Source organism: Diplodia corticola, assembly GCF_001883845.1.
Source record: "Diplodia corticola strain CBS 112549 chromosome Unknown scaffold10, whole genome shotgun sequence".
In the NCBI taxonomy this organism is placed as follows: domain Eukaryota; kingdom Fungi; phylum Ascomycota; class Dothideomycetes; order Botryosphaeriales; family Botryosphaeriaceae; genus Diplodia; species Diplodia corticola.
In genome coordinates this window covers 141,170-208,193 of record NW_017971489.1, presented here as the reverse complement: position 1 = coordinate 208,193, position 67,024 = coordinate 141,170, and the positions used below count along the sequence as shown (strand labels likewise).

General features: G+C 56.8%; 15 protein-coding genes across 15 annotated transcripts in view; 6 read left to right on the top strand and 9 right to left on the bottom strand.

Moving 5' to 3' along the window:
• Window positions 1–6,065: 6,065 nt before the first annotated feature.
• Window positions 6,066–7,881, bottom strand: BKCO1_1000068 (copper fist dna binding domain protein; the record flags this gene model as incomplete). The annotated part of the gene is made up of 2 exons (XM_020269424.1): window positions 6,066–7,645; window positions 7,803–7,881. 2 exons carry the CDS (start codon window positions 7,879–7,881, stop codon window positions 6,066–6,068), a joined length of 1,659 nt encoding a protein of 552 aa, XP_020132840.1.
• Window positions 7,882–11,746: 3,865 nt separating this feature from the next.
• On the top strand, window positions 11,747–14,218 carry BKCO1_1000067 (c6 finger domain-containing protein; the record flags this gene model as incomplete). The annotated part of the gene is made up of 4 exons (XM_020269423.1): window positions 11,747–12,157; window positions 12,217–12,329; window positions 12,391–12,771; window positions 12,820–14,218. 4 exons carry the CDS (start codon window positions 11,747–11,749, stop codon window positions 14,216–14,218), a joined length of 2,304 nt encoding a protein of 767 aa, XP_020132849.1.
• A 1,433-nt stretch (window positions 14,219–15,651) lies between these two features.
• On the bottom strand, window positions 15,652–18,501 carry BKCO1_1000066 (autophagy protein atg13; the record flags this gene model as incomplete). Its single annotated transcript, XM_020269422.1, has 3 exons — window positions 15,652–18,096; window positions 18,183–18,278; window positions 18,334–18,501. 3 exons carry the CDS (start codon window positions 18,499–18,501, stop codon window positions 15,652–15,654), a joined length of 2,709 nt encoding a protein of 902 aa, XP_020132848.1.
• Window positions 18,502–20,531: 2,030 nt separating this feature from the next.
• BKCO1_1000065 (adenosine deaminase) lies at window positions 20,532–21,596 on the top strand (the record flags this gene model as incomplete). Its single annotated transcript, XM_020269421.1, has 1 exon — window positions 20,532–21,596. The coding sequence occupies one exon, from the start codon at window positions 20,532–20,534 to the stop codon at window positions 21,594–21,596; it is 1,065 nt and encodes a 354-aa protein (XP_020132847.1).
• An 831-nt stretch (window positions 21,597–22,427) lies between these two features.
• Window positions 22,428–24,004, top strand: BKCO1_1000064 (allantoate permease; the record flags this gene model as incomplete). Its single annotated transcript, XM_020269420.1, has 3 exons — window positions 22,428–22,640; window positions 22,692–22,727; window positions 22,778–24,004. The coding sequence occupies 3 exons, from the start codon at window positions 22,428–22,430 to the stop codon at window positions 24,002–24,004; spliced, it is 1,476 nt and encodes a 491-aa protein (XP_020132846.1).
• Window positions 24,005–25,227: 1,223 nt separating this feature from the next.
• On the top strand, window positions 25,228–26,985 carry BKCO1_1000063 (mfs sugar transporter; the record flags this gene model as incomplete). The annotated part of the gene is made up of 4 exons (XM_020269419.1): window positions 25,228–25,432; window positions 25,491–25,670; window positions 25,735–26,805; window positions 26,864–26,985. The coding sequence occupies 4 exons, from the start codon at window positions 25,228–25,230 to the stop codon at window positions 26,983–26,985; spliced, it is 1,578 nt and encodes a 525-aa protein (XP_020132845.1).
• Window positions 26,986–27,100: 115 nt separating this feature from the next.
• Window positions 27,101–28,717, bottom strand: BKCO1_1000062 (cellular morphogenesis protein; the record flags this gene model as incomplete). Its single annotated transcript, XM_020269418.1, has 1 exon — window positions 27,101–28,717. One exon carries the CDS (start codon window positions 28,715–28,717, stop codon window positions 27,101–27,103), a length of 1,617 nt encoding a protein of 538 aa, XP_020132844.1.
• Window positions 28,718–29,106: 389 nt separating this feature from the next.
• BKCO1_1000061 (hect domain-containing protein) lies at window positions 29,107–32,686 on the bottom strand (the record flags this gene model as incomplete). Its single annotated transcript, XM_020269417.1, has 3 exons — window positions 29,107–30,074; window positions 30,129–32,491; window positions 32,541–32,686. 3 exons carry the CDS (start codon window positions 32,684–32,686, stop codon window positions 29,107–29,109), a joined length of 3,477 nt encoding a protein of 1,158 aa, XP_020132843.1.
• A 756-nt stretch (window positions 32,687–33,442) lies between these two features.
• Window positions 33,443–35,151, top strand: BKCO1_1000060 (c2h2 type zinc finger containing protein; the record flags this gene model as incomplete). Its single annotated transcript, XM_020269416.1, has 3 exons — window positions 33,443–33,540; window positions 33,614–35,072; window positions 35,134–35,151. The coding sequence occupies 3 exons, from the start codon at window positions 33,443–33,445 to the stop codon at window positions 35,149–35,151; spliced, it is 1,575 nt and encodes a 524-aa protein (XP_020132842.1).
• A 1,041-nt stretch (window positions 35,152–36,192) lies between these two features.
• Window positions 36,193–37,585, bottom strand: BKCO1_1000059 (endonuclease exonuclease phosphatase family protein; the record flags this gene model as incomplete). Its single annotated transcript, XM_020269414.1, has 2 exons — window positions 36,193–37,048; window positions 37,113–37,585. The coding sequence occupies 2 exons, from the start codon at window positions 37,583–37,585 to the stop codon at window positions 36,193–36,195; spliced, it is 1,329 nt and encodes a 442-aa protein (XP_020132964.1).
• Window positions 37,586–38,764: 1,179 nt separating this feature from the next.
• Window positions 38,765–40,226, top strand: BKCO1_1000058 (acid phosphatase vanadium-dependent haloperoxidase; the record flags this gene model as incomplete). The annotated part of the gene is made up of 4 exons (XM_020269413.1): window positions 38,765–38,949; window positions 38,998–39,295; window positions 39,359–39,770; window positions 39,844–40,226. 4 exons carry the CDS (start codon window positions 38,765–38,767, stop codon window positions 40,224–40,226), a joined length of 1,278 nt encoding a protein of 425 aa, XP_020132965.1.
• Window positions 40,227–41,368: 1,142 nt separating this feature from the next.
• BKCO1_1000057 (zinc finger-domain-containing protein) lies at window positions 41,369–47,767 on the bottom strand (the record flags this gene model as incomplete). The annotated part of the gene is made up of 3 exons (XM_020269412.1): window positions 41,369–42,065; window positions 42,118–47,067; window positions 47,127–47,767. The coding sequence occupies 3 exons, from the start codon at window positions 47,765–47,767 to the stop codon at window positions 41,369–41,371; spliced, it is 6,288 nt and encodes a 2,095-aa protein (XP_020132962.1).
• A 5,037-nt stretch (window positions 47,768–52,804) lies between these two features.
• On the bottom strand, window positions 52,805–55,516 carry BKCO1_1000056 (ste ste20 paka protein kinase; the record flags this gene model as incomplete). The annotated part of the gene is made up of 4 exons (XM_020269411.1): window positions 52,805–52,909; window positions 52,962–53,396; window positions 53,465–54,691; window positions 54,803–55,516. 4 exons carry the CDS (start codon window positions 55,514–55,516, stop codon window positions 52,805–52,807), a joined length of 2,481 nt encoding a protein of 826 aa, XP_020132963.1.
• A 6,986-nt stretch (window positions 55,517–62,502) lies between these two features.
• BKCO1_1000055 (5-methylthioadenosine phosphorylase) lies at window positions 62,503–63,577 on the bottom strand (the record flags this gene model as incomplete). Its single annotated transcript, XM_020269410.1, has 3 exons — window positions 62,503–62,900; window positions 62,980–63,489; window positions 63,550–63,577. 3 exons carry the CDS (start codon window positions 63,575–63,577, stop codon window positions 62,503–62,505), a joined length of 936 nt encoding a protein of 311 aa, XP_020132960.1.
• A 3,030-nt stretch (window positions 63,578–66,607) lies between these two features.
• BKCO1_1000054 (vhs domain-containing protein) overlaps window positions 66,608–67,024 on the bottom strand; it is a gene marked incomplete at both ends in the record, with an annotated part of 1,305 nt that continues 888 nt past the window's right edge. The window contains one exon of the mRNA XM_020269409.1: window positions 66,608–67,024. This exon is cut by the window's right edge and continues 631 nt beyond it. Within this exon, the coding sequence (XP_020132961.1) occupies window positions 66,608–67,024 (417 nt within the window).

Genomic DNA, 67,024 nt, shown 5'->3' with positions numbered 1-67,024 from the left:
CTGTCGCTTTTCTCGCCCTGTTTTGACAGGTCAGCCTCTACATTATTCCACACCCGGTGCAGTGGAAAAGGGCTGCACACGCGAGCGTCTTCGCGCCCACGGCGGCTACACAACGTTGCGTTCCCGCTCACCGGTTAGGCTTTGTCGTCGTTACTACCCAGGGAGGACGAACATTATTGGGCACCGCCACTGCGCTGTACAGCAGTCAGTACTCGTGCCACTACCCCTGCCCCTCGCCCTCGCCCTCGCCCTCCCCTACTGCCAGGGGCACGCAGATACCCCTCACTTTCCACTAGCCGGACCCCATTTTCGTCTTTCCCTTGACCCGAAGATTGAGATTCCAGACATGCCGAATCTCCCCGCTGGTGCCGCCATAGAACAACCCCCCCTGCTAATTGGAGGGGTTCCAACAACCGTCCGACGGCCCGAGTCGCCGAGTCTGTGTGTGTCTGTGTGTGTGTATGGGGGAGGGAGACAGAGTACCTAGTGCGGTCTTCGGCTCGAATCGGGAAAAGCTTGTCGAAGCTTGTTTTTCCAGTGGAGCCCCGGCACGGCAACGCAACGCAACGCAACACAAGCTGGCACACACCCAACTGTGGCTGGCGCCGCATACTCTTTCACCGGTGTTTGCGGGATGATCGTAACGGAAAGCATTATTAGCAAGCGGGCGAGAGGCTGAAAGAGCGTACCGTGCTTTTTTGTCGGGGATTTTTATTGGTTGTAATACAATGCCCGTCGAAGGGTGCAGGGCAGGGGAAAGAGGTTTCTTGGGATGAACGGATCCTTTTCGATGACCGGGGGGACTAGGGCATTGCATGAGAGGGACGGCATGCCTGATGATCTGGATCGAGAGTGACGGCGGTTGATCTGAGCGCCGGGGGGAGGAAGGGTCGATGGTTTGGAAGTGTTCTGGATCGGGATGGGGATGCTCGGAGATAGCTCGGGGGCGCGTGATTGGGTGTACCGTCGACAGTGGCGGCTGCGTGCCTGGCGGTGCTAGCAAGCTTGGGGAGATTGGGATGGGATTGGTGGGGCCGTTTGGCTTTAGTCGTTGTGGGAAAAGGAGACGTGGTCTGAGTGTGATGGTGGTGGAGGGAGCAAGCGAGCCTTGGTGTTGAGAAGGTGGCCTGTTAGCTTGGAAGGTCTGATGGCGCTGACCGTACCTGGTCAGCCATGTGTCTATTCATGACCCGATGCTTGCTTGCCGTGGTACGTTGGGACAAGGTTAGATGCCTGCTGGATTCCAGTTGCTTCGGCACTGATGATAATCACGTGCGAGAGCGCGGCCACGACTTTCTTTCCTTCCCGACTTATTCGACCTACGTCATTGACGCGACCTGCCATCATCAAGGCCAAATCAGGCGAGAAGGATGCGCCAAAAAAAAAAAAAAAAACGTTCAAAGACCCTGGTCAGCGGCCGCCGATCTTGTAGTCACTCCCACGCTTACACCACTGCGTGGTATGTCTGTGGCTTGCCAGACACAAAGCATTTTCATGTTTGAACAAGCATTCCAAACCAATTACATCAACCAGGCACTGGACGTGCTTCGCCAGAAGATTGACACCATGCCGTCGCTCTCAAAGAATCAGTTCAAGGTCATCAGAAGCATACTGGAAAGGCTGTCCGTCCAGCAAAGGGAAAACACTGTTGTCCAGTCATGCATCACCTCGTAATGCTCATGTTCAACTGTTTGCGGGTCGGACAAAGATCTCGATTACAACATACTCCAATTACAGCGCTAGCTCCACGTCAATTTCGACTCTTAACACGCACTCTTTTGATAGTCTCTCATCCATCAAAATGATGTGCAGACTCGTGGACGTTGAAGGGAAAATTGTCGTCTCATTTGAAGCCGTGGCGATCATCGAGGACTCGGGAGTCCTGTTGAAACACTTCGGAACGCACCAGCCTCCATTACTCGTGGGATGCGCAAGAGAACTGACGTTTTCGATGGAGAATTCCAATATCAAGAGGGTCAAATGCCTGCTAAGCGCAGTCTTTCACATCAAGGTCAATAATGAATGGAAGTTTTCAAGCCATATGACTACACAATATGAGTAGCTGAATCGGGGTAGAACGTATTTTTCGAGTGCGAAACCCATCCCGATCTGTTAAAAAGAAAGTATCCAAAGCCGTGACTACCAGAGACGGCACCCTGCTCTTAGCCTCTTAGACACTCTCACTGGACTTGATATCGATGGAACCATGGAGTGTCCACTGGAGTTGGCCTCTATTTTGGCTTTCATGTCTTCTCTTCTAGATTTCAGTATGGAGTTATCCGCATGTTTCTAACTAAAAATGCTATCAGAAGATAGTTATTTCGTCATTTCATTGATGCCGTCCGTTTACATCATCACCCACGGCAATTCGGAAATCCTCAGGCTGATTAAGAAAGACAACCTCGGAAGTGCGGTTGGGATGCTGGAGCAAGGACGGACATCCCTCAGGGGACTGCAACACGAAAGGTCGGTCGTTACTAAGTATAAGTAATCACTATGGGCAAAATCTTGGTTTGCTCGGTCTTCTTTGATGGTCTCATGTCTGACCGGTCACTCGGACCTAAACTATCGCACGAGACCCTTGAAAGCACATGAAGTCCTAGTGGACGGGTTTCTAGACTTGAAACGAAGGGTCGATTCGACAGAGTGAGAGCAGGGGCAGATTGCAGGAGTGATGCGGAGATAAGCGACGGGGTTCAGGCACACCAAGTTGAATTGTCGGTTTCAGTATAGGCACTGTGCACCGGGCACACAGCTATAAAGTGCTTCATCCATCTCCTATATCATGGACGAGTCTCGACTACTCGACAGCACGGACGGCTGAAGTTCTCGTGCGTAGGCAAAGTCGTGGCCGCGAATACGGATCGTTTTCTGGCCAGAGTTGGCTGCCCTCGACAGTACATACGAGGGTGGCTGTCACCGAATCATGCAATTCCAGCGGCTCCGGCGAGTAGTTATGGCGATGATGCATCAGGTGGAGGGAGGACATGACACAACTCAGAACTACGTAACCTTCCTCTTTCCCGACGCCGCGGACCTTCCCGTCGGCCCTTTCCCCGTAGTCGGCTCTTTCTCCGTATCGTTGCAACTCTTCCCGTGGTGTAGATCCCGTGTCATGAGGCGTCCGTCCACGAGACCGCAGCCCGCAGCCCGCAGACCCTTTGCACCGGACCGCGCTCTTCCACCACGACAACGGAATCGGTTCCGCTCTCCATCGGATCCGGCCAAGCCGACACTGCCACCTGCCTTCGATACGACGTCGATAGCGAGACGGAGACAGCTCCGGCGCTATGGTGGGAGGGGGGCGCAGCTCGCGCGGCGTTATGGGTCCAACGTCCAACACAGCCAACGACGTGGAATCGGGAAATCGAGACATCGAGAAATCGACATCGGTAATTTGCTGCGGCAACGCACCCCACTCGGCAAAGCTGCCCACGTCCAGCCACATCGGACCGCAATCCTTCACCCATCGGTTGCACATGCGAGCTTTCGGCCGGCGCTAGAGAGACACACCTTTGCTCAACCCCAGAAAATTTTCAACATCACAAAGGGCGCGTGGTGGTTGGCGATCCAACGACACCATCAGACTGCTAGCCGGCTAGCCCGCCGGACAATGCCAAAAAAAGGGCCGAAGTAGATCAGTAGTAGTCGTAGCGAGAGACAGAACAGACTTCGAGTGGTACACCGGCCAGCAGCGGAGCCTTTTTAAAAAGCGCGCAGTAGCCCCTCGGCTCGGCAGGAAGAAGAAGTAATAAAAACAAAACAAAACACACCCTCTCCGGTGGTTCCCCCTCCCTTTATTCGTTCGTCCTGTTTTCGCTCGTGTATGCAACAACAACGACGAACATTAACCCCCCCCCACTCCCCCACCCTACACCCGAAACATTTCCATCCACGACTGTCATCAGCATCATCATGCATCCAATTGGAAGGATGAAAGGAAGGCAGCAAGGAAGGAAGGGGGGGGGGGAAATTCGCTCTCTGCATTATTATCATTATTATTGCTGCTGCGCCTCCCCCGCCTCACTTTTCCTCCCATCGTCTCCTCCGCCTGCCTACCTACCTGCCTGCCTGCCTGCCTTCTGCCCGTCACCCTCTCCCCTTGAAACCTTCTGCAAGCAAAATATCACTCCACCGCCGCTGCCGCTGCTGAACGCCGTAACCGCCCACCCGCCTTTTTTGTCTCCCCCCTTCCCGCGCTTGACGCGCGCGAGAGCCAATAGGAAAGTGCGCTACTGTCACTGTTGCTGCTGCTACTGCTGCTGTCACTGCTGCTGCTACTGCTGCTGCTACTGCTGCCACTACTGCTGCGTTGCCAGCTGACTACCCCACATGCTGCTTTCTGCGGCAAACCAAAAAAAAAAAACCATAGCCAATAATGAACCCCGTTGCGGTCTTCGTGACTAGACTTTCGCGAAATGTACTGAGCGAGACGACTACCCGTCCGGCCAGCCGTATTGCACACACAGTAAAGAGAGTGTGCCATGGCCAGTCGGGTTCGTGTCGGTCGCACGTCGGCGGATGGTTTTGCGACAGGAAGGAGTGGAAAAGGCCTGCTGCTAGGTCCCGCCGCGTTTCACCTGGTTAAAACGCCGTCTTGCCGCCCTGCCCACCCACCCCTGGCTTAAACGGATCTTCTGTCGATCACCCTTGGGTGAAGGATCGCGAGGACGAAGGAAGCGCCCGGGATGGAGCGGGAGATGCCGAAAGGGTTAAAAAAAAAAAAAAACAAATGGAGACCCTGAATACCGTTTGATCGTTACACGGCCTTCAAACTTCGGAAATCTTTTTGAGGTTTCGCAAGAGTGTGTACGTTGTTTATGTTTTTGCCTAGAGCATCGGTCAAGTTTCATAGGTTGAAATCCATTTCTATATTCTACCCCTCCCCCTTCGACCCTGCGTCAAATGCAACCCTTTGCACCAACATAATCATCGCTGACGCGCATATCTCTCAATTTGACGTGCATTGCATGCATGGTCAAGTCTATCTTTAATCCAACTGGTCCGAACTGTATACCGTATTCAAGACCCCCTCCTATAGCAATAAAGAAAAAGAACTGAAAACAACAAGTTCCGCCGTCTATACTTTTGACTCCACCGGATGCCGCCCAAAAAGTGGTTTGAAGGGGGGGTTATGGCTGTGTGCGTGTGGAAGGGGACGAAAAAGACAGGTCAAGCAGGAAAGACGAAAAGAAGAAAAACAAAAGGCCACACCACCGTCCATCCCCTTTCCTTCAATCAAGGAAAAAAAGACGAGAAAAGAGCCCTCTCCTTTCTCCATCCCCCTGGGTGTTGATATCTACAGCGCGAATGAAAATAGAAAGAACTAAGAATAAAACCGCTTGTGAAAGGCCACCAAGAACACGCGATTGAGACCTGAGTGGCCGAGCGAAAAGGGGGATCCAAACTAGGGAAAAGCCTCCAAGATCCCCCAAAGCTCGCCAACTGCAATCGGCGACGTCCAAGGGGCCGAAACTAACAAAAATGACAACTAGGCAAGAAGTCTATTTCGCTGCGCATCAAGATGATTTGTTCCGAATGTCTGCCTTGAGCCATCGTCGGAACGATGCTGGGCCGGCTGCTTTTTTTTTTGTCGCTGATGCTGACGTGCATAGTGTTGCTCTTTTTTGGCTCGCGGTGAATGCTGCTGTGGTTGCTGAGAATTGGATGATCGAAACGACTGGACGGCGAGAGTGGCCAACAAGGGATAGGTATCATCGCATCTACAGCGTCATATGTCATGGCGTCGTAAAGGATATCTCTCGAACAAAACGGAAAAAAACAGGCCGAATAAAACTACCTAATTTAATGCTGGGGCAGGCCGGAAGTGGGAAAATGTGCGGCGTCCATGGGAAAAAATATCGCACAATCTTCGACCGCCAATCTCGCGTCTCGGTAAATTTTGACTAGCCTGCCAAGGCGGCGGCCGCAGACCATTGCTCGCGCGTAGCCCGCCGCCAGGCCTCCGATCCAAAGCACTTTTGCACACCGAACGCGAGACGAGCTGCCAAAGATTGATACGACTGTGTGTGGACTACCGACGGCCTGGCAGCTTGCCACGGGGGTTATAACCACGACGGGAATTCCGCGTTCTGGCTGCTCATCGGTTCTACAGGGACTGAGAAGCCATTCACGCCCATACCAGTGCCGAGCATATTGTACCAGTCTGAGCCTTGAGAGTTTGCAGTGGCCGCTGTGTCAAGTCCGGTCTGGGGTGCGTTCATAGGAGCGCTATAATTGGCAGCAGTGAAGGTAGCTTCCGGGAACCCTGACGGAGCAGCAGCCGACGTCTGGAACATGGCCTGGCTGTCGAGCGCACTGGTGCCGAACACCGCCGGCTGACCCATGACGTTGCCATCTTGAGAGCTCGGCATGAAGCCAAGGTCCAAGTTCTGACGAGGCTCATTTGCCGGAACCGAGGTCGGCATTTGTTGACGAACATCTTGCTGGCTGAGCGATGCTGAGCTGAGACGGTAAGATTGAGGATCCCGCATCTGGAAGGGATCGTTCATCAGCTGCCGATCGCTGACAGAAGGGTCTTGCTGCATCTTGTTCAAGTCCATGTCGCCAAACAGAGCAGGTTCACCAACCTCGGATTGTGCGCCGGAAGACGAGGTGGTCATGCCCGGGACACTCTGGCGGTTCGAATCCCCGCTGTGGGAGACGGGCTGCAGCGAGTCCGAGAGCTTGTTCGGATCCAGGGGAAGATCGCCAGCAGACCAGGGGTACGGGTTGGTAGTCATGTCCGCAGCAGCCGAAGGAATGTTGTAGTCAAAATCCGGGGTAAGATCGCCAGTAGGAGAGGTGGATATGCTGTCCACCCCGTACTGCGGGGCAGGGGCGTACATGCTGTTCACCCACGAGTAAGTGTGCACCGGCAGACTTTCCGACATGGGCAGGCCATGGTGATCGGGCGCCTCTCCAACCATCTTGCTCAGTGCGCTTTGCTGGTTGTAGGCGTATTTCGAGGGATCGAAGATGGAGCAGTCATTCTCCAAGCTGGCAGCAAGAGGGGTCATGGGCACGCTCTCTGCCGTGCTCTGCGGAGGAAAGTAACCATATGCAGAATTGTTCAGGTTCAAGCTGTCAACCGAGCGGCGGGCTGGGTCCATGGTGCGGCTGTACATCTCGGCGAGATTGTCGTGAGACTTGTGAACACTGCTGCCGTGGGGAGTGTGGTGCCGCGGTATCCGGTACGGAGCGCCCGAGGTGTGAGCAGAGTTGTTCAAGCGGTGGCATGGCTTGTGGTGCCCGTTGGCAAAGACGGTCAGCGTCGTCTCCGAGTGGGCACTCGTGAGACGTGGCTTGGCCTTGCTGAGCTGCACATTCTTGGTGAAGCCCGTGTCCAGCTTGAGATCCAGGTCCTTTTTCATGCCGCAGTGGCATTGCTCGCCGAGATGGCAGGCACAGCCGTGCGAGGGTCCAGCAAGGCTCAGGGCCGTTTCAATGTTGACGTGACCATCGTGCTCGCCTTCGCTTGCGCCGGCGGCAGCGGCAGCGGCAGCCGCCTTCTCCGCCTTGGCTTTGTCCTTCTTAGTACCGCAGTCGCAGCGGGCGTGGTGCGACTTGGTCTTGCGAGCCTTCTGACAGTGTTCGCACTGCTTGACAGGACGACCCTTGGGGTTGATGTGTCTTAGTGGACGATCTGCGTGCCTGTCAGAGCTGCGTTCTTGGAAAGATTTTGGCTTGCCTGGGGCCGCTCAGCGGCGCGGCGGCGAGGTTGATGGCGGCGGCGGAAGGCTGCGAGGTAAAGACACGGCTCGAGGCAGTCTGGCGTCACTTGCGGCAGTAGGAAGGTTTACCTGAGTGCGTGCACCCGCTGACACGATGGCCTTTGATGCACGAGTCACAAGCGTATTTCTCGTTATTTATGAGAGGCATGCTTGGAGTCCTGTGCACAGGCCGGGCGGTCTGGCTGACGCTCTCTACGATCGCGGTGGTGGGCACTTGGAAGCAGGCAGGCGACGGGAGGTCGACGGTTGTCGGCCGGGAGACTGCAGCGGGCCGAGAAGCTCGACGGCGTCGCGAAGGGTCGGGAAGCGGTGGTCGCGCGGGCGGGAAGAGAGTGCGGCGGGGGAGGGTGAGCGCTGGAGACGCCGATTGAAACGCCGCAGCAGAGTGGAGAGAGAAAAGGCGGCTGAGAGGTAGAGGGGCCGAGCCGTGCACCAGATGGCGCTGGCCGAAACGCGTTCAACTCGGGGATCGAGGATGGGCCGCTCAGCACAGGTTGGGATGGGAGGGCGTCCTCGGTGTTGGTAGGTGTTTGGAGGAGGTGAGCGAAGCCGACTCGAGGTGGGCGGGCGCACTGGTGAAAATAGGTCTGCCGCAACAGGCTAGGCCTTTCCGCTGCCTTTGCAACCTCGATCGTAACCAGCCCGTCGCTACCATTCGCTCCAGGCCTCCTGAGCGCCGGTCACGCTCCCTGCAAGACGCGCCGCCCGCACCAGCCCGCCAGAGGCCAGTTGTTTTCGCCGACACAGCCACTCTTCCTGTGCAATCGGCTGCCGCCCGCGCTCGGCGGCAAAGCGTGCGAATGCCTCTTCAGGACGTGCGCGCTGCTAGCCAGAGGCGATCACGCGCTTGCTCCCAACTTCCACCGCTGCTTTGGTCGTGCTCCGACGCAGGGCAACCGACCCGGCGCCCGCCGTCGCCCTGGAGCCCTGTCAACACCCATGGACCAGACGCCCTCGACCGGTGGGACCGCGCACAATCTCGCCAGGGCCCGCCCGCCGGAACCCGCGATGCCTCCACGCCTTCAGCCGCCGCAGCTGCACAGCGCAGCGCTGTCGCCGTCGCCGTCGCCGTCGCTCCGGCGCCGTCAGCGGTGAGCGAACCCCATATTCTTACCGCAGGCGCATATACCGCGCCGCCGCCGATCGAGGAGCGAATGCGGCGGCCGCGCGGACGCTACAGGCGGCCACCTGGGCCTTGTTGGCGGGGGCGGGTTAGCCCCAGCTTGCACTTCGGCACCCCAAGGCGCTGCAGAATGCACTGCTCCCAACGAATGCGTCGCCTGCCTGGCTACGTAATGCCGGAGGGGTCGCCTCTGCGCTGGCCACTACTGACGCTATCGATCGTTGCCAAGTCGCGGATCAGCGACCGTCCGCACCAGACCCGCCCGCATCCCGGCCGGCGAGGCGTCGCTCTCGAGCAACGCAGGTGCAAACAGCTGGCTTGTCCTGCGCCATCAGCCCGCGAGACAGATCCGAGTTCATGACGAGAGCCAGGCACCAGATTCCCCTGTGTCGCCGCTACACCCGTGCCGTGTGCTCACCACCGCCGCCGCTTCGCAAATACGCCGGTCAGGCGAGGCCGGGCAAACGCTCTGGCGGCTTCGCGCCGCAGGATCCCCTGGCTGTGAGTTCCGATACCGTAGCAGCCATCGAGCGCCGCTGTTCGCAGATCCAATGATGACATGCCTCGCTCTTTCCTATTTTCGGACACATCTCCTTCGTCTGGAGAGATCATGCAGCATCCCTCCCGACCTCGACGCAGGCACGGCGAGCCGCTTATTTGATCACCACTCGCCAGTCACTCAACACGCCTACGGAATCATGTGAGCCAAGCCAGCGCGTGGAGCAGGCGATTGCCTTGGCCTCGGGACAGCCCCGTCCCCTGTCCGATGGATTGGCGTCTCTTCGACATCGAATTGTTTCTAGAAGTGAAGCAATAATCCCGCTGTGGCGTATGTCTCGCTTTTGCCTATTCGCATGCACAGGAACGTGTCAATTCCTACCGAGTGCCACAATGCTTACAACTGATCTCAATTCTCCCTCCTGCCTTTCAAAACTTAGCAGGCTCTCTGCATGTGAGTAGTTGGAATCCACGTCTATGACTTCGGAACCTTTGTTTATTGCTAAAGATTGCTTGCCCCGGCCAGGTAGCCGGGGTGTAACGTCTTTCGCAGGACGGTGAAAGATCTTTTCTCACCCACCGTTGGCGCCTGCCTAGTTGAGACTGGTCTATGGCCGCTGGGCCGCAAGCGTGGCATCACAGCAACGGTCTGGGTTATTTCGATCTAGATGCTCGACTGATTCCATGACCAGACACATGCTCCAGTAGCCTGCCGTTGTGGTACATTATGCGGCGAAGCGAGGAGGCACAGCAGCGTGGTGAAGACGATGGCCGAGGATGTCGCGCGTCCCCGCTCGACAGCTCATGCGGTGTGAGTGCGTGATAGCGGAGCGCACGCTGGAGTGATTTCGCGCAAAAACCACGCAGTGATTCGGGCGCATGGGAGGGCGAGAAACGGCATTCGCGCACGACTGGTGGCGGGTAATCGACCGCGCTGCAGCCTGGGTATTTGTGGTTCACGCGGACCGACATTGCTCGTAAGCAACCGGATCTTCACTTGAAGCTATACCCGACGCCTATGCCCGTACGCTTGACGATATCCTTTTATAGAATGAAGGAAAATCCTGTTATTTTTGCTTCTCAGGAGATCGGTCTTCGTCACGCTCAATGGTCATATTACGCCAGCCTCACATGACCATTTGTCGTTAGCCACGGGCATATCCTCACGCGGGGGTCCCTTGGGCGTTATAGCCCGACTGCTTAGTGATGGACTTGAAACACTACCTGGAGCGGTAATTTCCTCGACAGCTTCGCAGCTTCTTTCAAACAAACATGCCTTCCCAATGTCGTCGTTTCGGCCTATGCGTTGCTCACTTCCCCGATAGATTACCATCATCCCGCTTTTCCTGAAGCTTATCAAGCTCCCTTGAAGATTGGCTAAAAGTCGCTTAGTTGGTGGGTAGAAGCTTCCAAGGCGGGTGGTTTGCATAGACTCTTTCACGTAATTGCCAAATCGTGTCTGGACGTTGGGTGTAACGTTACATGTGGCCATTTAATCATCTTAAACGCCACCTTACATGCTGACGAACTGACGTGGTTTGTAAGCGGAATAAAATCCAAGTCTACAAGCCCGTCCATCTCTGTGCCATGTCCTGGTTGGTAATTGACGTTCAAAGAGCATCTAAGCCAACTAGAGGCAGGCTATACCGTGGTTTGAGAACAAGTTCGTAATGCATGAGGCGGTATACTTGACTGCCTCATCGCTGAGCATCATCCGCACTCAAGTAGCCAGAATCCTCCGTGGCTCTGCCAATATCCGGGGGGATGTCTTCTCCAAAGTTGCCATCTCTGCGGCAACGACTTTGCCCGGGCCGGGTAGTTAGTGTCGCCGGTGATGTGCCGTGAGATTGCTGGAGAGAGCGCGGTATCACTCGTGACGGCGCCGAGCAGCAAGCAGCTTGCGGACCTGGTGCCGGTGAGCAGGGCCCCGTCCGGGTCGGGGATGGGGTGTGGATGGGCGGCTGCAAACATCGAGCGACACATGGGCACGGATCACAGCTGTCGCGCGTGGCTCTCAACCACCGAACTGTTTCTCCGCCCGCCGCTCCGTCTCTCAGTCCGAGCCTGGAAGAACTCAGGCCCGAGGTACCTCGTCCAACAACGTCTCGTGTCGCGACGATGGCGGCAAGTTGCGTTGCGGCCGCCAGAACGCGGAGCAGTGTCGACCATGCCGCAGAAAACCAGCGCTGCGCACCATTGCGTGCCTCGAGAGCTGCCCGTTCGGCTAGCGCCATTACATAAGCCCTGTACTCGCGCAAACCAAAACGCGACTCGCTCGACGACCTCCACCTGCCACAACCCGCCAACCGCGCCGCCGCCTTTCTAAGCACCCATCTCGTCCAGCGCACGCCGTCCCGACGCGTCGTCTCCATCCCGGCGTGCCACGGCAAACATGTCGGAGCCCCAGTCGTACCCGTCGCCCAACGCCGCGCAGATGGCCGCCGGCGCCGCCGGCCTCTACGCCCATCCGAACGGCAACATGTCGCCAGCCGAGGCCTCGAGCGCCGTCGACCCGCACCTTTCTCTGCACAGCGGTCAGACCCTCGAGCAGGAGCTTTCTGCCCAGTTGCGCGGCGCCGCCGAGGCTCCAATGGGCCAGGCACAGCACCAGCAGCCGCAGCATGGCCTTCCAATGGCCCATGTCGGCCAGGTCCACACCCCAGTTCAGCAGCCGTCGACACCGCAGCAAATGGCCCAGAACGCCATGAACATGACGCAAGATCCACACTACAGCCAGCAGGACAGCAATCAGAGGAAAAGGTCAAAGGTGTCGCGCGCCTGCGACGAATGTAGGAGAAAGAAGGTACGAGGCAGTCGCGCCACTCGAGTTTTAAGCGCCACCGCCTCTCTGACAACGGCCAGATTCGCTGCGACGCGACTTCTGAAAATGGACCCGAGGCATGCACAAGCTGCAAGCGCACAGGCGCACGCTGCCAGTTCAGCCGGCAGCCCATGAAGAGAGGCCCGAGCAAAGGGTATTGTTCCCCTCACACCGCTCTCTTTGCGACTTCATCGGAACGTGCTCACCATCACTAGTTACATCAAGGAACTAGCCGATCGACTCACCCGGCTTGAGTACGAGCAGCAGCAACAGATTGGCCATTCTCCCCAAAACGGACAACAACACTCGCAAGTCCCCGAGCTTCAGAGCTACCTTCAGTCGATGGGCGATCAAAGTATGGCCGGCTTAACAGACTTTTCCGCCACTTCTCCCGCGCCGCATTACGGCAGCGAGCGGAAGAGGACTCACTCCATGTCCGAAGGTCCAGGAGACCAATTCCGAACTTCCTTATCACAACCGCCCAATGGTGCGCAACAATCCTGGGATCGCAGGGAGCCATTTGGCACTGGCTACGAGCATGATGCTGCCGGCACATTCTTCGAGTTTAGCCAGAACGCTGACGTAGCAGTGAACGAGTAAGCGCCTATTTTTGACTTTTTGTGGATCCTTTGCTGACCATACAGGTACTACCGCGTGATTCAAGACACGTACCCCGTCCTGCCGTTTGATTTGAGAAATCTGAAAGGCCGTTTGGCAAACTGCGACGCCAAACTGCGGGACGCCTTCACCGCTGCGATCGACTGCGCCGTCAGAGCCTGGCCGTCTACAAGCTTGGCCATGGAGTCCAACCACCAAGAACGTTGCTACAAGGCTTACCAGATGCTGACATCGCTTGTTGGTACTACCGTTAAACCAGCTGGCATTATCCTTGTCCAAAGCTTCTTACTACTCACGATCGAGGCCGACGTGCATGGCCCTCGCCGTTCGCAACCCCTTTCCTATCCGGATAGCCAGCCGTTGAAGGATATGTGCCTTGCCCAGGCCACTAGAGTTGCTACGAGCTTACGATTTGATGCCTTAATATTCCGGCAGCGAGGTCAGGAGATTAGCCCAGACAATGACGAGGCGCTGGGTCGACGCCTCTTCTGGGTTCTCTTCATCTTTGATCAGCTGCATGCTATCAGCACAGCGACTGCACCCAGCCTCTCGGCTGAGCGCAGCCACCTCACTGGCGATGACGAAGCCCTCTTTGGACCCGTGACTTTTGCTCTGGCTCGTCTTTGCAAGGCTATGGGAGGCTTGCCCGATTACTATAGGACACTTGCGGACGTCCCTCCCAGTAACAATGACGTGCTGGCTTTGTACGATCCAAACAACGCCATCATGAAGCTGACGAAGACGGCTTTCCTATCCTCTCTTGAAAGATTCTCCGAGACTTTGCCCTCAGACCCCCATCCTTTGATCCTTCTTGCCTACTTCCATGTCCATCTCCTCATCGTCCGCCACACCCCCGGCTCTGAACCCGGGGAGATCTTGCATGACGCGACAGCTATTGTCACTCACTTGCAGAGACACCAGGCTCTCATCACAACGCCACACCACCACTTCGCCGCTCTGGCCGCCCTAACATTAGGCGAACTGGCCGAGAAAGACGAGACCAGGGAAGAATCGCTGCGCTTGCTAGGAGAGCTGGAAGGCGTCCTGAACCGCAATAAGGTCGAAGGCGACCTCGGCTGGGACGCCAGCGTCCGCGAGTACGCCGGCAAGAAGCGCTCGTCCATCAACGAGTCGAACGGCGGCGCGTCGTCGACGATGCTCGAGCACTTGGCCGCAGCGGCCGTCGGCGAGCGCAGGGACTCGGGCTCGAAGGCGTCGCCTTCGGAGACCCGGCCCGGAAGCAGCGGCGGAGGCGACCCGCCGAAGGACGACATCAGCAACGCCGCGGCCGCGGCGGCGGCGGCCGTTGCGGCCGCGGCGTCCCTCAACCAGAGCTTGCACTTCAACCCCGCAAACCTGGTCAGAGACGGCTACCTGAACGTCCTCGCGCACGTGCTGAACCAGCAGCAGCCACAGCAACACTGAGGAGTCCGTTCTGTTCTCTTTTTTCTTCAGGCACAAGCTAGCTAGTGTTGCTTTGTAACTTGGTGCCTATTTGCGCAGCGGCGCCTTTTGTGTTTTTGTTTTTCCCTTGTCTCCTCTCCCCTTTTATTTGGGTCAGAATGGCCGGGAACCCTGGCGTGTATCAAGCGGTTAAGGATGGTAGCATCGTTGAGTGCTAGTACGACAAAGGTGCGTGGGCGAAGGGGAAGGTTTCAAGAACAAAAACATCAAAGCAAGCAAGCAAGGCATAGCTTTTACTATTCTGTGTTTTCTTAGGCGGTGGGGGGAGGGAGGCAGACCGGGTCCATTACTTTTATCTCACCTTGGGAGCCGGTGGTTGGAATGACGGTTATACCGTAGTTCGATTGGAAGGAAATCGGGACACAGGCACAAATTATGTGACGTTGGATGCTGATCTGGCTTGAATTGTGTGTACGTGTTTGTTGAGTTGGGATGTCTGTCTAAATAGCTGCGCTGTGCATAAGAGGCGCGAAGTGAGTTGAGAAATTGATCGCAGGACAGACGCCACAACCCATCGGTTCCTTATACGACTCATTCCGTTTTCATTCCCTTCTCCCCCATCTAAAGTAACCCGTTCACGAGATATATAATGTTCGACTATAAGAGCGCAACGCATGTTCCTTCCCCCCCTGCCTTGACCATAGGTCAAATATGTGCCATGAGGATGGAAGGGACATCAAATACGCGTATGCGATTAGAAACCTCTGATAGTATTTGTGTGTTCTCTGGGGCTACAACAGCAAATAGGAGCGGTGAAAGAAACCAAAAAAAAAAAAAAAACAGTAAGAAGCAACATAGCTTCAGAGCCCTCCGTATAATCACTCCACTGTATTCCTCCCCGACTTACTTCCACCCTACACACACCCAAGCCTTCTCGATGGCTTATCTGAGGGAGGGATGAGGACACAGGCAGGCAAAAATGCTGGATGACTGACTGACTGACGGACTCTCTCTTCATCGTGAACGTACAAGTCAAGAGCGGAAAGGAAATAGCCCACCCAATAAAAAAAGGAAAACCGAAGTCCATCACTTGGAACCACAAACTCCTCGCCCGCTTTCATCTATTCCCGAAGCAACAAAATAAAACCAAGACAAGACAAACGTAAACGCATACCGAGACAAGGCGTGTATCGGAAGGGTAAAGAGAACGATGAAAAAAAAAAACCACAAGCAATGAAAATATTCGCACGTTGTGAAGCGAATAATCCAATCTGGTCTGAATGCAACAAAGAAGCCTTTCTTCAGTGCAGTGACTCCACTGAAATGAAGCTCAACGAAAAGCTCGACGACCATTTTGCGCCAGAGATGCCAAGACAAGGAAAAGGAAATTCGAGAAATTGAAATACAATTCAACCAGGTATGCGGGCGGGAGAGGCTACCTCAGGACGTTTGCTTTACGCTCCCCTCCATGGGCTACCCCCTCTCCTCCTGCTTGCACTATCCCTCACCTCATCCACACTTCTGCGTCCGGCCTGGTGGGTGCCCAACTCGCTCATGGTGAATAGCAATGGCTCATCATCGTCCAGGTTGGCGGCCACGCTGAGGGGCCTAGATGAGAAGCTGAAACGACTGCCAGCCCGGCTGCTCCGTCCGCTTACGAGACCACTATCGCTCTCACCACGCTCGGATGCAGCGCTGCGCCTTCCGTCACTGGGTCCGTTTTGCTGAACACGGGTGCGGTACGCAAGGCTAGGGGTTGTCGTCCGAGCTGCTCCGGCAGAGTGAGTGCGAGTGTGGCTTGTCAAAACCGTTTGTGGGCTCGGCTCGGGATCAGCAGCACCCTCGTCTCCGCCAGCAGGAGCGGAATTTGCAGGAGTAGCAGGATCTTGTACTCCAGCATGCAGCAATTCGCTGAGGCTCAAATCCGGTCGGTCGTCGGTCGGCAGGCTTGCACTACGCAAGCCAAACATTTCGGTCTCGTCTTCAAGGGTGTTGCGATTCTGCTGGCTGACTGAAGAGCTGCGGCGGGCGTAAGCCCAAGGACGAGGCGATGTGGGAATATCGATGGCATTGGATCCTTCGCGGTCACGAGTCGTCGAGTCACTGCCAGTATCGCCAGTTCCGGTCTCTTCTTCGAGTCGACGAATCCGCGGACTACGGCTCCGGGTCTGTTCAGAGTAATCGATGATGCTGTTCGCACTTAGACGAGAAGGAATGGCAGGAGTGTGGGGCGTATGCGGAGAAATAGGCTTTCCGGGGCTAGAAGAAGTGGAGACTGATGCGCCGGCGATCATTCCAGGAACATTCGAGATCTGTCGGCTTGAAGAACTAGAAGAGCGGTGCAAATGCAAAGAGGAGGAGATGGAGTCAGAGAGCGCGGCGTTCGATTCGCGCATGCGTTGGTACTTTGACAATGCAGCCGTCGTGCGCCGCATAGAAGCATCACGAGACGCAGAATCTGTACGGTTCAAGCTCTTCAAATCTTTCTTCTGCTCCAACAGTTTCAGAAAGTCTGAAATGTTCTCCTCGTCTGTCTGCACTGAACCTGAGCTTCCTCCCTCCAGTCGCTGTGCAGACGAGGAAGCGCTGCCCTTTCCGCTACTGTTGTTATCATCCTCGACCTTGCTGGAAGTGCCTCCGTATGAGGGCCTGTTGCGGCGATTGCTAAAGCTGCTGCTGTAGCGCGAGATCGGCGCGGGTTTCGGAGAGCTAGATGCTGAAGATGCGATGGCTGTTTCGTTGGGGAGCGAATGTCCGGTTGGTGTCCTCAATGCTGTCTGAGGAAGCGCGTTCAGCGAGCTTCTGTTTCGCGTGTGACCAAGAGCTGCATGGCCGGAGCCGGGCCTTCCTAGTGATGTGGCGGGCGAATAGACACCAGGTACAGGAGAAGAAGACAGCGATCCTGCCTTGAAGGGATTCGCGGGATGGAACGACACCGATGTCCTGCGGGGAGAAGCAGGACTGCTGGGATCTACGCCGCCTCGAAGGGAAGACTTGGATCCGGTTGCGATGCGGTGATTGGGTGGAATCTTCTGGGGCGGCGATTCAGGCGAACCCATATCCTTGGCGTTACGAAGGGCTGACATCGGACTTGTTCCAGTGGCCCCCGCCTGGTGAAACGTAGACAAGCTTCCATAAGCCTCACCCCGCCCATGCATGTCCGTCTGGGCATTTCTACCTGTGGGCAATGATCCGGGGACACGCTCGGGATAGGAAGGCGAAAAGGAGTAGTCGTCCATGCCCATGAAATGGGAGCTCAGTACAGACTCAGACTTCTCCACGCGGAAATCAGTATTGCCCCTGTACTGGACTTGAATACCTAGGAGGCCAATAGGTGACTTGACCGAATCGAACTGGTGCGACTGTGCCTTGGAATCAGCGCCTGGGTAAAGCGGGAGGTCCAGAGTGTCTCTTCGTGGGCTCTTGAACATGCCGTTCGAAATGCGGTATCTCAGCGGCAACATGGGATGTGTCGTAGGCTGTTTAGCAATCTGCCTGTAGTATCTCCATGCAGGTAGAAACCTCGTATAAGTGTACAATGAGCGGAACAGTGGAATCCCGTTCTTGTAGACAAGCGGCAACATCCTGCTGGCATCGGGATCCATCTTCTGGTAGTCCGTGACTTCGACGTTCCATCGTTCCAGAACAACCTGGGTAGGTCGGCCAGAGCGGCTGGCTGGTCGAGCTGACGCCGGAGTAGATCCGCTCAACGCCTCAGCTACATCCCAGAGCTTTCCATGCTCATCTACAATGGCTAGAGCCTCGCCATCCCCCAGATCCTTTGTATCCAGGTATACCTCGATGCAGAGAGGAGGTGGCGGGCTGTTGACGAGGTCGGTCGCTGTCCATTCCCGCAGATCGTCGTTGTAGGCGTCCGTTTCATCGAGCAGAAGGCTAAACTGTGGTCAGGGTTAATTAACGCTCCCAATGAAGGATGACTGAAAGTGCCATCGATATACGAGAGTAAAAAATGTGTGTTACTCACCCATTTGCTCTGACGAAGCTCACCCCTGGCACTGAAAGCCTTCGGAAGCTGGGTTCGTGCGGATAGCACTGTGAGCGTCGCCTTCTTGTAGAATTGCTGAAGGAGAGCGTTAGTCAGGAGAAGATGCACGACAATGTAGTGTTCAACGTACCATGATGACCTGGTTGAGCTTCTTCTGAGTGCGCTCTTCCTCGGTCTCTCCATAGAAGTCGGGCTCACCGCCATCGCTGGCTTTCTCAATGTAATCGGAACCGGTGTCACTGCGAGCAGTCGCATGCGACGCCACTGTCGATGCGGACTCGGAACGTATGTGAGCCATGTCTCTCGGGTTGTTCGTTCTGGAAGGGTTCGTGCGCGGCGAGTTTGCCGAGGAGGCGGCCCTCGGGGACGGGCGTGGATGTTGGTGCATAACGGCGGCCACGTGCGAGGACGAGCTTTGAGAGCACTGGGAGAGGAGGTGTATGGGTGATGCGAAGCCGAGATGAGTGCGTGGTGTCTAGGGGAAGTGTGCAAGATGGAAACCTGGGTACCAAGCCATCACGAGCGAGCGCAGTCAGGACTGTAACTTGGTGAGGAGTCGGAGGCAGGCCCGCAGTGGGGTAGGCAAGGCTTTTTTCGCAGGCTCCAGGATTCTCAAGGTGATGAGGGCGACGGGGGCGCTCAGGCAGCCATGATCGTCAAGGTTGGGGCGGCTGTATCTAGGATGCCTCAGGCGGCGAAATAGGTCGGCGGAGCTCTACGCTCGCAGCGCGGTATGCGAAGGCGCGGCGGGTGGGATGAAGGCGCAGGTACTCGGCGGCGATGGTGGCAGGAAAGCGACGAGGAGAGGCAGAGTGGCGGCGGACGAGTCAAGAGTGCTCAGAGTGCGAATGCTAGCTCCATGTGACTGGTCCGAGTGACGGTGATGACTGGGAGGTTGGCTGGGGCTGCAGGTACCGAGAGTGAGACGGCACGGCTGAACTGGGTGAGCTCGGGGCGGAGATTGAAGGGAGAGAGGCGTGCAGCGGCGGATGGGAGAGGAGAGAAGGAGAGACGTGCACTGGGTCGGGGCGTGGATGCTGGCGTGGAGGTGTACGAGCAGAGCAACGGTCTGGGGGAGCTCGCGGGCGATCCGCGGCAGCGAAGCCGGCGCGCTAAGCCGCCAGCTCCGCGTGGATGCTGTGGGGCGGCCACACAGGGCGACGACTCACCTGCCGGGCGAAGTGATGCTGGCGCAGGTCGACCTTTCGGAAGGCTGGACTGCAGGCTGCGATGCGCGCCGCTGCTGTCGCTCTCCCGCGGCGAGGATGGACGACGGCCGCGAACCTCTCTGGCTGGAAGCGCGCGCAGCATGCATCAGGCACGCGCCGATTTAGGCCCGACCGTCGCTGACCGGTGCGTGACTTGGTCTCGTGCTGTCGTCGCGCTGCTCTATCGCAGTCGTTGCTGTGCCAGCGATTGGTTGGCGCGGACAAAGCGGCCGCCGTCCCTTCACTCTCAACACCGCGGTGGATGGCGTCTTATCGCCCTTCTTATCGCGCCAGAGCATTAGCACCCGCAACCCGCCCGGCCTGCTCCCCCATTGGCCTCGCGCCTGCCGCAGCACTCGACTTTCACCGCTGGAAGCGCGCCCGCCCATGGCGTCAGCCCTGGCTCTGGCGATGCCACGCCGAGGCACTCGACGCTGTGCCATCGTTAACGGCGCCTACCAACGCATCTCGCGCAGCTGTCCGCGCACAGGCGCTCGCGCCACGCCCTGCGCCCTCGCACGCTTGGATGTTCTCGAAGCCCGCGCGCGTTTGCTGGCACGCTGGTCGGTGTCTGCGCTCTGCGCTCTGCACTCTGCGCTCTGCACTCTGCGCTCAGCGCTCAGCCTCAGGCCTAGCGCCGCGATGCCAACGGCGGTCGAAGGATCGCACGCCTCGGAAGCTCAACCCTGCCTCATCACACAACAGTGCTATGACGTTATCTTCAGCCTCGTTGGGCCTGAGATGGCACCAACGACTCATGGGCCTCCGCTGACAGGCTCGGGGACCCAGCAAGGTAACCAGGACGCAGGTATGATGACGGAGGAACACTAACCTTATTCACTGTGCTCAGCCAGGGAGAGGATCGTAGGCGAACGGTGGATTATTTCGCTCCGAGCACTACAGCCGCTCCTCGGCCCCGGCAGGATCAGCCGAGGGGCCCGGATATGAAGGGTCCAATCTTCAACGGGGGGCCGTCAGTGCGACGCTCATCACGAACAGTGAAACCTCTCAGCTGCCCTCGCCACCATGAAAATCGCTCCATCCCTTTGCTCACGCGCCTCGTCTGCTCCACGAAAGCTCATCCGCCCATCTCGAATCCAACACGGCCGGATCACCGAAGATGGAAGACCATTTCATCCGTGAGCTGCCCAAGCTGGAACTCCACGTCCACATCGAGGGCACATTGACTCCTGAACTCCGCTGGAAGCTTTCCCAGAAGAACACTGTCCATCTGCCATACGATTCGCTGGACGCCCTGCGCAACAGCTATCAGACCATGTATAACCACCGTAAAGAGCTTCACGGGGACAACGGCCTGCCCACCTTTCTGGACGTGTATTATGGTGGGCTAGAAGTTCTCCGCACTGAAGATGACTTTTACGAGCTTGCTATGCAATACTTGCGCAAAGCCTCATCCATGAACGTGCGTTACGCCGAGCCCTTTTTCGACATTCAGGCGCACACGCGGCGCGGCGTTCTTGTAGCCACGGTAATGGAAGGCTTGAGGCGCGCAAAGGCAGACGCTGTAAGTGAGCTGGGTGTTCACTGCAACTGGATCCTCTGTTTCCTGCGAGACATGAGCCCGGATTCAGCAATGCAAGCCTACGAGGCTTGCACGTCATACCAAGACACGGTCTTTTGCGGCATTGGACTCGACAGCAATGAGTACAACCGCCCACCGATCCTGTTCGATGGCGTATTTCAGCGGGCAAGAGCGGATGGCCTCAAGATCACAAGCCATTGCGACGTTGGGCAAAAAGACACTCACGCGCACATCGAGCAGGTCGCGAGCCGCATTGCAGGTCACGGTGCGGATAGAATCGACCACGGGCTGAATGCCGCTGAAAGGCCGGAACTCATGGAGCTGATCAGGAGGAGAGATCTGGGCATGACCCTTTGCCCACATGCTTATCATCGTCGCAACCCCACGGAATACGTCTTCCCCCTAGTGCGCAAACTGTTCGATGCTGGGATCAAAGTCACGGTCAATTCCGACGACCCAACATACATGCACAACATGTGGGTAGAAGATAACCTGAGGCTCGTGCAGCAACACTGTCAGCTTACTCGGCGGGAGCTGATACGCTTGCAAATGCACGCTGTTGACATATCTTGGTGTGGCCTCGATCTCAAAGGAAAGCTTATGGATGAGTTGACGAGATTTGGCCAGCTCTGGTGCGACTAGCTCTGACGTCCGACCGGTCGCACATTGTTGGCCTGGGCCTTAATCGAGTTTGCGTTTCGTTGATGAAGTATCGTAGCCTTTGAACTCTTTTCATGAATGTCTGGGCGACATTGTACTGATCGATGCTCAAAAGAAGCTCCGTTACGTTGTATTGAATGCGGTTCTCACTCCTACCCTTCGATTTCAAACCCTCTAGTCCAAGACCCTTCTAACGAGCGCCTTAGCATGGCTATACCGTGGGGCATTCGGAATATCGCAGCTCTAGATGGTCAGGGATGGGCTGCAGAGGTGCTAAACACCATACGAGAGGATTTGTTAGCGGCAAGACGACTGGCTAGGAGCGAAGCTCAAGCAGATGCACTAGGGCGAAGGCTTATCTGCGTTCTTGGCAACTTCAACCAAACAACATCTCTTCAGGCAAGGTCTTGTAACTCAGCCAGCCGCTACTGATCAGCAATCCATGTAGTTTAGCCGCCTCCTCATAGAAGAAAAGGCTCGTGTAACGACAAAATAGCCGACAGCCGACAAATCGGGCCACGTGCGAGCAGGCCGATCACCGCCCTGGCCGATACGATAGCGATAACCACACTGCAAGGAAACAAGCCTAAGCATAAAACCCGAAGGATCATGCCTGCGGCGTCTTCTACGGCGCCTACCGGGACCGCGTCTGCTGCTTCATCGACGACTCCCGGCCGTTTCCCGGACCCATCGTCGTCGTCGCGAGCCAGACCGACACCTTCTGCCTCAGGCGCCAAACAACCCTGTCGGAGACGTGCTGATTCAACCACACCACTCTTGGCGAAGCACCTTTGCGACGACGACGCCGACGACATGGTCGATAAAGATGGCGAAGTTACGGCCTCGGCTTCTGAGGCCGGAGAGTGGCAAGATGGAGAGAGCAATCTTGATTCCGCCCTGGCCAAGAGAGTGTTGAGGAAAATCGACATGCGCTTGATTCCACTCTTGTTCGTCACTTACAACCTGAACTTCATGGACAAAACAATCCTCTCCAGCGCATCCGTATTCGGCTTGAAAGATTCCACGGTAAGTGGCCTTGAATGGCAATCTCGAGCTCTGGACGCTGACTGTTGGTAGAATCTCCACGGCACGCAGTATAGCTGGGTATCCTCGGTACGTCTGCACTTGCCCTGCAGCGGTTTCCGCGGCTGATGGTGTTGCAGGTTTTTTATTTTGGCTACCTCTTTTGGTCGTATCCGACCTCTATCCTCATTCAGCGTCTTCCTGTCGGGAAGTATGTGGCCATCAACACCTTCTTCTGGGGAGTAGTGGTAGCCCTTACCGCCGCCTGCACAAACTACGGAGGCCTGATCGCCGTCCGCTTCCTTCTCGGCGTAGCAGAGGCCACCATCTCCCCGGCCTTCCTCTACATCACCTCGTCATGGTTTACCAGAGCTGAGATCCCCACGCGCGTCGGCATCTGGTTCGCTGGCAACTCACTGGGCGGCGTGTTCGCCAGCTTCATCGCCTACGGAATCGGCCACATCTCGCACTCAATCCAGCCATGGCAATGGCTCTTCATCGTCCTCGGAGTTGCCACCTTCGTCTGGGGCGTGCCGCTGTTCTTCCTGCTACCGGACTCCATCTCCTCGGCCACCTTCCTCACCGCCGAAGAGAAGCGCTGCGCGGAGCAGCGCGTCGCCGTAGCCGGCACAGGCAAAGCCAAGCACACCTGGCAACCGTCGCAGCTGCGCGAGTGCCTCCTCGACCCCAAAACCTACTTCTTCTTCGCCATCTCGCTGCTGACGCAAATCCCCAACGGCGGGACGCAAAACTTCGGCAACCTCGTGCTCAAAGGCTTCGGCTTCACGTCGCTCCAGACGACGCTCGTCACGCTGCCGTCCTCGTTCATCGCCTTCTTCACCATCATGGGCACCGGCCGCCTCGCCGGCCGCTTCGCCAACATCGCCACCTTCCTGATCGTCGCCGTCGTGCTGTGCCCCGTCGCGGGGTCCGCCATCATCTACGCCACCGCCGTGCCGCGCGGCGTCAAGCTGTTCGGCTACTACCTGCTGTCGACCGGCCCCGGCGCCGTGCCGCTCGCCATGAGCTTGGTCGGCGTCAACTACAAGGGCAGCACGAAGAAGATGAGCATGACGGCCATTCTCTTCTGCGCGTACTGCGCCGGTAACATTGCCGGCCCACAGTTCTTCGTGGAAAGCGAGGCTCCGCATTATCCGACGGCGTTCAGGGCGATTATGATTTGCTACGCGTTGGTGGTGGGCGTGGCGATGGGGTTGAGGACGTATTTGATTTGGGAAAATAAAAGGAGAGACCAGAAGGAAGGGGTGGTGAGCGGCGATGGAGGGGCCGGGGAGGTGGTGGATGTGGAAGGGGAGAGTGAGGAGCTGACGGATTGGTCGACCAAGGGATTCAGGTACAGGATGTGAGGATCAAGACCGGTAAACTCGAACGGAGTCGCGGGTTGTGTACTTGTAATTTTAAGTCGAGAGCTTTCTCCGGATGGATTCCGGGCTTCTGGACATTTGAGGAGCAAAAGGCGGCACCTTTCCACGAGAAGGCCCAAGGCCATAGGAATTGCAGAGTCGCATCCAAACCTCAGCAAAGCTCAAGGCTCACGTCAGCTAAGGACCACTTAAAGCTATGCTGAAAGCGGCAGCCTGGTCATTGGATGTGTCGCAGCCTCGCCGCTACAACCAATGGCCAAGGTACGTATCACACAACGAGCCTGTCAGACGGTCCACAATTCCTGTGCGACGCCGCGTCACCGGGAAACGAGCCTAGCAAGGTTATACAACAGCTCCCGACCGCGCCTTGCTCAAAAAGCCAAGCTGGTTGAATGCGGTGTGGCTTGATGAGAAACGCGGGGTTTGACTTGGCACTCTACCGCCGGTTGGCGCCCTCGTCTTCCACTCTCTCCCAAGCCAGTGCTCGTGGCTTTGATTCCGTTCTTATGGGGCTTACAGGTTCTAGAATTCCCTCATTTTGAACCATCTCTGTTTCTGTCCTGAGGTTGGCTATTGAGATATTCATCTACCGGGTGTCCAACTGACAATACATTCCTGCCAGCGCCAGCGCCAATCCCTTTCAGCCAACTGCAATCGTTTCCGCCTAGTACTGTTACACAACATACCCTCGTAGTCGGATGACCTATCATAGCGCCCGGGTCCCAGAGCTGTCAATGACTTGTCGTATCAACGACGGACTGGACGCTGTGGCCTCACTTATTCCTTCATCACGAATGCTGAAAAACAAATGCTACCCGAAATAGCAATGCATGTTTCCAGCCATCCCTTCTTGGCTGCCACCCCAGTCCCTCCCCAGGTTGCCATGCACCCTTTCCGCAGGGTCACATGCAACATCATGCCGCCTTGGCCAGCTCTTGCTGCAAGCTCCGTTGCGCCGTGCTCCCAATTAGCGGATAAATGTCAAAGCAACGGAAAATAAAATCATGCCGAAGAACTACATGCAGGATCTGATCTATGCACCTCCGGCGAAAGGTGTTTCCTGGGAGTTTGTGTGAGCCACTGAGCGAGTGAGTTGGAGCTGGTTTGCTTCTATCTTTGGACAAGATAGATTTCAGAAGAGCATCTCTGGGCTTCTCCATCGATCTCACTCTGCGTAGCTACGCGGCTGAATCACTACCGCAACCATGGTTATCGCATCCCACGCCGATGGGGCGGCGGACCCTATCCTCCAGCGCATGGCCGACGAGGATAAGATGCCCTGGTACAAGAAGCCGAATATGCGCAAGCTCTACTTTCTGCTGTTTCCGACGTGCATGGGTGTCGAGATGACGTCTGGCTTCGACTCGCAGATGATCAACGCTGTACAGCTGGTCGATCCGTGGAAAGAATGTCAGTTCTACTTCCCCACAGACCCTTGGTCCCGTACCTTTGCTGACAAGGCCCCCAGACTTCAACTACCCGACAGGCTCATTGAAGGGAATCATTGCAGCTATCTACTCCCTTGGCGCCATCTGTGCTCTTCCATTCATCCCCCTCGTCAACGACCGCTACGGGCGCCGCTGGTGCATCTTCTTTGGCTCTAGTATTATGATTGTTGGTGCATTTTTGCAAGGCTTCTCCAACGGCGGTACGTGGACTTCCTCGTTGCGCTCGCTGACCCCTTCCAACTTCTGACGACGAACCTCCTGCAGTGGGGATGTATCTTGTAGCGCGCTTCCTCCTCGGCGTCGGCATCCCGTTCTGTATCGTCGCGGCCTCATCACTGATGGGCGAGCTGGGCTACCCCAAGGAGCGGCCGATCCTCACGTCCATGTTCAACGCCTGTTGGTTCGTCGGCTCCATCCTCGCGGCCGGCATCACGTTCGGCACGCAGCAGGTGCCGTCGGACTGGGCGTGGCGGATCCCGTCGCTGCTGCAAGCCGTGCCATCCGCCTTGCAAGTCAGCTGCATCTTCCTCATCCCGGAGTCGCCGCGCTTCCTCATCAGCCGCGACCGGCACGAGGAGGCGCTGGCCATCCTGGTCAAGTACCACGCCGAGGGCGACGCCCGCTCCGAGTTCGCGCACGCCGAGATGGCCGAGATCCAAGCCACGCTCAAGATCGAGCTCGAGCACAGCAAGCAGTCCTGGCTGGACCTGGCGCGCACGGCGGGCATGCGCAAGCGGGTGCTCATCTGCTCGCTGCTGGGCCTCTTCACGCAGTGGAGCGGCAACACGCTCATCAGCTACTACCTGGACGACCTGCTCACGCTCATGGGCTTCCGCGACCCGCAGTTCAAGGGCAAGCTCAACGTGGGGCTCACGTGCTGGCAGTTCGTCAACGGCATGGCCGCCGCCGTCGTCGTCAAGCGCTTCCGCCGCCGCGCCATGTACATGGCGTGCACGCTGTCCCTGCTCTGCGTCTACGTCGGCTGGACCGTCTCCATGGAGCGCTTCCTCAGCACCTCGTCCGTCGGCGCCGCCCGCCTGACCATCTTCTTCATCTTCCTCTACTCGCCCGCGTACAACATCGGCTACAACGCCCTGACCTACACCTACCTCGTCGAGTTGTTCCCCTACGCGCAGCGCGCCAGCGGTCTGTCTGTGTTCCAGTTCTGGGGCCGGGGCGCTGGCTTCTTCACGACCTTTGTGAATCCCATCGGGTTGGAGGAGATCAAGTGGAGGTGGTTGTTGGTGTATTGCTGTTGGATAGCATTCGAAATCGTGGTTGTGTACGTCTTGTTTCCTGAAACCAGTGGGAGGACACTGGAGGAGCTGGCGTTCTGTAAGTCTCCAACTACCCCCCGTTTGTCTCAAGTTGCCTTGATGCTGACAGGCTGCAGTGTTCGAGGACAAGCAACTCGCAGACGAAACAACCGCAGCAGTGGAAAAGCAAATCCATCACGAGGACATGCCAACGAAAGACGGGAAGATCAACCACGTCGAGACGGCTCGAGCGGCCTGAAAGTGGAAGAAGATGGACGTCACTGTTTCACCGTGGATGTTTGCAGAGTCTTCGCGTTGAATGTAGTAGCCCTGCGGCGGGGAAATGGTATCTTGATATGAACAAACCCACGCTTTTAGTCGAAAGTGATCTTTTTGCCCTGGAACTGCACGTTTACGAGCTTCGCCTTCTCCTTGGCCAGCTTCGCAGCCTCCCAACTGGGATGAAGTTTGCCACCGTCATCCCTGTGATTCTTCTTCTTGCCCAACTCCACCAAGTTTGCATCCGAAGCCTGAGGGCCACGGCCGCCAGAACTGAAGCCTCCCTTGTCTCTTCCGAACTTGCCCTTCTTCCCCCTGCCACCCGCACCGTCGACCGCGCCGCGCTTCGCATCCCATCCGGCATTCCTGTCTTTCTTTTGCTTTTCGTTCTGCTTGGCCAAGTGCTTTGCGCCCTTGCCAAACTTCTTCTCCCACAGCTGCTGTCTGGCACGCTGGCCACGCCGGTTCTTCTTCTGGGGCGCGATTTGCTCATCCAGATCCTCAGCCTCGGAATCCGACCCGCTGATGTAACCAACAGCCGAAAGCGAAGGGAGGAAGGTGGACTTATTCGCCACGACCGGCGCTTTCTCTTTCTCTTTCTCTTTCGACTTCGCCTTCGCATCCGGTTCCGGAGACTCGTCCTCTTCCTCGTCCGAAAAAGTCGGTTCGGACGACGCCGACGGCGACGCCTCGCGCGACGACGGAGGCGTGAAGGACAAGTCACGGACGGGCTGGTAAGGCCCCTTCTGTAGCCTAACCTCCACGCCTTCTTCCTCCGACTCCTCGTCCGAAGACGCCGCTATGCGGTCAGAGAAACCCGCAAACTCCTCGCTGTCCCACTCCCCCTCCCCCTCTGCCGCACTGGCTTCCGACTCGTCGTCGTCGTCGTCTGCAGACTCGACCTCCTCCTCAACCTTCGCCGCCGCCGCCGCCGCCTTCTTCCCCCTCCCAGCCTTCTCCTCCCCCTCCCCCCTCCCCTTCTTCATCTCCTTCTTCCGCAGCGATCCCCCATCATCCAGCCCCAAAATGGCCCTCACATCCCTCACCACCTCCGCCATCGCCTCCTTCGTCGGCCCCGCATTAAACAACCTCGCCTGCACATTCATCGCCTCCTTCCCCATCCCCCCCGCCTGCCGCGCCGCCGCCGCCGCCTCCTCCCCACCCTCCTTCCCCCCCTCCTCCACCTTCTTCTTCATCACCCCCGCCCCCTCGGCCCCCTCCACCACCACCACCCACGGCGGCAACGCCCCGTGCTCCCTCACGCTCTTGATCCGCAACAACGTCTTGTACAGGTGCCTCTCCGCGAGCTTCGCGTAGTCGATGCGCTTCAGCGCCTCGATCTCGCCGTCGATCCGCTTTATTGCCACGGCGGCGGCGTCGTCATTGCCGTCGCCTTCGTTCTTACTGTTGTTCTTATCCGTCGCGGCCTTGCGCCGGCGCGACAGCTTCTGGCGCTCGAAGCCGCGCGCGACCTTGAGCGCCTTGGTGAGCTGTTTCTTGGCTTGCTCGAGGCGCGGGGGCAGCTGCTTGCGTTGTTTGGCTGTTGATGGGGAGGAGGAGGAGGTGGTGGTGGTGGTGGCGTTCTTCTTATTCTTTTTCGTCGTCCTCGTCGCGGTTTGGTGGTGGGCTGAGTCGGAGCCGGAGCCGGAGCCGGAGGAGGAGGAGTTGAGGTTCGAGGCCGAGGGCTCGTCGCTGCGCTTTCGTTTGGGCATTGCTGGGTGAGGTTGCCGCACGGATATATCTAGGGGTGAGGTGGGCAGGCGAGAGGTCGATGTGTCGCTTCAAAAAGCCTGAGGGACCGTGGTGTGGGGCGGCGGAAGAGGTAAACGAACTTTTGCTGGGTGGAGGAAGAAGATGTTGGAGCTTTTGCGCGCGGGAAAGTTTTGGGAAACCCGAGTCAGACGCCTAGTCGGGGTCCGGGCTAGCGAGTCAGTCAGTCACCTGCAGGCGTGTGATGATGCGGCTGCCACTTGATCATTTCTGAGCATCGGGTGGATGAATCTTTTGGAGAAAAGATAGAGTGTAAGATGCCCAAAGTATGTGGTTCTCCTATATTGAATCCCTGATAATCTACAAATCCACCTTGCCGCCCTATTTGCTCTCATGCGGCACCGAAACCCCTGCTATTCTCTAACGCAATTGCCAGCTTCTTCTCCAGCTTCTCCTTCCCGTCGTACTCCGGCAAGAGCAGTCGTCCGAAACAGGTACTGCTGGTCGGTAGCCCCTCGCCATCAGGCCCGTTCCTTTGCACCCAGAAGACCACGCTTTCGACTCCAGCTACGGGCACGCGATCGCTCGCCGTCACGAACTCCAGAAGTTTCCGCTTCTGTTCCTGGCTCATCGCGTGCACAACCTCCCAGAACGTGCGCACGAAGGGATGTTGTGCGTCGAAGCCGCCGTCGTAGCGGGCCACGCGTTCGAGGGCGTGCGTGTCGATTTCGGTGCTTCCTTCGACAATGTGTTGCAGGAGCGAGGGGCGAAGCAATTGCAGGTGATCTTCCGGGATGCACCTGTGGAAACCACGGGCGAAAGCCTCATACTGAGGGCGAATGGACTTGTCGGTAAGCCAAGCAACGTAGTCGCACACGAACCTCTCTCGGTTGGCATTCGTCACGAGCGGTGCTTCGGTGCCTGGTGGCCAGTTGACTATGGGAGTTGGATTCGAGGTAGAGGGGGTAACGTCGAGCTCGGAGTCGTCAAGCATGGTGTACGGCGAGGGCACATCGAACTCAGATTTCACCGCATCCATGTTGATGTTGACGATGAGACCACGTGCTTCAAAGCTGAACTCGTAGCCGCGGCTGAGGATGTCACCAACGTCGTCTTCGCAGCTCAGGAGGAATTGAAAGCTCTTGACAAGATCGGGCCATCCTTCGCTGATATGATGAGGCCGAACTGTCTTGCCGATGAGCTTTAGGTAAAGCGCCCCGGGAAGAGTGACAGGCAGGGTGATCCCGTTGTATATGGCGATTGAGAAGAGCAGACCAATGAGCTCGAACCTTGACAATGGCTCCAAGGAAAATGGCTGGAACCATGTAACATGTGTCACAGGATCAACTGTGAACATGCCTTTGATTTCCAAGTTAGTGTCGTGGCCTGCGCGCGGTGAAGGTGCGCACTTACCGTTGTCGGGATTGAACGCTTCAGCAAGAGCAACCCGGAAGAATTCTTGCGCTACACCTCCTTGGTCAACACCCTGCTCGCCCTCCAGTTTCCCCACTCGTACTTTGAGTGGTAGTAGAAGCTGGCGTTTCTCCAGCCCCCATAGTTGGTCGAATGTGTCTTCCAATACGTGACTGCGTCGTACATCCAAGGACAAATATCTATTAGATGCGGTTCCGTAGTGTTGATCAAGATAGTTCCGCCACTGATCACTTAAGAAATGCCGGCTGAACCTATCCTGAAGGTGGTAGTTGTTCCCAGCAGTGGTATAGTGTTTTGACATGACGGAGAAGTTGAGAGCGCGGAAGTATTGGACTATAAGCCCACTCGGAAAGAAAAAAGGAAAGTATAGGATGTGGAGATAGTTTGGATCGTTCTTGCGGCCCAGGTAGCTGTTGATGAGTTCCGTCGTATCCAGCTTGTATTTGAAATATGCGAGCTCGTACATGTGGCGGTGGATGTTGAGATTCGAATAGTCGTAAAGGTCGCTAAGTATTTCGGCAGCTGCTCCAGTCGCATCCCAACGTTTGAGTTCGTGCTGCCCGGTCCAGTTTTTCATGACGATGGTCTTCAACCATTCCACAAATGTACCGGCAATCGTCCAGTTCGACCAAGTATCCATCACTCTTTCCTCATCCCATTTGGCTCGGAATAGCCCCACACGCCGGTACCTTTCGCAGTCGACCAAATGCTTACAGACGATGGTCATTGCCCACTCGGACTTTTTGGGTGGCTCCGTGGACGTCTTTTTCAACATCTCGAAGAAGCATCGCCGAGCACCTATAGCTCTGACCAGGCGAGTGGCAAGGCGAAGCGCCGGCTCGTACTCCAGCTGATCCGTGATCATGAGCCACATTGGCGTATACGGCACGGTGGTTTGGTTATCAGCTAGATTTGGAGTGTCGTTGGGAGATATCCACCCAAATGGCCGCAGACCTCGCACAAACTTCCACGCGTTGGGCTTCCCTCTGGTCACGAGAGAAGTCAATGCGTGTATGCAGACCATGATGATGTGGGCGGCTTCTTCATCGGATACATAGTCTGACTGGCCGTGGTTTCGTCCCTTTGGCATATCATCTGGAGCATGCCTCTTCGTCCTTGACGATTTTCTGATCTTGAGCTCAGGGGGCGGCGTGAATAGGCATTCCAAGCTATACCACAAGCTGTCATAGATAAGAGATCCGTTAATGGACTGCCAAGACCTGAACGCGTGCTCCATTTCCCACGCATCCAGATGCGCGAGAGGCGTGGGGCGACGCGTCCATGCTGTGGTCTTTTCACGGAAAGACTTGAGAAGAATATGTGGATTGCTGAGGCACCGGAAGAGGCACTCGTCAACGATGCGCCAGCTTTTCTTTGCCCCGGAATTCAGTAATGAGCTTGTCGGTTCGATGATGGCATCTCTCGTTCGCGTGTCGGGAATGGATCCATCCGACATGGCAATCCGCTTCAGATCCTCCATGATGGCGCAAGTCAAATGAGTTGTGGCAAAGACTGTTTTGCTTGACTGAGACCGTGGCTTTGAAAGCGAATCGGCTCCTAAGGGGACCCGGACTTTGCGTGTAGATGGCTTGGTCGATGAGTCCCGTTGCTTCCGCGCTGCGCGAGGTGTCGATTTGACTGCCTTGTCGGAACCAGCGAAGGGACTACCGTCTAGTGTGATGTCACTGGGCGGTGTCAAGAGTGCATTCTCTTTTCCACTGTCTGAATCGCCATCTATCGACTGTGTTGCAGATGCGGTCAGACTATCTCGGCCCGGCTCAGGTAGCGTTCCGGTTGCATGAACAACGGCGCTTCCATTGGCGGCTTTCGATTCATGCTTGACCGCCGCGTCGCCATTGGTCGTTGGCGGCGGGCCGACAGCAAGTCTTTCTAAGTGGCTTTCAAGTGCAGGCACAGGGTCGACTGTCCTGGACTCCGGCTCAGCTTCCGGCAAGTCTTTCCTGACCTCATCCAATGGAGTGCTCCCTGCTGCATCTTTGATCTCGCTTTGTTCTTCCGAAGAGTGAGAGACCCTGAGCGTTCGCGAAACTCGGGTGTTGAATAAGTTCTGCGACAATGATCGCGAGTCGACCTTGAAGCGCACGGGATCCTTGGCTTCGATGCCGAACTCGGCGGTGTTCGTGAGGCGGAAGGTCGAGTGTGTTGGCTTGCATAGTCCGCTGGCTGGGTCGTCCTGGCTGGCGAGATGATATGCCAATGCTCGTGCAGTAAGAGGGGACGGGCGGCGGACGGGCTTGTCCGTAGCGCGCTTGACGCAGCTGAAGCAGGTGGGCGTGGTGCAGTCGGCGTTGTCGCATCCGTAGCGGATCTGCACCATGTATCTACACGACATCAGCAGACGGCGTGACAGGTGGAGCTAAAAGCACGCACCGGCGGACCAGATACTCAAAGCTGGTCATGCGCGCTCGGAGGGCGCCGGCCATGCTATCCCCCTCTGCGTCTACGGCTGCGCTGTTTTCGAGAACGCGCGCCCAGGCATCTCTCAACTTCGGGGTAGGCTGCGGTGGATGGGCCATGGCGGTGGAGGGAGCAGCCCCTCGTGTGTCGCTCGTCATCTCATCGGGTCAGGACGCAGGGGACGCAGGGGACGCAGGGCAGACGTGCTGTGGCCGGAGCGTTGGATGGCAGCGGCGTGGACGATGCGGGCGAAGGCGGAGGTGGAGGCTGGCGTCGGGCGGATGTTACAGAGGTCACAAAGCACGCAGCAGGCGAGGCGAGATGCGGCATGTCGGGGGGCTAGGCGAGGGCGGGCGGCGGAGGCGTGAGGCTGCTAGCAGTCCATGGCAGACTGCGGCGTGCTGTTGATGGCCAGAGAGGCTGAAGGTCGAGCCCCGAGTCCACGGATGCACGCGCTGAGGCACAAGATGGAGGCGCTGTGTCAGCAGGCGGGCAATCGGCATACCCTGCATGAGCCTAGACGTCATTCGCACCCGCTGCCAAACGTCAGCCCTACCGTCCGTCGAAATTCCTCGCGCCGTGCGCCGTGCGTTGGTAAGCCGATCCAAGAACCACTTGCCACAAGCCCGCCCGCCGGTCCCTTCTTTACAACCTCGCCCGCTGCTGTTGCACCACACAGCCTCCCCTCCCGGCCCGCCATCCTTCCCCGCCTGTCCTTCTCCTCGAGGCCCGAGCTAGCGCTGCTGCCAATCTCCCGCCAACCGATTGAGACCCACTGCCACCGAGCGGCCCCGACGCAAGCCGTTATCTTCACCACCAACTTTTCCTTGCTGCACCACAACGCCTCGAGAACTGCCCAGCCGGCTCCAAGCACCATGGCGACCCAAGCTTCGCACCCCTTCACCTGCAACACCTGCCAGGTGGCGTTCCGCGCCAGCGAGCTGCAGCGCGCCCACATGCAGACCGACTGGCAGTGAGTCCATTCCCACCTGTTCAAGCCGAGGCGAACGGCGGCAATGATGCTAAGAAGTCTTGTCCAAACCTAGTCGCTACAACCTGAAGCGTCGTGTCGCCTCTCTCCCTCCGCTCTCTTCCGAGATCTTCGCCGAAAAGGTCCTCGCGAACAAGGCTTCGGCCGCCGCCACCGCTGCGCGAGCCCAGTTCGAAAAAGCCTGCGACGCTTGCCAGAAGTCGTACTTCAGCGAAAACGCTTACAACAACCACTTGAACAGCCAGAAGCACAAGCAGAATGTTCTGGCGAGGCAGAAGGCGGCGCGTTCCGGCGCCAAGGAGGACGATGCCACTTCGGTCATGAGCTCGACTTTCTCGCTCGGAGAGCCCATCGAGACCGCATCGACTGGCGCCGCCGATAAGGAGGCGGAAGCCGAGTTTTCCAGGGTTGTTGATGGCATGGAGAAGGCTACTTTGGAAGATGGAGACCCTATTTCGCGCCGGCCCACCCGCCCCCACCACTCCGAGGCAAACTCTGAGCAAGGAGACGTTCAGTCGAGAGCTGCCTCTACCGCGGATTCGGCCAAGGGCGAAGTGCCTGACCAGATCCTCGACTGCCTTTTCTGCAACTATCGCTCCCCCTCTCGCGATCTGAACATCTCCCACATGCAGCGCTTCCACAGTCTCTTCATTCCTGAGCCCGACTACTTGGTTGATTTGGATGGACTCCTCAAGCATTTGTGGAGGAAGGTTCATGAGTACTACCAGTGCTTGTACTGCAACAAACTGGTGTATACCGCAGCGGGCATCCAGACGCACATGCGTGATACGGGCCACTGCAAGATCGCCTACGATTCCGAGGACGAGATGCTCGAGCTCGGCGAGTTTTATGACTTCACGCGCACATACTCCGACGACGGCGAGGGCTCCGACACCGAAGGCGAAGGCGACGGCCAGGATGACGGCTGGGAAACCGATTCCAGCGTGTCGGACGTTCCCACCGACGAGATCACTTCGGTTCCCATTGACGACCGCTCGGAACTCTACGCCAAGCTCGGTCAGCACAAGCACCACTCGCACACCGACCCGCGCCCGCACAAGGCCGCCGATGGCTATCACGCCCACACCCACACCGCTCCCCGCGCCGTGTACCGCGACGAGTACGAGCTCCACCTGCCTACCGGCCGTACCGCCGGTCACCGTTCTCTACGCACCTACTACCGCCAGAACCTCCGCAACTACCCCTCTGCTACCGAGCGCGCCGAGCAGCTCGCCATCGAGGAGGCACAGGCCTTGCGCCGTGGCGGCTCCGACGACGAGGACGACGGTGGCGTCGAGCTCGACGCTGGCGAACGCGGCCGTGGCGATGATCGCGGTCGTGGCAGGCAGGTGATCACTCGCGCGAACGGCGGATCGGGTATGATCGGGGTCAGCGATATCAAGAAGAGGGAGGTCCGCGTGGCAGAGAAGAGAGGAGCGAAGCGCGCGCAGCGCGACCAAGCGAAGGGGGAATGGATCAAGAACAAGAAGGGCAACAACCAGAAGCACTTCAGGGTCAGTTTCTCCTACAATAACGTCAAACGTCACGTGAACGTGAATGCTAACATCCGACCAGGACCCTCTTCTGCAGTGATCGCGCTCGGGAGTGCTTCCACTTTCATTCGGCGTCTGTCTTTTTCACGGAGTGCTTGGACGATTTTCATTTTGCACATCATGCATCGGGTGAATTGCCTTTATTCTTGTGCATAAGAAGGGCCCGGGGGTTTTCTGACTCTTGGTAAGGTATGGAAGATGGCGGGAATACTTGTTATAGCCGCTACAGCGTAAAACAAAATAGAGGAACGAAAAATTTCTGGTACGAGCTTCTACTTCAACGCATTTCCCGTAATATCTTGCGGTGAGATCATTTGCGTAAGGGTTTTGGGTGGAGCGTCACAATAGTTTCAAAGTGATCATGTACACGAGAAACAAGCCGGCAAAGCTGTAGCTGCCTATACTGCCTTCTCTAAGGGGGAGCGGAGTACTATGGAAACCGCAGAGATGCTAGATCTCGAGGAGTTTGATTTGTAAGCTCTCAACGCTCACACCGGGGCGACTTCATCAATTCGATACCGCGGAGCTACCTTGACTAGAGACAGTGGCCTGGGCCTCCCTCTCGCTTTGGTATTGACTATCCCACATCTCTACCTATGCCTGTACCTTACAAAGTATCTCTATTCGTCTCGCAAGACTGTATGGTGTTGTTTCGTTCATGCCATTCCCTCACTCCCCTCACCAAATACTGTGAACTAGAACATGCGCAATATAGGTTCGCCTTCGACACTGCTATCATTGGGCTTGCTCAACTTTTCCTATCTGTTCCACCCAGCTACGCTCATCTCTAATATGTCATACCCCTCGCTCTTACTCACCATCTCGCGCTTGATCATCTATTTGAAACCCAGCCGAGATTTGACATGATGCAAATGGGCAACTTTGGAAGAACATGGACAGTGAGTGCACTATCTTCTCCACCATGTCACAACAAGATGACGAACAGTAAATTGCCATATGCACATGAACAATCAACGGGCTAGCTCCGTTCGAAAAAAAGAACCCGTCGTCACTCTATCACGACCTCATCCAACATGACATCACATATATACAAACATATATACACATACATACAACCCACTCAAAGCTTCCCCCAAACCGCCGCCAACTGATCCACCTCATCCCCGGCCCGGCCCGCAAACCCAACCAACCCAAACCCGCTCGGCGCCTCATACGTGACGCAATCGCTCGTCTCCGTGCCGGCCGCGACCGTCCTCCCACTCGTCGTGCTCGCCTGCGCGTAAAAGATGCGCGTATGGTTCTCATACTTATCCTGGCACAGCTTCAGGCCGTTGACGCTCTCACCGCTCTCCAGCACCAGCGACTGCGGGGTGCCGCCGGCGCCGCCGTGGGCGAGGGCGGTGCCGTCGGTGAGGTTGAGGGCGATGCTGTCGAGGCGGTTGGCGCCGGCGAGGGTGAGGGTGGCGCCGGCGGGGGGAGGCGCGGCGGGCAGGGCGCCGCCGGTGGCGGCGTCGTTGAACCACGTGCCGTGGGGCCCGCCCCAGTAGCCCGACTGGCGGAGCGAGGCGTCGGCGACGGACCAGTCGAGGGAGACGAGGATGGGGTTGTGGTCGGAGAGGATGGAGCCGTTGGCTTGGAGGAAGTCGGGGGAGGCGTAGGAGAAGTCGGTGGCGGAGAGGGAGAGGAGGCGCGAGCCGCGGTAGAAGAGCTTGTCGACCGTCTCGCAGGCGTCCGTGGTCGAGGGGTTGGCGCAGAGGAGTTCTTCCGAGGGCGGGGTGCCCGCGTGCTCGAGCTCGACCCAGGCGTCGGTGAGGCCGTTTTGGGTGGTGAAGAGGGCGATGTTGTCGGCCACGCGCGTGTAGCGCGAGTTGGTGTCGCCGAAGACGAGGACGGCGTTGCCGGCAGAGTAGGCGTCGATGTGGTCGGCGACTTGCTTGACGTTGGCCGTGCGGGCGGCTTCGTCGTCGTCTTCGATGCTGTGGGTGGAGGCCATGTTAGTTGTTGTATCGAAGTGGGTGCATGGAGAAGAAATGCACATACCCAGCATCCGTGTGCAAGTTGTAGACGTCAATCCAAACACCTTCATCGACCTTGGCGCGCATGAAGGTGAAGCCCTTGGGAGTCAGGCAATCGGCGCCAGAGGCACTGGAGCATGTAGCCCACTTGATGCGTTCGAAATCTATCCAGTCGAAGTTGGACAGGGTGTTCAAGCCGGAGCCGAAGGGAACACCGCCGCTGGTTGCGGTCCGGTAGGGGTGGGTGTCGTACTCGTACAGAGTTGCGTGGTAGTTGAAGTCTTCCTGGACGTGGATGATGTCGTAGCCCAACTCGGAAAACTTGGTGCCAATGGAGGCCGTGTTTGTCGTCTTGTCGCCGGGCACATCATTGCCCTGCAGGATTGCGGGGAGGCCGGCGACATTCATGGCGAGAGCGGTCAACGAGCCGCTGGTGGCAGCCATTGCAGCCGGAATGGCGGCCGAGGCCACGAGAGCGATTGATCGGGCGGGGGCCATTGCGATGCTGGAGATGGTGGAGCTGGTGGAAAGGAGCGACTGGTGGTGTTTCGGGTTCCGGCGGCCATGGTCCTTATATCCTGGATGCCAATGTTTGTAGGCGAGCTTCCAGCATGCGTCCGATGGTGCCTGCCTATTTTAGGACAAGTTTGGGGAGAGTTGGCTCGCCAAGGCTGGGTTTGGTCGTGTTGCGGCCATTGGGATCTCCATGTGTCCCCGTCTCGCCGGGAATGCCGGTAGAATCAGGCGCTGATTGTCAGGGGTGGCGGCAGGTTGACGACGTCGAGCCAATGGCAAGCGAGGCGTGTTGCGCGAATCGCGGCCAAACGACCTCGTTATGCGCAGCCGACTCACCCAATGCCGCGAAAAGGCAGGCGTAACTGCATGTGGGTAGTCGACGTACTATGCTCGGGCAGCAGCTCCGACTACGGATGCGAACTATCATGACACGGTAAGCGAGGGAAACATGGTGGGATGCTGGACAGCCTGGAAGGGATAGGGGCGGCGTGGTCTGGACGACGACGCGTGTTCGACAATGCGACAATGCGATGCTGCAGGGCGGGCCGACGCGTGCGAGGGACGGGAGCCGCGGAGCCGTCGAAAAAAAGAGCGGGCCACCGGGCCTGCCTGGCGCTGGGGTCGGAGCAATCGCAACGCCCAGCATGACGAACAAGCTATGTAACCACCATGCCCAGCCAATCGTCACCGCTTGCGCCAAAACGCTCGCTGCGAAATGAGAGGCGCAGGCGCATGGCGTCGCAGCATGCCGGCCGCTAACTGCATGCTGTGTAGCCGCGCTCTGGACCGCTGGCTAGGTCTGGAAGGAGCAACGCCGCAGTTGACACCTGCCCACGTGACCGGCAGCCGGCAAATCACAGCACCACAAACAGTGACATGGCGTCATCTGCCACCGTCCGAAGCCAAGCTCAAGCAAGCTTCCTGCCAAGTTTTGCGGAGGACCTGCACTACCACCTGCCAGCCTGTTTTTTTTATTTTCCCTTGCCCCCTTTGTTTATCTATACAAAGGGCGCCATCCCAGCTACCTTGCAGGTTGCCAGCCCTCTTGCCTTCCCCACGCGTCGCTGTCGCACGCGCCCCCCGTGCCGCTTCCCTTGCTTTGAGCTGCTGCTTAAAGCTCTCACGCAGCACTCTCGTCCCACAGCTTCTCGCTCCACAAACATGCCGTTCTTCAAACGCCAACGCCCGTCAACTACTTCCGATGACCACGCCACCACCAGCACGGCGCCAGTCTCCCACAATGGCCACCACGATCACCACGATCACCACGCTGGAAAGCACGCTTGGTCCACTGATGGCTCGTTAAACAAGAGGCCTTCGTTCGGCCAGTGGTTGAAGATGACTTGGTATGTCCATGGTCTCAGCCGCTTCAAGCATCATCTAACCTATTTCAGGCCTGACATCCTCACCATGGTCTGCATGGGTGCTATCGGTCTCGGTGTCTACGAGGCGCATCCTGCTCCTTCCCGATCGTTCCCTGTCTACTTTGAGAATGGCGAGATTGTATACCCTCAGTTTGCCTATCCGCTGCGCCATGAGGTCGTCCCCATCTGGGCCGCCGCCCTTCTCGCCGTCCTGGTACCCATTGCCGTCTTCCTCATCATGCAGATCCGCATCCGCAGCTTTTGGGACCTCAACAATGCCACCATCGGCCTGCTTTACTCCGTCATCACCGCCGCCGTCTTCCAAGTCGTGAGTGTAGACCATTTCACACTGATGAAGTGCGAGCGAATTGCTAACCGCGCGCCTCGACAGTTCCTCAAATGGCTAATCGGCGGCCTCCGCCCTCACTTCCTCGACGTCTGCAAGCCCGCCGTCCCGCTCAACGGGCTCAACACGGGCAACGGCCTGCGCAACATCATGTACGACCGCAGCATCTGCACGGGCGACCCGGACGAGATCGACGACAGCCTCGAGTCCTTCCCCTCGGGCCACACGACGGCCGCCTTCGGCGGCTTCGTCTACCTCTCGCTCTACCTCAACGCCAAGCTCAAGGTGGCCGCAAACTACCACCCGGCCATGTGGAAGCTCATCGCCACCATGGCTCCCTTGCTTGGCGCCACCCTCATCGGCGGCGCCCTGACCATCGACGAGTACCACAACTGGTACGACATCATCGCCGGCGCCGTCATCGGCACCATGATGTCCTTTGTGAGCTACCGCATGGGTAAGACGGTTCCCCCCTAGCCCCATTCCCTCCTCACTGATAAACAACACACCCCCACTAACATAAAAAAAAGTCTACGCATCCACCTGGGACTTCCGCTTCAACCACATCCCCCTCCGCCGCGAAGTCCCCTTCACCTACGGCGGGGGCCCCTCCTCCGACCTCTTCGCCGGCTTCCACGACACCATGTGGACGCGCCAGGTGGGCTGGGGCGCGCCCGAAGCCTGGTCGAGCTACGGCGGCGCCCCCTTTGACGCCAGCGCCGTCGGCGGCCTCGGTGGCGGCGCCTCTGGTCTGACGGGCGCTGGCAACATGCACAATGGCCACGGTCACGGCCACGGCCACGGTCACGGATACCCTACCGGCAGTACGGCGACGAGGCACAGCGTCGATAGGAGGCCCGTCCCGCCGTCCAAGGATAGGTCGGAAGGCGCGGCGCCGGAGCACATGGTATGATGGACGGAGGCGGGCTTTGGACCAGATGCCAGATGTTGTCTCACATTGTCTACTCTCCTCCCTGGTTCCTCTGATATTTGTCACCCCATCCGATATCGAAATGGGAGACCAGAAAAGGAAGCGAGGATGGGATAGATGATGTTGTGTAAGAACACTGCAGCGACGACTGTTATAGCGAAAGAATGATTACGGTTAACCTTCTAATGAAATGGGGCGGGGAGGGAAATGGGTGGGGAGGAGGATATGATGAATTAATGGGTGATTGAAAGAAGCGGAGGTAATAAGGACGAGAGCAAGGAGCAAGATGGGGGATTCCTGTAGTTGGTAGCATGAGGTAGATAGCGTCTCCCTCCTCCCCTTCCTAGAATAATCAAACGAAAGTGGGCAGACCTCATTCACATCCCTACTGAGCAAGAGCACACCTCATTATTCACGATACTGATATTCATCGAAGTGAAAAATGACATGTCAACCAAAGGCTCGTGCGTTCTGCGTAAGTGCTCGCTCTGCCAAACCAAAACTACACGAACTGTGGGTATCAAGCGCTGAAGAACGGAAGCGAGTTCATCAACAACCTCCCCCATGCAAAATTAGTAGATGGAAAGGAAAGAGGGCGAAAAGTCCACGATTGGAAAAAAGCAAGGAAGAGAGAAACTCCCCCAACCCGTGAGCAATTGACCCCGACACAAGAAGCAATCCAGAGCCGCTTGTGATTGAAAATAGCCTTGCGGAAAACCCGACACCCCAGAAAAAAAAACCCTGACCCCGACCTTTCCGAGGAGAACAAGCCAAAATGAAATAGCAAAGTAAAATAAGAGATCTCCTTCGTTTTCATCGTCCATCACTCGTTTTCATCCCTGGTCATCCTTTCGTTTGTTTGTCCGTAACGTCGCGGCATTAATCTCGAGACCGACCATTGCATCCCTCGCCGACTGAGCCGTTCGAGGCGCAAGCGCTCATGAGTCGGCTGCGGCGGGCTGGACGGTGGCGGTCACCGAGGATTTTCTTGGGGAAAATCCGCTTCGAATGTAACCGGAAACATCTTGGTTGTGTGAAATCAACTCCTCGTTGAGCTGACCCAGTTGACGAACCTGTTCACGGATACCTGCCATCTTCACGAATACCTCCAGTTAGCCACTATCTCACAGGGTGAAAGCTGACCAATAAGCCGTCGAAGGCTTGGTCTTTTGATTACGCACCTGGCCGCTGGTCGACTTGTCGTTACCAGACTCATCTCTGTCCACCTCGACAGAGGTCTTGTATTGTGGGGGAGCGCCGCCGTTCTGGCGGTAGGTGGAAATCTCCGTCTCAAGCTCAATCAGGCGCTGCTTGTAAGCTTCGCACTCGCGGATGAGCTCAGCAACACGAGGGCTTTCGCGGGTTCCGGCGACCTCAACTTGGAGCTTGTCGATCTCGGCGTTGAGACGATCAATCTCAGTCTCAGCGCGCTTGATCTCGGAGAACTGGTCGTTGATCTCGGCCTTGGCGACATCGAGCAGGTCAGTGAGCTTGCGGACCGTGGTTTCCTTGGTCTTCTCCATCTCAGCCTTGACCTGCTCTACGCGAGAGGCGGCTTCCACTTCAAGCTTGGACCTCTCCTCCTTAAGAGCATCCTCGAGCGCTTGTTTGTAGAGCTTGTCAGTCTCGTTGTGCTCCTTCTTGACGCGAGCAATTTCTGCCTCGAGCGACTGCCTCATGTTGTCCGAATCATCATGAAGCTTCTGCTCGATGGCAGCCTTCTCTTGTTCGAAAATCTGCTCAAGCGTCTGCTCCATCGAGGAACGTTCCTTGGCATGTTCCGACCAGAGCTTTTCAAGCAGTTGGTCATGCTCAGCGCGGCTAGAATCATGCCGTTAGCCCTCAGTTACAAACTTTCCATGGAAAAACTTACTTCTGTTCGACCTCCGTCTTAAGCTGCTCGAGCTCAGTCATCTTCTGCTTGAGCATCGCCTCCTTCGCATTCAAATCATGCTCGAGTCTCTCGTTCGCATCAGTCAGCTGCTGGTTGAGGGTCTTGAGCCTGACGATTTCGTTCTCCAGCTCGACACGGACACGACCAAGTTCATGCTCGAGCTCGCGCTTCATCTTCTCCAGACCGGAGGCGTGGTGGCCATCGCGCTCTTCGTGAGCCTCGTCAAGAGCCCTCAAGGTTTGCATGAGGCCATCGACCTGGCGAGACTTCTCTTCAAGTTCCATGGTCTTCTCATCAAGCTCGTGCTTCATTGCCTTGTAGTCATCAACCTTCGGCATGGCATCGTCAATGGACTGGCGACGAGCGGCAAGCTCTTGGTTCATGCGTGACATTTCAGCGTCCTTCTCTGCAATCTTGTCGGCCATGCGGTACTCGGCGTCAGCAATCTTGTCCTGAAGAGACTTGACAACCTTGGCGTGCTCCTTGTCAATGACCTTGAGCCTGTCGTGAGACTCGTTGAGTTGGCGCTCAGCCTCGTCAAGGGCACCCTGGAGCTCCTCGACTTCCTCGTGGAGCCTGTCGATCTCCTCGTGAAGCTCGGGGATGTGGCGTCCGTCTTCCTCGTTGGCTTGGCGGGCGGCGAAGAGCTGCTTCTCAATGACCTCCTTCTCCTCGGCAAGGCCGGTGATGCGGCTTTCGAGCTTCTTGGTGCGGTCCTCGAACTCCTGGCGGACCTCGAAGACATCGGGACCCTTGACAGCAGATTCAAGCTCAAGGTGCAAGTTGTCGACGGTTTGACGCAGAGTCTCGATCTCCTGGTCACGGTTTTGCAGGGTCTGGGCGCCTTCGTCAAGCTGGCCGTTGTAGACACGCACAAGCTCCTGGACTTGCTCCTCGTACTCCTTCTGGACGGCCTTGGCGGCGCTCTGGTGGAAGTCGATGGTAGCAAGAGCGTTCTGGGTCTCGGCCTTCTTGACCTCCAGCTCCTGGGCAACAGACTCGATCCTGCTGCAGAGCTCGGTGATCTGGTTCGCCTTCGCATCCAGCTCGCTGGTGAGACCATCGACCTCGTCGGCACGCTGCTGCTCAAGCTCCTTGACCCGGTTCTGAAGGTTCGCCATGATGTCGTCGTGGCCAATTTCACCCTGGTGTTCGTTGCTTATTTGATCGCGCAGCTCCTTAACAGTCTCCCTGGCGTCCTGAAGAGCTTCGTCCTTGACGTCGGTCTCATCCTCAACGTGAGCCTTCTCGGCCATGAGCTCGGCGATCTCATCGGTCAAGCTGTGCAGGCTCTGCTTTCTAGTGCTAATGCGAGCGGATGAAGCAATCTTCTGGAGACCAACAACGTACTCGTCCTGGAGCTTCTCGACGACCTCGGCGTGCTCCTGAGTAGACCTCTGGAGACGCTGGAGGATGAATTCGTAGTCATCACGACTCTTCTCAATAGCAATAGCGTGAGTCTGGGCAGCATCCTGGGCACGGGCAACCATCTCTGCCTTTTCATCCTCAAGCTCGGCGCACTCTATCCTAAGCCTCTCAACCTCGGCCACGAGATCGGAGCTCTTGTCCGAGGTGTTCTGCTGCAGGCTGATGACCTTTTCTTGGAGGGCGGCGATGGTAGACTGCATCGAGGTTTTGTCATCCTCGAGCTCCTGGATGCGTTGAGTGAGATCTTCAGTGTCCTCGTTGACACCGCGAGAGCCATCAGCCTGCTCCTGTTGGACGGAGGAGATCTTGTCCTGCAAAGCAGTGATGACGGCATCCTTGGAAGCCTGCTCCTGCTCAAGGTCGGCGATCTGCTTCTTGAGGCTCTCGGTCTCACCAGTGGCAGCAGCCTCGGTCTCTGTGCGCTCCGACTCGAGAGTACGGATCTTGTCTTGGAGAGACTCGATGGCCGACTGCAGAGAAGCCTTGCCACTGTCGTACTCGACGCTCTGCCTCTTGAGAGAGTTGGAGCTGTCCTCAACAAGGCGAGCCTTCTCGGCAGCATCCTTCTCAAGCTCAGCGATCTTCTCTTGGAGTTGAGCAGTGATAGACTGCATAGCCTCCTTCTCAGACTCGATGGCGCCGCGCTTCTCTTGCAGCTCCACAAGCTGGGCTTGAAGAGTTTCTTGCTCACGCTCGAGTCTGCCCGTCATCTCCTGCTCAATCTCTGCAACCTTGGCTTGGTGAGCAGCAGCTTCCTCGGCAGCCTTGAGACCGTTAAGCTCAAGCTCCTCGATGCGCTTTCTGAGGCGCTCCTCGGACTCAGAGGAGGCATTGGCGTTTTCGTTCTTCAGCTCCTCGTAAGCGGCGCGCTGGGCCTCCATTCGGCGGTTGGCATCGGCAGTCTCCTCCTCCAGCTCCTGGAGCTTGTCGTGGAAAGCCTTGCTCTCAGCCTTGGCGTGCTCCAAGTCCTCGATGGCCTTCTGGCGAACCTCGTCCATGGTGTTGTCCAGCTCGACGGTGCGCATTTTAGATTGCTCATACTCCTTCTGCAGCTCTTCGAACTGCTGAGCCTTCTCGGCCATGCTGTCCTGGGCAGCCTTGACGGTCTCCTGGAAAGCATCGAGCTGGGTAGTGAGGCTCTCATTATCCTCCCGGGCCTTGACAAGAGCCGCCTGAGCCTCATTGTAGTCATCGAGGAGCTTTTGGGCACGCTCGCCGGCCTCACGCTCGATGGTGGCGATCTTCTCTTGGTAGCTAGCGACCTCAGTCTTCTCCTTCGCAAGATCTTCCGAAAGCCTCATAGCCTCGGCTTCAGCGGCAGCAACCTTTTCGGCAGCTTCCTTCTTGACTTGCTCAATGATCTCATCAAGTTCAGACTGAGACTTGAGAGCGCCACGCTCCTCACCAAGCTTCTCGAGATCCTCGTGCAGCTTAAGCTTCTCAGCCTCGGCGGCGGCAAGGCTTTCAGCAGCCTCCTTCTTCACTTGCTCGAGAAGCTCGTCGATTTCTGCCTGAGACTTGAGGGTCCCGCGCTCCTCCTCGTGCTTCTTGATGTCATCCTGGTGTTTTTGGATTTCCTCCTGGAGCCTCTTGGCTTCGGCTTCGACGGCAGCAACTTTCTCGTCGGCGTCCTTCTTGGCCTGCTCGAGGAGTTCGTCGAGTTCAGATTGAGACTTGAGGGAACCACGCTCTTCCTCGTGCTTCTTGAGGTTTTCTTCAAGCATGCTGAGCTTCTCGGAATGGTTCTTCTCAGCGGTGACGAGCTTCTCCTCAATGGCAACGATGGCAGCAGCAGCAGTCTCCTGCTCGCCCCTCAGTGTGGCGGCGTGCTTTTCGGTCGCCTCAGTGGCCTCGATCTTAAGGTCGGAAATCTGCTTCTCCAAGGACTCGATCGTAGTGGTGAGAGCTTCCCGTTCATCGTGCAGCTGCTTCTGGTACTTCTCCATTTCGGATTTGAGAGCAGAAACCTCTTCACCAGAACCGTCCTTAGCAGATGATACCAAGGTCTCGAGCTCGACAATCTTATCAGCGGCGGACTTCCTTTCGGCTTCGAGCAGTTCCTTGAGACTGTTGACCTCTTCGTTGGGGCCATCCTTGGCAGAGGAAAGAAGAGCCTCCAGCTCGATGATCTTGTCGGCGGCAGTCTTCCTCTCAGTGCCCAATTCGTCCTTGAGACGACTGGCTTCTTCGGTGAATTCGGCCTTGGCCGAAGAAAGCTGACTCTCAAGCTCAGTGATCTTGTCAGCAGCAGCCTGCCTCTCCATCTCGAGCTCCTGCTTGAGGCGAGAGACCTCCTCGCCCGAGCCGTCCTTAGCGGACGAGAGTTGGGCCTCGAGTTCTTCGATCTTGTCCGCAGCCGCTTTCCTCTCTGCCTCGAGTTCAGTCTTAACACGGCTCACTTCCTCACTGGTGCTCTCCTTGGAGGTCGCAAGTTCGGACTCGAGTTGGCTGATTTTGTCGGCGGCAGCGTTTCTCTCGGCTGCAAGCTGCTCGCTGAGCGACTTGACTTCGTCGCCAGAGTTATCTTTCGCGGCTGACAGGTCCAACTCGAGTTGAGAGATCTTCTCAGAAGTCGTTTTCTTCTCTGTCTCCAGTTCGCTGGTGAGACGGGCAACCTCGTCGTTGGCGTTGTTCTTTACGGTAGCTAACTCGGACTCAAGTTGGGAGATCTTCTCAGTCGATTCCTTCATCTCTTCCTGAATCTCCTTGAGGCGGTTGACCTGGTCATCGGAGCTACCGCTGGCAGCCTTGAGATCCTGCTCGAGCTGCTCAACGCGCTCATCCGCAAGCTTCTTTTGAGACTCAAGGGCTTCCTGAAGGTTCTTGACATTGAAGAGCTCCTGTTCAAGCTGCTTCAGTTGCTCGGTGGAAGAAGTCCTCAAGGCCTCAAGTGCCTCTTCGAGGTGCTTGGTCTTCTCAATTGCGAGACGTTTCTCTTCTTCAACCGTTTTCTCGCGCTCTTCAAGCTCGAGGGAGGCGCGTTCAAGTTCTTTCTGCAGCTCCTCGAGGGTGTTGCTGAGGTCTTCGTTCTCCTCGTTGACTTTGGAGGTCTCGTCCTTGGAGAGCTCGAGACGCTGCTTGACGTCCTCAAGCTCAACAGCCTTGACCTTGAGTTCCTCGTTCCGGCGGCGGATATCTTCTGTCTGAGTCTCCCAGTTGGAGTTGGCGGATTCAAGAGCAGAGCTGTGGTCTTCTCGCGCGCGTTCCAAATCTTGCAGAGCTTCTGATGCCTTGACATCGGCCGCCTCCTTGTCAGCCTGAAGCTCTTCCATACTAGCCTCGAGCTCTTGAATTCTAGACTCGAGGGCCTTCCGTTGCTCAAACTCCCGGGTGAGATCATGCATGATCTCACCGGCGTCGCGAGAAGCACGGGGCGATCTTACAAGATCATCGGCAGCGGGACCGTCCACTGGTGCCGGCGTCTCGACTTCTCTGACTGGCTCCGCATCGGCGACTGAGGGAGCTGACTCTTCCTCGTCCTCGGCGGCCTTGGGAGCTGGGCTGAAAGTGAAAATGTCAGTCCGGTTCTGGCTGGGTGATTGGTATTTCGAATAACTTACCTCTCGGGATCTTCTGCGGACTGGGGTGCGGCAGCAGCCTTCTTCGTATCGATCGATGCCCTGGTGGCTGACATTCTCGTACTCGGGCGACCAGAAGCTGCCGTGGGGGGTCTGCCGGTCGTTGTTGACGCACGCGGGGTTGTACTGGAGGTGGTGGAAGTTCTGGAAGGAACGGGAGGGCGCTTCGCCGGTGCCGCGGTAGTGCTCGATGTAGGAGCAGTACCTGTGCGGCGCGAAGAGGCAGCGGTGCCTGAGGTTGCAGACGAGCGAGCAGCTGAAGAAGCGGTGCCCGTCGTCGACAACCTCTTCGCCGCTACGCTAGACGGTCTCTTGTCATCGCTCGCAGGGGTCTCGGCGGTGGACCGCCTGGTGCTCGACGTGGTAGATGTGGCAGCGGGTCGCGTGGGAGGCTTGTTGAGGGTGCTGCTGGTCGAAGTGCGCGTGGCCGAGGAAGAGGTCGGCTTCGTGGCAGTCGAAGTGCGCGAAGTCGCAGGCGTCCGCGAGGTCGACGACGAGATGGTCGAGGTGGGTCGACGCGGGGGAGCAGAAGCGCCAGTCTTCGCGGCCGACGCAGCAGTGCCGGCGACAGAGGACGACTTCCGGTGGGAGGGAGCCGCCTCGGGCTTCTCAGTGTCCGCCATTGTGGATGTGGTGGAAGAGCGGTGGAGGAGCGGCTCTCTGCTCTGCTGAGACGGACGAGGTAGTAGTGAGCCCCGCGGCCGCTGGACGTGCGACGCTCGGAATCAATTACAAAAGGCTGCGGAGAAGAAAGAGACGAGAGGTGCAAGGAGAAGGGGAGGCGGCCGCAGAGAAGTTTGGGGGTCGGTGTGGGAACAGCGGCTGCTCTTGTGGGTTGTGCCTTCCACTCTTTCCAAAAAGACGCGCCGAGTGGTGTCGGCGCGGATGCCGGTCAAGCCCCTGACCGCAAGACGATCACAGCGCCCCTGTGAAGGGCGAATGAGGGGCACCTTCTGGAAGCTCGAACACGTCTGAAGACGGCATTGACTTACACCGCTCTCTGCAGCTTCAACAGAGCCATGGTGGAGCACCAATGATGCCATGGATGTCGTACCTCTAGCTCCGCGGCCGCGATCCTGCATGGTTGCGGCCGCTGCACACGAGCATTTGTCGCGGCCAAGCAGTTCCCCAGGCGTTTGAGGCCGCATGCGCAGCCGAACCTCCTGGCATGCTGTCCTTTTTCGATATTCACACGTTGCGCATCCAGACAGGCCGCCGGCGTGAATAATCAGATGCAGCCGCCTCTTGTAAGGATTTTCGCAGCTGTTTTCCGCGAAGGCGGCGCCACATCCCACAAGCTTTTGCTCCAGCGCGAACGGCTCACCCACCACAGCCCCTGTTCTGAGACGCTTCTCACTGCATATACAGCACGCAGCAGCCCGGCATGCCTCATCGAACCTTGCTCAACTGCGGACACTGGCCAGCAGCCTGTGTGAAGCCGCGACAGGCTGCCTGCTGGCTTGTCCAACGGGAAGATTCAGACGTTTCCACGGCGGCTGCTCAGCATGCTGGCCTCGAGAGGCTGCGCTCTGACCCCAAACCCACCCTATCGATTCACATCATGTGCCTGCCATCCATGAAGCTATCCAACGCCTCTCGTCCTCTTTTTGCACGCAGCGCGATGATCGGCGAGCTAACCGCGACGCCGCGTCACGACCGTTGCCGCGAGCGGTTGAGTTGAATGCCTGACGAGAAGAGGTGAGCGGAGGGCGCGTTCTCTGGCGTCGATAAGGCGAGACCCAATCGCCGGGGGGCGCTGATCGCACACCGCAATGGGGCCTCCGGCAGGCATCGGAACACGGCGCGAGCGCAGCAACACCAGACCACCGGTGCAGTGAGTAAGCAGTATGCAGCAAAGACAGGCTCGCGGCTGTTTGATGGACGACGCCTCGTACATACAACAACAGCAGAGCGGCAGGCGTTGCGTGCGCTGTCCTTTTCAATCTCGTTGAGATGCGGGACCCGCCGGTGTTCGCGCAGGTTAGGCGGGCTGTGGAGACCGCTCTTGCGGGGGCATGGCACGGCTGCAAGGTCCCCTCGACTCCCGCCGCCGCCGCACTTGCTGCTGCCGCAGCGCGACAAGGGCCGTACAATTCTTTATTATTCCTGGGCATGCAACCCAGGAAACAAGAAGAAAAAATGGAGTCTCCGTCCATGCACATCCCAGACCTATCCCCGCGGGTATCGGACTACTTCCTCTTCCACCGCGCCGACAACCGAAATGACCAGTGAATCGTCCAAATCGCCCTTTCACATGCTTTCTGCGCCCTCGCGGTTCCGCCTCGTCGATGCCTCTATCTACAGGAGTCACTTCAAAGTCTCGCGACCAGTGGCACCACGTCCCACTTTCGTGCCAAGCGCCGGCAACTCAATGTTCGGGCACGCATTCCCACCTCGATCAGCAAATGAGGCGCTGAAGGAACGAACAAGTGGGGGAAACAAGCGTAAGCCCAAGCGCACGTACGCTCTCCCGCCCAGCGCGTCGCTCGTAACCTTCAAAAAGGCAGGGAAAGACAGTCGGCCTCGGCTTCACGTCCGCGCTGCGCTTCGACTGCCGGGCTAGCCCAGCGCAGGGGTTGGAAGTGGGGAAGACGGCGCCTTTTTTTTTTCTTTCTCAGGGCAAGGCCTCATTCCTTCCCGCCTACCCCCGAAAGGCGGTCGCAGAGGCGGCCCCGACGGTGGTGGAGCACCGCGAATCGTCGGTCAGGGAGGTTGGGCGTCGGGCAGCCCGGCCACGTCTTTTCGTGCTGCTTGCCGACGGCGTGTATTCGTGACCACTGCCGGACCAGTCCAACTGCCATCAGCAGTGCCTCCTGTAGGGCTGTTAGCTCCATATGATACATCAGCTCGTCGAAAGCTCCGAGAATATTCTCGAACGCAGCTCCAATCTCTCCGAAAGGCATAGGTACCGCCCGCCATGCCCGGAACCCTTCCATCATCGTGAACGCGGAGAAAGACCCTGGGATTGGCGCATACGAGTAGACCCTGATATCAATATCACTTCGTCCTAGCTATCGTCGCAATCTCGCTCCGGCGGCCACCACCGAGCGAGACCGAACGCGTCATTACTCTGCTGTATAGGTACGGTACGGCCCGGGGGCTGAGAACAGGCCCCTCCAGCCCTTCCAACAACCCACCCACCAACCAACTGCGGCCATCATAGCGCGGGATGGGACTGCAGCCCGGCCTGCAGCCGTCCGCCCTATTTGCCGGGTCTCACTTTTCAATGTCTCCCATTGCCCGTCACTGACAGAAAGAAGGCTAATCTCCACATTGACCCGTCGCTTAATGCTGACACCCTCCCTGTCAAGTCAGCCCTTCGTCTTCATGCGTGAAGGCAAATGAATTGCCCGTCCATCCGATTCATCCATTCCAGCCCTCGACTCATCGATCAATGCCTTGGAAAAGTTGGCACAGCTTAGTGATGTTGTTCGCGTCATCGTGAAGACCAACGATGCCGCGGACAACAAAGGAGCCATCGCGGCTCTTCCCTCTTATTGTACTATCCGCCTTGTACATAAGCGCGCGTCAAAGAGGATAATAGGATCGGTTATTGGAAAAGAAAGCAAAGAAGAACAACGACTCAGTTCGCCTGCAAGTGCGCGGCGCATGCCATCACGTAGCCAAAGCCAACCACAAAATTTAGCGCAAAGGTACCGACATCTCGGAAATACGTGCATCTGACCGCGCGCAACAAAACACCTCCAACCAATAGGCAGACTGTGTCTTGACCAGGGGCTTAGGATGTCGAGTCCTCACATTTCGAACTCAGCCTCAAAGACAAAGTGTGTTCACGATAAGCTTTCCCGCCGCAGTACTATAACCCGTCTAAGTAGAAGCGAGATTGCCTAGTTTGTTCCCGTTTTGTTTTATTTTTTTTTTTCGCTCAGTGTTTCGAAGCTACCATGGTACCGTATACCATAGGATGCGTAAGGCTGCTAGTAGAACTTTACTCAAGGAGGGTAAAGCGTCATGCATCTAGTCACGCATCGGCTTACGCCCACGCGCCGAAGGAAGCATAGAACGAGATAAGCTCGGGGTCCGGATTGGAGAAGGGAGAGAGAGAGAGAGAGCGCGCACAGGAGGAGTACGTACCGCTGGCAATAGCTCGTGCATTAGTGTAGCGGCTAAAAAGCCCAAAGCAAATGCCGAAAAGGGTCTCCGCTACATCATTATTATTGTTTCTCTACAAACACAGTCAGCCTCTAAGTCTACGGGCGGGAGGGCTATGTTTACGTACGTTCCGCGCTCAACCGGGAGGCGAGAGCAGAGCACCGGATATAAGAAAACTCGAGTAGTGGTGTGCTACGGATCAGCACGTAACATTTCCTGGCCCATTGAAAGCCCCGAAAGCACATGTAGATCTCGGTTCCAGCGTGAATAAAACCTCTACGCATGGTCCCCGTCACCAGGAAGATCGTAAGGGGAAACACGTGCCAGAAGGAAGCACGAGCGAAGAGAAGACCGTCGTATGAACAGAGCCGAAATGCTCTTCCTCTTCAAGCTGACGCGCTTGCTAATGAAAAGATGTTCGCTTCGGCCGAGACGAGTAGAAAATTGAGATCTCTGTTCTCACACGTGATAGTGCGGCATAGAAGGCAGGAATCAACAGAAAAGCAAACAAAACAAATCAGTAAGACTGGTCTTGAAATTTATGAATCACGAAGTGCCCTGTACCCGTATACCTACGCTTTTCTTTGTATGAAAAGTTTACCTGACCATTTTCCCAGTAAGAAAACCAAGCACCAAAATTCAACAGTCCAAATGACAACTCGCACGCTTGTGTCGAAGTCCAGCAAACCAGTAATAGAGGAGCAGTTCATCCAGAAGTGAGGGGGAAGCCAGAGAAATGGAACGAAGGAAAAGGTTAGAAAGGAAAGAACGCCAACGCATGCCTCGCCATAGCTCCTTGCCACTACTGAGCGCGAGCCAGGATATCTCTTTCGTCAAGAAACAACAATCCAGATCGCATACACGAATGAAAACTGCGCTGCAGCCTCGAGGCGCAAATAGAAGAGAAGACAAAGCAACAACCTCCAGATGTGGATAAGTGACCGGCATATCATCTGCTTCACTTGCACATCCAGTGTACCGTGATCAGTGCCACCCATCTTTTTCCAATCACCACCAGATAAAAAACTTCATTTGAGTGCCAGCCAGCAGGGTTCCCACTTCTTGGGCCCATGTTTCGCCGTTTTGAACCGTAGTCGGAGCCGAACTTATCCAGCAGCGGAAGCAAAAGACCTTCATCGTAGTAGAAAAGAGCAAAAAAAAAAAAAAAAGCAGAGCAAAAGCCTAAATGAATCATAATCGCTGACTCCCAGCCCTCCGCTCTCATCACTAAGGCCCGCGGTATGGAACTGGAATAGCACTTATGCGGCGCCCTCAGCTGCCGCCGGATTGAAGAGGGCTATGGAAGAGAAGATTCGCTCAGATGCCAAAGAGGCTTTCGCGGAAGGTCGTTGTTGGTGGGTATCCGTATACGCTGTCGCAATGACGCGAATGCTGCACAACTAGACGCGGAAAGGTCGAATCGCTCCATAAACTTCGTCGATGTCTTCATAGTGCGGTATCGTGCTCGCAATTCTGCTCAATATGCATCACGCTCTAGTAAACAAAATGATTAGATGAGCTCCACCTCAGGGTTGGCTCAGGGTAAGCTAAGCGCCGCCCTTCTTGCGGCGCTCTTCGGCGCGGGCCTGTCTAGCGGCCTTAACCAGAGGCGCAAGTGTGGCGAGGGGCTCAGCCGTCTGAATGAACGGGTGCTTTGCGACAGTTAGCAATGGCCACAAGTGTCAGATCATCTCCAATGCTTACAGTGAGCAGATCGTGCGCGCTCGCACGCTTATCAGGTTCAACCTTCAGGGCGAACGCAAGGAAATCCTTGAACACAGGCGTGAGGTTGTGCTCCTCCTTAATGGCAGGGGTGCCGTTGGTCGCAATGAGCCAAAGAGCGCGAAGGGGAGACTCGTTCAGGTACGGCGGTTCTCCCTCAATCATCTCGATGGCCATGATGCCTAGAGACCAAATGTCGACCTTGCGGCCGTATTCCTTCCTCGTGACGACCTCCGGAGCCATCCAGTACGGCGTGCCGACCATGGTTGTCCTCTTCCGCTCGGACTCGTTGATCTGCGCACAGAAACCGAAGTCCGTGAGCTTGATGTTCCCCTCCATGGAAAGTAGAATGTTATCGGACTTGATATCGCGGTGGATGACGCCCTTCGAGTGCAGGTGTTGGAGACCGCAAAGAACCTGTCAATGTTAGCTCACTCCCACGCAAAATGAAAGGAAAGGATCGAATTGGCTGGAGAAGTCCTTACCTCGCGGGAAACAGCAGCAATTTGGCCTTCACTCATGATGTTGAAAGTTACCACATCCGTCAACGAACCTCCTTCCATGTACTCCATCACCACCCAAAGATCGCCCTTGACCAGGAAGGAATCCATAAAGTTGACAATGTTGCGGTGTTTGGATTCGCGCATGACCAGGATCTCGTTGATAATCAGATCCTTCTTTGGTTGTTGATCCAGGTTCATTTGCTTAATGGCAACACAGCGATTGCTGCCGACCTGATACGCCGTGAAAACACCACCCGAGGCACCTTGACCGATCTTGTTAAGATTTCTGTACATCGTGGTGGGATCTTGAGGGTTGCAGATTGCGTTCAGCCTCTGGATGATATCGCTGGGCTGAGCGCTTGCCCGTTGCCGCCGTTGACCAGGGCGACCACCTGGCGGGGCGGGGCCCATGCGTGGTGCTTGAGTGGAGTGGGGAACATTGTTCGGATCGGTCGCTTGAGCAAACTGCTGCTGGGGATTCGGCGGTTGGTAAGGGGGGTTCTGCTGGTAGTGGCGCTGGCTTCGGGTCCGCTCAATCTGCGCCTGTTGACGAGCAATCGATTGCTGAGCCTGGAGCATTGCCTGCTCTTGCTGAGCTTGGTATTGCTGAGTCGAGCCTTGCGTCGGGGGCGGACCGTAGTTCGTGGGGGGTGCATCCGTGGTCGTATTCGAGCGACTGCGTTGACCGTTTGGCTTAGCGTGAGCATTCTCATTGGCAATTGGAGAAGCATACGTGATAGGCGAGTGATCTTCTGGCACGCGCTCCATGCCAGCAGCAGGCGCGGGCGGCGCGGGGCGAAGCGGCATAACCTTGGGCTGCTGTTGCTGGGCCTGCGGCGGCCTGGGGGCCGGACGATGCGGAAGCATCTCGCCGTTGACTTGGGGCGACTGAGCTTGCATCGAGGCGTGACCTGGTCGAGGGATCGGTGGCGGCGCGCGAGGGTTCTCGAAAGAGTCTTCGGCATTGCGGGGGAAGCGAGGGCTAACGGGAGGGCTCATCAACGGCGTCATGCCGCCTACTTGCTGCGACACGATGTTGCTGCTCGGTTGGGCATGGCCCAGCTTGTCCCAGATGTGTTCCTCGGCGCGGCCGCCCTGGTTCTCCTGGAAAAAGTTGACGACCTCGACGAGAGCCTCAGGGTGCTGCGTCTGGTCTTGCTCGGTGATGCCGTTCGCTTTGAGGATGTTCTGCCATTCTCGCGGCAATCCCTGCGACAGACGTGTCAGTCAGCTCGGCTGCAAGAGCTACCGGGGGAGGTGGTGTGGGCGCGCGCTTCTGCTTGGGAGGGCTGCGCTGTTTATGCATTGCAGGCGACTTACCGTGAACTCGCCAGTGTCGTTATCGATCGACACATGGGTGACGTGGAGCGGGTTGGTTGGGGTACTGATGGTCGGACGGCGCGGCGACCCCACGAGGCCGCTCACAAAGTTGGTGAAGCCAGTCTTTGTCTTCTTGAGGGTGTCGGGCCGGGTGAGCTTGGAGGGCCTCACCTCGCCCGAGAAGCGCTTGTGGTGGTTGTCGTCGGACTTTGCGGGGTTGAGGGTCTCCATCTTGCGACCCAGCGCTGCGAAACTGGCCGACTGTCTGAGGCGTGGGGTGAAGAGGTGGGCATCCGCCGTCTGCGAGTGCTGCGGGGGCGGCGGGCGCGCGGGCGAGTTGGAAGCCCTGTTCTTGCTTGTGCTGATGGCGTTTATGTTCTGGTACAGGCCCTGGGCGTCGAACGGCGACCCAATGAGCTCGGAGGAGCTCTTCTCGGTGACGGAGCGGCGGGCCTGGCGCTGCTGGTGAGCGTATGCGGAGTCGTCGACGGCGCTCTGCTGGCGCTCGAGCGAGGAGCTGGACGAGGACGGGAACTCGCCCGTGGGGCTGCGCTGGTGGCCGTGACCGAGTGAGTGGAAGTGCGGGTAGGTCGGGGCGGAGGGAGCGCGGCGTAGCGAGCGATGGGCGTTGTAGGCGACTGGTGGCGGGGCTTTCTTGGTTAGGCGGCGGTGCTCGCGATGGTGGTGCTGCGTGCTTGACGGAAGGTGCTCCATGGCGGAGGCTGGCGCGGGAGCCGGTCGTCCTTTCTTTGAACGGGCAGTGCAAGCGGGCAGGCGGCAGGCAGGCAGGCAGCTCGCGAGGCCGTTTGCCAGGCCGGGGGTTGCGCTGACGGATCCGAACCGCTGGGGACGTTACGCTTGACCTGCAGGGCCAGCGGTGCGGGCAATATACAGGACAAGCACGAAACGCAGCAGAGGAGCACCCGAGTCTTTGGCGATAGTCGCTCACCTCTCGCCCGAAGATGGAGACGTCCGCAAGTCGCAGCGCACCAGCCCACGGCCTGCCACCGCGCACGCACGGAGCCCTAAAACGCGTCAAGGATCCGGTTCTGTCAAGCACTCGGCTCAGCTCAGGGCAGCCCATGCCGTCGGGCACTCAGTCTATTTACGGGACGAGCGGCCTTGCGGGACGCACAACGCGGGCGCGCAGCAACAGCGCCAGCGCCAGCGCCCGCGGGCAGCCATGTGCGGTTCACTGCTGCACTGCTGCGCCCCCTGCTCGGCCGCCCCAGCTGCTGCAGAGAGCCAGTGCCAGTGTGCAACAACAAGGCAGCGGGCGACAGCGGCCAGCTGCTCTCCACCGCCCGCGCCGCGCCCGCCCTTACAGCCGCGCCCGCACAAACCCTCAAACCCTGGGCGGGTCTTCTCCAGCAGGCGTTTCAGGCCGCACCCTTAATCTCGAAACCGCGGTAAGGATGTTCCGCCATCCTGAGAGTGTGATGGTGCCGGCTGCATGAGCGTTGCAACTTGCGCCCCGGCCTGGCGCGCGCGAGTAATGGCGCCGGGCAGAAAGGAGAGAAGAGCGGCGGCTCACAGCCGCCGACGCTGCCCTTCGCACGCGGCCCCCGCCGCCTAGCGCTCTCCAGATAGAGCCCCGGCATGTGCACCGCGAGCCACCACCGCGTCCCCGTCGCCGGCGCGTCTGTCTGGGGCGTGCAATAAAGTTGCTGGTGTGTGCGGCGGAAGACAGATTGCTCACCACGTGTGCTGCGAGAGAGGATCCTGGGATCACCGCCGAGCGCGGCACCAACATGGTGTGCTCGGCCGCCGCGGCGCGATCGGATCGACACCTTCTGCCAGCCCTCGTCCATGGGCCTCGTCGACCGCAACAGAGGCCTGATCGCCAGCTCTTGCACATCCGCCCTCCGCACACGAACGCATTTATTTCCGGCCGCGAGGCCCGCAAACTTTCGTTCGGAAGCCCTCCGGTGCCTCGCGGCATCCTGAGCAATCTGCAGCCCCGTCTGGATGCGGCAGCATCACACAAGAAATTTGACGGAAACCGCATCCCTGCCGCCTCGATCTCGACCGGCCGGCCCCATGAGAGCCCACCGGCAATACCCACCACCACGGGCATCGGGCCACACGCAAACCTCGTGTCGTCGTCTTCTGGAAAGTGGCCAGACACCGGCGGAGCCCTGCGCGCCGTTCCCAAGCGAAATGAGCCTCCACGTTTGCCCAGAGCGGCCAGGATCAGCCACCGCGCGATAGAGCGCCATGGGCGGGCCGGCGGGTCCACGGCCTCAGAGGCTAAGTACTGCGTGCTGGACGTCGAACGTCAAGCCTCTTGACTGTGTCTCGACTCGGCTCCAGACCGTCAACACCAGCCTTGGCCCAACAACACCATCCGACTTTCCCAGCCTGTTGTCTCAGACACCCCTCCCAGCTCAGAGTCCCTGGACGTGTTCGCAAGCCACCAACCCCGGCCAGGGTTGGGTATTCCTTGCCTCCAACGCACGTCATAACGCCTGATGCACAGCATGGTGTTTTCCACCGCCAGCCTCTGCATGAAGATCCGCCTACCAAACCGGCAGAGAAGAAAAGCCACCGTTGCCGAGCGTTCCTAATCATTGTTATTGACGGCCCGGTCCGGAGTATACAAACTACATACGCCATTATTACCGCTGAGAAGCAACCGCCGTTGCAGGCACGATGCCGATTGCGGCCCAAGACGCCTACCAAACTGTGGAACGGAGGGACGTCCGGCAGCGGCATCTAAGATCAGTTGACCCGCCGCCCCTCACTCTGGGCATCCCTTGATTCAAAAGCAGTTGCACCTACCCGCCAAGATCGGCTTCTCGCTTTCAGCTCCCGGGCGGAGTTTGAAATGCAATTCGGCACGTGGTCCATGGAATTTCGTTGTTCCATGTTTTCGAGGTTTCCTTTTGTTTCCGGAGTCTTTTCTACACTGGGCCATGCCTGCCCGAGCTTACGGCTTTATGTGACACATGACATTTCATTGACCGGCTCAATTTCCAATGGCCGTTGCAAGTGCTCAGCCGCATTGATGATCCAGCAATGTTGGCCGCATAGATTGCATATCATTCCTGCACACTTCAGGTAATGTCAGACCATGGCGCGTGGTTTTAGCAATGCTTTTTACTTCGTGCCAGGTCTCGGAAGTGGATACGCAGCGCTTGCTAGCCCAATCCCCCTCCTCCTGAAACGGCGTATGCAGGAACAAGCAAGCCACGTTCTGCGAGCATTTGCGATGTCAGCTTTTAGTACACTGGAGTACAAGAAGCCCGGCAGAAAGCAGCGGCTCATGCATCTTGTGCGTGCACCCTTCTCCAAGGTACACACTGGTTGTTGCTGCTCGATGCCACACGCCTCAGTATTAAGTGCCTTTCATATGATAATGCTGCTGCGCGTCTCAGCACTTCAGGACTTACAAGCCCCGCTATTGTAGGCCTCTCGTTATCGCCTTCCTCGCCCGGCAGCGAGGGAGAAGCACGTACATGGCACAAATGAGCCATGATCGACATTCGCTTATCGACCCCGGGTCTACGGTCGTCTGTCCTCTTCCTGATTCCGGGCCAGATGCTTCCACACGTTACCCATCTCCCTTTGTCGCTCGGCACATGCCTTGCTCCTTTCCCCGTTGGGGCAAAGAGAAGACCAAGCCACGCGAGCTGCACCCGTCATTCGCCAGACACACGCACGCGCCATTCCATCTACGCGGCATCGGGCCAGGGCATGGGGAAGATAAGATGCGCCGCGTAACGGGAGCTGCTTTCGCTGCTAACCAGATCTGTCATGCCAGAGAGGTGCGGAGGTGGGAAGCATGAGCAAGCGCGTTGACCACGCCGTAGGTGCTGGGCATGACGTTGTGGCACGTTTTGCGCGGTTCCTTTCCCACATCCCTCCTAATGTTCTAGTCTTGTCCCGGATAGCGGCATCTTTCATCATGCAGCCTTCGTCACATCCTCCTACTTATCCTTTTTTTTTCGCTTGACACCTATTTTAACTTTTTCAGTGCCTATTTGAATGCCCGTGAAAGGGGTCACGAACCGGTGTTCGAGCCAGTGCGTACCTGCAGCTACTCCCTTTGGTTCCCCAGGAACTGGGGAGATCACCCTGACTCACCACTTCCGATGGTGGTGGCTGAGTCGTTTCCTGCGGCTACTGGGTTGCTGCGCTTTTTCGACAGCGGAGGAGCAGGTGCAGCCGCCGGACTCGGATGCGGGGACACGATACACGAAACCGCAAAAGAACTCAAACAAAGAGATTGTGGGGGGAAAGGTCTAGAGACCTGCAGTCAAATGTGAACAAGCACATGTGACACAAGACGTTGATTTTGGGTTTTTCTGTTCACGTTCCCCAGTGGCATATTTTTGGAAAGCAGTGTCTGGTTGTTCTTGCTTCTTACCCTTCTAGCCTGTTTTCTTTTCCATTCTTAGGCGTGCGTTCGTGGCTGGGTAACGTGGATGATTGCACGAGTGGTTCTGATTTAGGGCGGCATTGACAAATATGCCTTGTGCTTCCGTTTTGATTGTTTTCTGTCAGGTGTCAACGTGGGACAACGTCCGCATTCGAACTCGGTTGGCAAACAGAGAAACGACAAATCAGACTGATAGAAGTAACAATACTAGCATCCTCTGCGGCCGTGAACTGCCAAATGAACTATTTTCAGCCCTTATAATTGGCATCAAAAGCAAATACATCTATAGCATGGTAATTAGGTGCGTGGCAATGCGGCTCTCGTGTCACTGAACTTCTGTGGCTGGCTGAAGCTCATCCAGACCGGTGAGTGTGAACCATCTTTGCCCGCTTTACTTGCAGATCGTTGTTTCGAAGTTCTGTCTCTAATACCCTATCTCCCTAAGCGCCATTTTGCATTACCCATGTGATTATCTTTGAATGGTCTGGAACTCATCTCCTTGAATTGTTTCAACGCAATGTATAAATTCAACGGAGATTTGAAAGCTACATGGGCATAGAGTCTTATCCAAAATACCTACTGTATTAAATTATAATCATAGGTTTCGCTTTCTTAATAGCTTTGACTGAAACTTAAAAATTTATGTCTTGATTATTTTTTCCGTCTCTCATGCTGCCATTGGAAAATGATAAAGGCTTCCATTAAACAAGACGTAACTTAACCCTAGAGTAGCCCCACGCCGCTTAAGAAAAATCACTGGGAAAAACCCGCAGATAGTAGACTCTTCCAATGTTTAGGATTTGCTAATACAACGCTTGTCCATATAGTATCCCGTTCACAATCTCTTCTATAAATCTAAGCCGGCGAATTTGCGGTCCAATATCTATCAAATCCCTAGTGGATACAGCCCCGACAACACCCAAGGCTCTTTAATAGGCAAAAATACTAAACTTTATGACACTAGCTTAGTTCAGTTGGTCGTTATCGTGATCAACCAAAATGCTTGCATGATGTCATTGTCAGCGAGCGCCGAGACGCACCATCGTGTGCCGAGAATCCATCATTACCACTTCTGACAGGCATAGAAAATGCACGAGGTTGAGCAAGTGAGATTGATACTAGCAAACGAAATTCCGTTCTTTATCTCAAGGGGGTCTAGCTTGACCTAAGTTTCAGCATAATATGCCAGACTGTCAGCATGTCCGCTCCAAATGCAAGCTTCACGCTTAAAAAATCAAGGAAAGCAGCTCAACACCGGCCAAGCACTTTCGCAATCGTGCTCCTAAGCTTGTCGATGGGGCTGCAGCTCACGGCAGCCTCGGCACAGGGCTCGAGGCGCGGGTGGCCCCGCATGCAAAGGAAGAAAGGTAAGACAACGTGGATTCCCGTCAGTACTATTGGCCAAGTATTATCGTCGGCGGCTACCTGCGCAACTGACCGGTCATGTATGCTTACTGTGCGTATCCGATAAACCGGACTGGCTCAAGAAAAAAGACCCCTGTTCCTTGTCTCTCATCATTGCGAAATTCTCTAGTGCCCTCGTCATCCCTGGCGACAGGTACGGAAGAAGTCAAGGAAGCTACTAGTATAGGACAGGTTTGCTGCATGTAGACATGTGTGAAGACGTCATAATACATGCTCAATAGGAGCAATCAGAAACATTCATTATCAATGTTCGGCTGTCACAGATTAAACCATATGAAGTAGTGCTGGAATATGTTATGTTCCTTGCAAATGATATGACTGAAGTAAGCAAGAATGGGCGTTAAGTACATTGGAAAAATTAAGAAGAGTATACGCTCTGAGTGATGACGGGGCGCCTGCCGATGCTGCTGTGTGGGGGCTGAGTCACCCACCACGTTGAGATGCAGGCGCCTCAAAAGGGAATATGCATGTGCGTGGAACTTTGGACATCTGGGGATCGGAAGGAGCTGTCAAGGTCACGCCTGGAAGGATCGTCTACGGTTTCAGAAGAACTGGGTTGGAAAAGCTTGGTACAAGCGAAAATGCGTTCCTCCAGAACCCCCCTCAGGTTGCCAGCTGTCATTTCTGACTCTTTCTGATTTCCTCCATCTATTTACATCTAAGGTCCGCTCTTACCTTAGTTTCTGCTTACATTACTCCTCATCGCCCTCACAGCCTCCAAAGTCTTGTATAGGAGTATAGGAAGGAATTCCACAAGCAAAGCATATCGGCGAAACCGGCCCTTAGGACAGCGGAAAAGGCATGGTTATGTGGTCTCGTGGCCAGCACGTGCCATTGAAAGGCGTCGACGGTCTGTTACTCCATGTTACGCTCGGCTGATCAACGATGCATTAGGCGGCGCGCCTAAACAGAGTATTCGGGCCACCTCGAAAGGATGTGTTTACGCTTGCCCTGCGTTCGCATACCGCAGTCGCAGAGTATCTCGAAACGCACTGTAACCGCTTTGTACGCGCGGCGAAGGATTCAAAAAGCAAAGCATGGCTTTGAAGTCGTCAAAATAGAGAGGAGCATACGGCGCTTCGTCGGGCAAAGAGGGCGCGGGCAGAAAGGTAGGCCTGAAATCAGCCTTTGCCGCTGCGTGGCGCCTCTTAGGGCTCGGCCTGTGTACAGCCACCCTCGTCACTTTAGCCCGTATGCTTTTGGGGCGCAAGCCATCGTGGGATCGAACTTCAGTTGCCCGAGCATGTGAAACTGTTTCGATCGTGTGTATGTGGAGCGTAGGAACGGCGGAGTCCTCCACGGGTGCGCCGAGCGCTTGCCCAACGATGGCGACGGAAATGGTCTACTTCAACGCCTCAAACTCCGTGGTTGGCGACAAAGCTTTGATTGCCACAACTAGTGTCAAAACGAGGTGAGGCTTGAGATTAAGGTGAAGAGGCTTTTTTTCCGACGTTCGATGTTCTCCACAAGGAGGCATCCCAGGTCATGCATGCTGTCCGCCACCAGATTAGTGGCGCCTACCTCGTGGTCCAATCGCAGTTTGTTCGAATGAGGAGCTGTAGCTAGGTTGTAGCTACAGTGATTTCCACGGCGAATCCAATCAACGGAAACTAGAGGCTGATGAGACGATTCCAACGTTCCCACTGAACTTTAAGCTAAACACATTTCATGGTCAGCTACAACCGGGCATATATCAAGACACAACAGCTTTACACTTTTTTAATCTCATCAATCAGAGTCGATAGGTCGCGCTGAAACGGCCTGTAGGAGAGTCAGTTGACCCACGACGACCCCTCAAAGGAGTCTTACCTCAAACAATTGGACGTAAAACGAGTTCTATGCTCTAACACTTGAAAAACACTGAAGGCTTGACCACATCTAGCACACAAAAAGTCTACTCGAAGTAGCCGGGGAACAACCAGCTCAGCTTCTCTACAGCCTCCTTCTTCCTGCCTTCGGGCTTGGTGATACTACCCGAGAACTTGGACTGGTTCTCAAGGTGCTTGGCCAGGACCAAGTCGCTGTGCTCCTGGGCACTCAGCGCATCCAGGACGGCTCCGATGAAACGGCGAGCGTTCTCGCTGTTGGCCTTCATGTGGCCCATGACCATCTCGACGTTGACGTCCTCGGTCGTGTGCCAGCAGTCGTAGTCGGTGGCCATGCAGATCATCTGGTAGGCGATCTCGGCCTCGCGGGCCAGCTTGGCCTCGGGCAGCGCCGACATGTTGATGACGGTGCCGCCCCAGCTGCGGTAGAGGTTCGATTCGGCACGGGTCGAGAACTGCGGGCCCTCTGTGTAGGGCAAGGAAGATTCGACGTCGTCAGCGCTCAAGAGTCCAGAAGGGCAAAGGCAGGAACGGGGTAACCGCACCCATGCAGATAAGCGTGCCGCGGTCGTGCAGGGTGACACCCTCGCCCTCCAGGCTGTGACCGCACTTGCGCACGACCTTGGCGACGCCCTCGTCGAAGGGGTCGCCGAAGCCGACGTGGCCGACCATGCCGCCCTCGAAGAAGGTGAAGGGGCGGATGCCCTTGGTGCGGTCGATGATCTGGTCGGGCACGACGAAGTCGCGCGGCCGCACCTCCTCCTGCAGGCTGCCCACGGCGCTGAAGGCGATTATGGTGCGCACGCCGATGCTGCGCAGGGCGGCGATGTTGGCGCGGTTGGCCACCTCATGCGGCGCCAGCTCGTGGTTCAGGCCGTGGCGCGACAGGAAGGCCACCGGGATGGGCTCGCCCGTCACCGGCGACGGGTGATGCAGGATGGAGATGGGCGACGACGGCTGGCCCCATGGCGTGTCGACATTGAGCGTCGCGGCGAGCGTGAAGTTCGGCAGCGACTGCAGGCCGGTGCCGCCAATGACGGCAATATGCACCGGGTCTGGCAGAGAGAAATGGTGTCAGCGCAGAAAATTGGGCAATGGCGCGATTGAGCAAGTACCGGCATAGGAAGTAGCGACGTTGGCCATGATTCTCTTCGAGGGCAGGAAGACAGAACGAGTACTGCGTGACTGGAAGAGCGAGCGGCGCGCAAAAGAGCGTAGTTGGGCTGGCATGGGCTTGGGACTTCAGAAATTCTGATGCCCCGCCAGCCCGGCATGACGCCATGCAGGGATGCGGTGGACCCAATGGAGAGCCCGTGCTTTCCCGCTCAACACCATACTGCCCTATCATCACCATCGTGTCCTCCACGTTCTACTGCGCGGCATTGTCATAGGGAGGAGGTGATACCTGAGCCATGATAGCGTTCATGAAAACACCTGGTAAGGTATGCTGAACTGGGCTGATAAAGCAAGAAGGGACTATTCAATTATATGCCGACTTTGTTGGGGCATTGCTGGTAAACAAAAAGCCATGGTTTTTTTTTTTTGGAAGAAGAATGAGCTTCGAATGGTGATAGAACAATAGAGGCGGTTATCCATCTACCTTGTTAGTCGATACCTTCCCTGAAAAGACCTATTAGTAGCATGAATAATGAAAGAATGATCGATACCCAACGAACTGAAATCCTTGTTGCTTGTGAGGAGTTATCTAGAGATATAAATCTGCAAGGGACAGGATTTGATATGGTTCTTCTCAAGTCCTCGTCTCCGGGAGGAGGCTACAGCGGCCCGCTAACCATTGCTCCATATGTCCGTATGTTTTGTTACAGAACGCTATCGGACAAACTCAACGCCTCTGTTACTATTTTTGGCGTACACCTTTGGTCTGTTAGTTACATCAACAAGCCGTGGCGAACCGCAGAACGAACCTTCGTGGGCTTCCAACGCCACTGCGGCGTGAACTGGGAGACGCACGTCCACCCGTTCTCTTGCGGCCCGTCCAATTTGCGGCAGGGCGAGACCGGCGGCTCGGACGGCAAAAAGTAGTGGTGGCCTCGTATCCGCGTCATCTTCCGAGTCAGGATCGGCCGCAACATATTGAAGCGTTGCGTGCGTCATCACCCGCGCCACGCTTCGGCGATTCACCCAGAGCACGTTCACTTGCACCGCCATCCCATTCTTGCTTTGCTGCGACAAAATAGCGCCAGCCTCGCTGCAAGCCTTACACCCCGGTCCCGAAGACGCGCGCGCAGCATGCTGGTTCGTGCATATCCGTCAGGCCTGCGACCCTCAGCTGTATAAATCGTTACATCCTTCCTGCCGCTCTAACCGCTCTCTACTCACCCGTCCTACGACCCATCCACGACAGTGCAATCCCACCACTCTCCTACGCGCCCGTCCCTCGTATCGCGAAACAGGTGCGTGCTGTACCACAGCCCCGCAGCGAGCAACAAGCGCTTGGCCGCAACGCTTCTCGCTTCTTCCGCCCGCTTTCGCTCTAATTAGTGTTCCGGCGTGCTGACCTCTCGCGACAAGCAGCGCCTGCATCCTCCCACACCTTGCTGCGCCAGTCCCTCCGATAACCGCCCTCCGCCACTTCCTGAGCCCACCCTATCGCAACGAAAACCCCGCTACTACTAGCCACCATGCCCGGCTCCTCTGCCACCAGCAGCACCGCTTCCTCGATCTCCAAGCCCGTCAAGACGATCAAGACGGGCTGCCTCAGCTGCCCGTGCGGCGACGATGGCGAGTGCACCTGCTGCTTCATTCCTTGGTAAACAGCCCCACTCCCGCCCCGAGTATATCGCCTGGACCGCCTTGCTGACGCCTTGCTCTAGTACCGTGATGTAAAGTCTAAGCCATGCTGAAGCGTACGACAATGCGAACCGCGCACGCGGTAGATATCCAACATGAGGAGAGGAGGGCTGCAGCCTCTATAATCACTGTACTCTGAACAAGGCACACGAAAAAGCGGACGAGCGAGGGGACGCGATGATAAGGCGGCAGACGTTTATACCCAAACACGAATAGGCTTGAATGTTTTTCTTCTTCTTCCTTGGCTTTGAAGGGCTTGCTCATTGGATTACTGCTTCATGTGCCACTATTAGACGAAGCGTATCGCACGTCTTATAATCTCTTAAAACAAACAAGATGATTGCGCCTCGAAGGATGCTAGTCGCCACAGAATTTAACACCACCGGATCCCTATGCCATACTGACGAACAGTCCGAGCGCCTCCTCGACCCAAGGAATAAACTCCGCTCCCATATCCATCATTATGTATCGTTCGATGCGCAGTAGTGTTGCGTGCGCCTGCTCACATCACCGTGCAGGGGATGATGCAGCACGAGCAGTCGTCGCCGCACCAGCATGGCACCTTGATGGGCTTCGTGATGGGCTTGGTGACCGAAGTCGCGGTGGAGGAACTGGACGCTGTGGAACCAGGCATTGCGAATTGCGGTTGGTGATGGTGGTGGCGTAAGCTGCCCGATGGCTGGTTTTCCGGTACTTGAGCGGGGAAGTCGACGCGCGTTGGCTTGAGACCTGTACCGTGGCGTTAGCCCGCGCGAAAGGGTTGAAGGATGCTGGTGCTTACGATGTAGCAAAAATGGGCGGCGACTGCTGGTAAGGAGATCAGGTTTTGGGCCGAGAGAGAGAGAGAGTGGTGAGGGCTGGGTTAAAGTTAAAGTATGGGTGTGCACGCAACCTTGTTGTGGCTGAGGCCTGGAGATACGTACAGCGGCTATGACGTATGCGGGGATGCTAAACAGGGCGCCTGGATTGGCAGGACCAAGGAGTGGACGATTCGCGAAAACCCTTGCCGCAGTTGCGCCAACTCGCGTCGAATTGCTTATCGGATGTATCCAAATTGTGTTTCCAAATTACTAGTAGTCTCTAATTTCAGGGAAAGGTAGGGTCAGAGGTCGAGAACTATGCTGATCTAGCATATGAAGGAGGCAAAATTATTCCATTAGCAGTTAATGCGAGGGTATAGACCTGTTGTTGTTCACGCCTTCAGGAAAGAACAGAACAGTCTAAAAAACATAAAAAAAATCCGCAATATCCAGTGTGCAGTCGTTCATAGGGTAAGTCGTGACTAGGAAAAACTCCAAGGCTCAGATGTCCCGCCTGCAGCCAGGTTAACAGTCAAGCAGAGAAATTCAGAATTGTAGAAACTCACCATTTCATCTCCCCAGAGTCCGTATAAGGGGTTTTGACCGCGTTCCTGTCTGCGAACGGGTTGTCTTCGTCCTCTTCCTCTTCCGGCTCGCTCTCGCTCTCCTCCACTCTCTGCTTGCCAAAAGGCGTGGGGGCATTTCCAGGCCTCGGCGGCTTCGGTGGCGGGCTTTCTCCAAAGTTCAGGCCTGCCATCTTTTCGGTTGCAGCGGCCGTAGGCGAGGTCGGAGACCCTGGTGAGCGCACAGAGCGCGCCTCGGTCTCAGAGTCACTGTCATCTGAGATTGATTTGTCCATAATTTCATACGACATAAGGGCCTTTACGAGCTCATCGTTAGCGCTCAACAAACTGCCAATCCACTGGTCCGACTCAACGAGCTGGATGTAGCGCAGAATTTGCCGGCGCAGCTGCTTGCA